The sequence below is a fragment of the Carex rostrata genome, chromosome 22 (assembly GCF_964058835.1).
Source record: "Carex rostrata chromosome 22, lpCarRost1.2, whole genome shotgun sequence".
Classification (NCBI taxonomy): domain Eukaryota; kingdom Viridiplantae; phylum Streptophyta; class Magnoliopsida; order Poales; family Cyperaceae; genus Carex; species Carex rostrata.
Window position 1 is genome coordinate 2,996,224 of NC_135939.1, and position 72,089 is coordinate 3,068,312.

Here is a 72,089-nt window from a genome sequence, read left to right on the forward strand (position 1 = left end):
TCTGCGTGGGGTCTGCCCGGCGGTGAGAGCTTGATTGTTGGCACACCCTCCAACTTTCATGTTGACCTTCGAGTAGGGTCTATGTCTTCTTCAAGGGGCAGCTGCTTGCCTAGACCGGTGCTAAGCCAGGAAGTGTTCGTCGCATCACGCATAATCAACTCATCAGCACCTTCGATGTGGAGGGCATTAGCTAACTTGGTGATGATCCCGCCAACAGTGATTAGGCCATTTGGGCGGTGCTCGGTGACGATTGTGTAGAGGTATTTGTAGAGATAGTAACCAAAGTGGGGCAGGAGGTGGGGTTCATTGGCGGATTTGCGCATCATGCAATATAAGAAAAATGTTTCAGGTTCTAAACTTTGTGGGAATAACCAATTTATGTACTCACTTGATATATATGTTTTGAAAATTGTCAAAAGGGAGAGATTGTTAGATTGTGCCAAAAACTACTTGTCTGTTTGACAAGATTTGCAAAACATATATTAATTGAATTTTACAGTTTTATTGTCTTCAAATATTGTGCAGGTTCATGACTATAGAGAATACTATACACACATCAAGGATAAATGAACGATTACTATACTTATCAAGGATGCAGTCATGAAGCACTAGGTATTGGGCAACAGAAGCATCATCTCAAGATTAGAATTAATAATCTGTAAAAATTTTAAAATAAGCTTAGACCTAAGTAAGGCCTACCGTTGCAACGGTTAATTAACCCGTTGTACCACAAATTAAATCAGGATAACGGTCCCTGTAACAGTATAAATCGGTTGGCACCCCCAAACTTCTAGTAGCCGACTTTTATGGTACCATTGTAATGGTCCATCTACCGTTAGGGTTAATGGCATCCAAACCCGCCGTAAGTTGGCCAACTATTATAACGGTTAAAACCAAATTACTTCATTCTGATCAGGTCGCTATAAATGGAAGCAAAATATGGGTTCGAATTATCATTCTAGCCACCATTAACTTCAAAACACAAATTTTCAGATCTAGAAAAATTCATTGTTGCTTGTGCACTCGAACTTTAATATTCATATTCAATCTCAAGCTTATTCAACTAATATGCAAACTCTTAGAGTGATCATGCGTGATCAACTTTCTCACTTATTCACTTGAGGCTTTGTTGCTCACCTTGTTATCTTTGAGCCTTTAGTGCTCGTGATCCATTCCGTGCTCGGACCGTGTAACTTTCCAGAAGAGACTAAGAGTTCACCGGTTTCACCTTGTACTCATTCTTTCTCATTGGATAAAGAAAGGCGTGTCATCTCGAAAATCGCGGGAGCCAGAGACGTATGCATTAGTGTCGAACTCCGTAAACAACTCTTGTGTTAAGTATCTCTAAACTCTACTCTTTCATTAAATATTAGTTTAGGACCAAGTTATTCAAGTTTTCGTCAAAAATAACTTCAAGACATATTAGTTAATTTAACTTAAATTAAAAAAATTAAGAAGACCCTATTCACCCCTCTAAGTGCCTTTGAGACCAACAATAGCGTTATAACTAAGCTATTGCGTAGCTATAGCTAGTTATTTAGAACGCTGCTAAAAATATGTTTTGATAGAAATTTGTAAATTACTTGAGAGCTTTCTACAAATGTCTTTTTAAAGCTTGGAAATAGATATCTATTTTATTTTTAAAGACATTTTAGACATTTCTAATTGAAAGTTTTTTACAATTTTTTTTATAAAAATTATCATCTACTTTTTTTATCAGACAGGTAAGTCTTTCATTTGTACAAAATTGCTATATATAATGAAAATGATTGAACGCGAAGAGTTCAAAATTGTTTCAACGACTTCCGTATATATTCATATTTAGAAACATTTAATCATTAATTAACCGAATGGTTCCTAAAACATCCAGAGCACCGCCCAATCTACAACGAAGCCTCGCTGTGCTCGATATTTGTTTATCTTTAGAACCCACTATAAAATCACTTCAGATTTTTTGGGAAATAAAACTTATCTAACCGAAAGCAAACAATAAAAATACTGAAATTAGATGTTTAATTCCACGTATACGTAGTTGACCAAATTACCAATATATATGTTTTCTCCAAAAATAGTAATTAATGGTTAAAAAATATGTAGAAACATCATCCAAGGCATTGCCATCAACTAGATATAATTTTGATTAGATCAGATCGATCGTGTGGTTTGAATAGCTTCGGACAAGATTCAGTCCGAAGACCTTTGGACAGGCTCCAGACCCTCTCGAATAATATTCACATGCATTATATAAGAAATTACATTTTTAGCTCTTTTTAGATTAAACCAAAAATAGCTTGCATTTCTATTATTAGGGGCTGTAATCACACTTTCGAGGCCCTAATTTAAGCAAAGGAGATCAAAATAATCAAATTGGAATAGCACAGCTTGCCGACCTTTAATGGGTAGTGAATCAATTGTACGAAAAAGCTCATCTTGCCGGTCTTAATGGGTAGGGGAAAGATTCAAATAAAGCGAATAGACAATTCTACAAGTCGACAAGTGACATTTTCAAAGAGAAGAAATGGGTTGCTCAAGAAAGCCAGGGAGCTTTCTATTTTATGTGATGCAGAGGTTGGCATCATCGTCTTCTCAAGTACAGGTCGCCTGTATGAATATTGCAATACCAGGTCAGTTTAAGATATACTTCATCGAAGCCGGTTAAGTTTTTTTTTATTTTATGTTTTTCTTCTCGTTTCTATTGAATTTGCATGAACATATATATTTTTACGCATTAAGATTTTAGTAATTATAGTTGAATTTGCAAGAGTATATTAATTATAGTTGAATTTTAAGGATATTTTATCTATGCATTTTATATAGGTAAAATCATTATTTTTTTGTTTCTTCTTGTTTATGTAAGATGAGGTACTATAGAATAATTATGTCATTTTCATCTCTAATCTCTCGAAAAGTATTAGTAAATTAGTCAAATTCATCTCTTGAAAAACAACCATAGCAAAATAGTACCGAAGCATCAATTTTGTTCTATAGATTAAACCTGATCAGTTTATAGATCCAGTTATATATCTTTGAATATTGTGTAGTTGAATAAAGATATATATATGCCTTATGATAGTTCTCAATGTGATATCTCTGTGTTTTTCTTTCCTTCATAATTATCTGACGAAGGTGATCAAATTTTCAGTATGAAAAGCGTAATTGACAGATACAAAAATACTGCTAAAGAAGAACCTCCAGGATCATTAGAAGTTAATAAGGTGCATTTTGGACTTATTAATCTTAAATAAAAAATATTCGAGTTTTAAGATGAGAAATATATATTAAGTTTTGCGATGAATCTACATTAGCAAGTGTAAACATGCTCCATCAAATATACACACTTAACAACCAAATTGGTCCAGCTGACAACTCATTTTCTTAATGCAAAATAATTAATTGCTTGCACTGCGGTTATGTCCAATAATTTTTTTTTAGCTAATTTTACTATCAGTTTTGTATCAGAAGTACTTTATATGTTACTTGCTGTTATGGCTGAGCCCAGCAAATTCCGATTGTTAAACATTTTTGTTCCAGCAAACAGGCCAATTCGAACAGAAACCTCCCTCCCAAGAATTGGAATTTTCGGATCAATATGAGGAGCACCAGCAGGTCAAATGCATCATCTTTTCTAGCATTTTTATATATATTTATTAGTAAACAGAAATATTAACACTGCAGAGTGCTTACAGTATTAGTGACCTTTATTAAATTTTTATCTGATCAAAACTGCTTAAGCTGTAACACAGTACAACAAAATGACCAGTTTGTTTTTAATTTTTAAAGCTTTGGAATTAACGCAAAGAGTAAAAGTTGTGGTAACTTTATGTGCCAAATTCCTCTGACAATTAATGCAAAGAGTAAGTTGTTTTCAAAGTTGTAGCACATTTTTTTGGGAAATAAATCTGCTGTGATTCTAAAAGAATGGCAGGACACTATATGAAATAAATCTGCTGTGATTTTATGAATGAATGGATTTAGAATAATAGGCTGCCAAACAAATGGGGAAAAAAAAAGAACATGTAAATAAATTCATGAGAAACAAACAAGCCCCTCCTAAAAGAATATAATTCTCTGTTTATATGGATTTCAGGATGGAACGGTTACAAATTCTGTGTCTACAGGAACCCAGGGTAAAGTCCCGGATCAAAACACAGACCGGACACCGGGGGACGCACTAAAGCCAGACACGGTACAACTTAGATTTAATTTACAGAAAACATACTGACAAACAGCACATGCTCATATGTTAGAAAGTAGTGGTTTGCTCTCAGGTAGGCAGGGTGGGCCGGCATATCCGGGCACGGGCACGGGTAGACGGGTATTTCGGGCCGGACATTCCGGGTTTTTTTTAAAAATTGTGTCCTGCCCGTCCTATATCCGTGTCCGTTGTACCCTTGAGGGGCAGGGCGGTCCGGTCCGGTTTTTTTTTTACAGTGTCATATAAATATTATTACATGTTTATAATTCAACTTTTAAAATCTGAATAGTTCAATATCAAATAGTATATATATATACATAAAATTATCAAGTCACATGCATCTTTATAATTTCTAAATAAATAAAATTTGTAACTTATATATAAAAATTATTCTTGCGAAAATTTGTATGTTTATTCGACTAAGTACAAATGTATTTATTTATTTCTTTACACGAGTCATTTTATTTTATTTTCAAATTCTCATTCTAATTATATAGTTTCATAATTTATTTATATCTCAAAATTTTTAGTTTACATTTTAAATTGATAATATATTTTCTAAACGTTCATTTTATTTTTAATAGGTTAAATCAATTACTAATTATTTTAAAACAATGTTGCTTAAATTTAATTAATATATGTATATATAATATATTTACATATAATTATATATAACTTAGGTTTTAGTACAATATATTCAGTGTTTTAAAATTTAATATACATATACATATACATATATTTAGTGTTTTAAAATATGGCCGCATGTGTTGTGTATATATGTATATATGTATAATATATGTATATATAATATAAGAGGAGGGATCAAGTTACAACACTTGAAAGTTACAACAAAGTTACAACATCATTTTTTTTCATTTTCAAAGTCCAAATCGTCGATCCAAACCGTTAGATATTCAATCTATATTAAAATGTGCTTGTAGACCAAATTTTACATTTTTTGAAATTTTTTTGCTATTTATTAAGATGGGTACAAAATTGATGTTTTTAATGGTGCAGAATTTTAATAAAAACAGCGATTTTGTACCCATCTTAATAAATAGCAAAAAAATTTCAAAAAATGTAAAATTTGGTCTGCAAGCACATTTTAATATAGATTGAATATCTAACGGTTTGGATCGACGATTTGGACTTTGAAAATGAAAAAAAATGATGTTGTAACTTTGTTGTAACTTTCAAGTGTTGTAACTTGATCCCTCCTCATAATATAATACATGTATGTATATATATGTATATACATATACATATAAGATGAATGCTAATGTTATATGTTTATAAGTGAAAAAAAATGTTATATGTTAATAAGTGAAATATGTTATGACATATAAATAATTCCATGATCAAATTTTATACAATTTAAGTATCCTTAGGTGACATAACAACAACCATCAATTTTATATCATTGAAAGATTCAAATCATTTTATAAACAGTAAAACACACTTCAAATTTATTATTTTTATAAACATGTTATAATATATATGCATCACATATATCATACCTATAATATTAATTTGTAATTTTGACCTTAATTATTAAATTTTATTATTTTGGACTTGCATCACATATATCACATATATCTATAATACATATACTGTAGCTGATGGGGGGATTTTTTTTTAATTTTGAATTTAAAAAAAAAAAGATACACGGGTATACGAGTACGGGCACGGGTACACAGGCACGGGTACACAGGTACACGAGCACGGGTATGGTCGGGTACAGGTATAATTCGGTCCGAGTATGGTCGGGTTTTTGCCCAAAAAATGGTGACTGACCCATTTTTTGTCCGTACCCATTTACCGGACCTATACCCGGGCTCGGGCACGGGCAGACCGGGAACGGACTGCCCTAGACGGGTTTAATCAATACACTATTAGAAAGCAAGAAACGGTGCCAGACACGGATCCGTATCCTCCCAGGTACCTGACTCAACACAATTGAAATGGACAGTCCAGATTTAATTTCAGCCAATGGGTGCTCGGGATGGCGTTAGGGGGAACTGGGGCAGTACTATTTGTGCTTTGAGATTGGTGCCATGTTAAAAATTTCAATTTCAGACCATTCGATTCAATTGTACTCAGTCAGGTAACCTGAGGGGATGTGAATTCGCCTGACACGGTACAATTTATATTTATTTATTCTTAAATTGAGAACAAGAATAAATAAATATAATGTTGTTGCACAAACCTGTTTAGTAATCATTTATTTATTCTTAAATTGAGAACAAGGTATTAAATAAAGAAACAACAAACTGTTAGGGATGGAATGAGCAGAAGGAACCGGCAAACTTAAGGCACGAAATGCACAACTTGCAAGAAACTAATCGGTATGATCTTCTACCTAGTAATTTGCTTTCTATTTTTTTTAAACCTTGGCAACAAATAGCAAGTATAATTTTCATTAGATAAAATAAAATTACTAGCAAGTATAATTGTTGGATTCTAAGTTGTTGTTTGCTTTGAGTTGACATATTATCTCTGTGTTAGATTGTTTATATATTTTAGATAAACTATTATTAGGTCATTTTAATTGTTTGTGTATAGATAAACACATATTAGTGTATGACAATACCTGAGAACTTGACTAGTTAAACGAGTTATAAACGAGTTGTGAGTCAACTCGAGTTGATAACAAGCTAAGTTTGAGTTGATAACAAGCTGAGTTCGAGTTGGCTCTATAGCTCATTATAACCATCTCAACTCGAGTTGAATCGCTCGTTTATTAAATGAGCTGAATTCGAGTTGGGGGTAACTCACTCAAACTCGGCTCATTTACAGCCCTAGTTTGGGTTCAGTTTGATCGGATCAAAAATTCGTAATTCGGATATAATTCAGAAATGATTCGGTACAATAAAGAAGAAAACAAAAAACCAAAAACCAAAAACCAAAAAAAAAAAAAAACGCTTAGGTCATGTTTGGTTGTGGACTAAAGTTAGTGAGGCCCAACTTGGTTATTCCAACTTAAGTCAATATAAATTATTCATGTTTGGTTGATATCTAACGTTATACATTGACTTAAATTATTCCATTGTTTGGTAAGAATTTGATGACTTAAGACATGATTTGATATTACAAATTATTTTGTCCTACAAAATTTGTAATAACAATAATAAAACTATTCTTCGTATTTTTTTTTTCTTTTCTGATTGAAAGAAATTGTACAAGAAAATGAGTTATGTATAAATGAATTCTATATCTTAGAGAAGCATATTGTATTTGATGAACTTATTTAATTAAAGTTATATGTGTACTAATTTATTTGTCAAAAATATGTTAGTTTGATGAACAAAAATTTTATTATTTTGTAGTACAATTTAAAAATTAGTTTATTTAATTATTTTGTTGATTTAAAAAATTATGTCATTTAAAAAAAATGTTGATTCTATAATTGATAAAGTTATAAGTTTCCTTATACGTAAATGAAAAAAAAATACTTATTTTATATTTCTTAAAAAGTGATTAAAAATAATGAAAAGTTAGGACTCATACTCAATTGAAATTAAACCATCTAGAGAGATGGTTTAGTTTAGGCCAATTTAGTCCAACTTAAAGATCGGCTTATTCCGTCTTAGTCCGACTCAATTAAACCACATTTGATAGAATAAGTGAAATCTAAAGCCCTTATTTCACTGTTTAGTCCACAACAAAATATGACCTTATGAATGTTTCATATATCTGATGCATTTGTCTACATTTGTTTGTTTATAAAGAAAAACTCTGTAGAGGCATCCACATGACTTTTTTTTTATTTTATTTGAAACCCGAGGAATCCGCATGACTCAAACAAAAAAAAAAAAACTTTCATCTGACACGGAGTGGTAAGGCTCCAGCTCACATGGGTAACTGAAAAAAGCAATTATTAGTAGCAATTTTTGTAACACTTGTTAAACCAAAAGGCAGTTTATCAAAAGAAAATAGTCTGAAAGTTTGAATAAAACGCGAGTGACGAATCATTCGAATAAAATGCGATTTATGCAGAAAATTCGTTAAATTTACAAATAATTCGCAAATAAATCGTTAAATACGAGAATTTCCATTGTATACGTTATTTAATTCATAGAGTGTCCGTTTCCGAATTATTCGCAAATAACTCGCGAATGTTGTTACTGTGTTGGTAGTAGTTACCAAACATATATTATAAATAAAAAGCCTGTTTACACCCATGCTTCTTATACTGACTACTTACTACTTGCTAACTTCTAACTTACAACTAACTAGAATTAACAAGAGCTTAACAAGAATAAATTAGCACAATAGAGATATAGTTCAATAATAGAAACTCAATCAAAATAAATTAGCTTAATTATCTTAGTTACTGTGCATACTTAAATTTTCAGTTATTTTCTTATTTTCTTTAATATGCTTTCTTTATTTCCTTTTCATTTGCTTTATGCTCAAATATTTTGAGCAGAGTTGTTTTTCTTATGTAGTTACATATCTTTTGTAACTTCAAAATGATTAATGAAACAAGAACTAGAGCTATTTTTTCTTTATCTAAAAAAACTTACTTCTAACTTACTACTAACTTACTTCTGACTTCTAATATCTTACTTCTAACACTAGTTATTCTATTTAAACAATGATTAAGATTCAATCCTCGATTGCACATGTGAATAAATTTACATCAAACAAAACATCAAATAACATCCACCCGATAAAGATATAATTAAATCCACTTGTACTGTACTTGCATCCTTGTACAATTCCGCCCCTGGAAGAGCCCCCAGCAGGGTCATAATTTCTCTTTCTTTCTCTCTCTCTTTGAAAATCTTGATAGTGGTTGTCAAATATAATTTTTTATTAAATAAAAATAAAATTGCATCCGTCATTTCACATGACAACACCATCATCCAAATAACATAACAAATCTAAAACACACATCAACAACTAAACAACACCGCTAACAACACGACATCTAACAAATTAACTTCAAGCGTCGTCAATCTCTTCTCTCACCTTCTTACTCTCCACTACACTAGCCGACCAACAACACAAAGATGGAAGCATCTACATTTTTTTTTTTGGGTGGTGGTGGTGGTGGTGGCAGCGAATGGGAGAGGCCGACAACAGCCGCAGCCTCCCCTAACCCTACCTAGGGTTAGAGTTATGATGAGGCTTTAAAGATAGAGAATGACAGGGTTAGGGTGACGACTTGGTTGGAGAAAGTGGAGGGAAATAGTCTTTTAGATCTAGGATTTAGTAGCGACCGGAGAAGATAGAGGGAAGAGACGGAGGGGCTACATCTCTTTTCCTTCGCTTTTCCTTTTGCACTTTTCACTAACGGAGCTATAAGACGAGGAACAGTCAAAGTCGAGATGTAGATGGAGATGGAGAGATAGTCGGAGCCGACGATTCTCTCTGAGGAGATGGAAAGCTGACTAGCACGGTGGACATGAGTCAGACTGGAGTGGGCTGGTTGGAGGAGAGAGAGTGGGGGTGTTTGATACTGATGGCAGCTAGGTTTAGAAATCGCCTGTCTCAAAAGACGCTCTCTCTCTCTCCCTCTATAATTTGCTTTCTAACAGTCTTACATTAAGCAATTCAAGCATAGTAATCAAAATATTGTGTAGGCAGTTAACTGGCGAGGACCTTGCCGGTATAGATGCCAAGGATTTACAGAACCTTGAAAACCAACTTGAGGCAAGCTTAAAAGTCATAAGAGTTAAAAAGGTACAGATTGTGTGAGTATAAACTCTGTTCATTGAATTATATAAATATATAGTTGTCACTGAAGAAAATGAAAACTATATAGACTTCCTTGTTACAGGACCAAGCATTTTCGGGTGAACTGCAACAGCTAAGGAAGAAGGTATATATCAGCTGTGCCATTATACATTTTAAATACAAGGATACAACAAATAAGGGATGCATAAAGTGCAAGTTCATATAATTATATCTGTGCAATTACTCACCAGCTACATTTTTAAATAATCAATTCATATAAGATATAGACAATATGTATTCCAAAAACATCTCAACCTAATAATTAACATGCAAGTTAAGTTACACATAAGAGAAAAGCTGACCAAACTAGATTTTCAACATATGTTATAGGGTACACAGATGCATCAAGAAAATATGGACCTCCACCAAAAGCTTGCAGCAATGCGTCAAGAAAACTACGAGCTATTTCAGAAGGTACCAAAAAAACAGATACACATACACCGCCACATGAATTTTTATATGTAGTACATATTCTTCTAATTAATATATGAAATTTGTAATGCAGGTATATCAGTTGCGCGATGCTGAAATGAGGGAAAGTGCTAAGCATTCTAATTCAACTACTCCTTACAGTTTTTCCATAATGGAAGAAGCAAGCGCTCCTAGTGAATTAGGTACCCATGATCCCATTGAATCAGCAATGAAGATGGACATATCGATGAGTTCCAGTTTAGGGTATGTTCTCAAGTTGAGAAAAGTTTTATATTGGTGCCTTAACAACTGGACTTGGTTGAATTGGGAAATCCTGTCAGTTAATAGTTAATTATATCATATTATGACATGATGCTGCCAAACAATGATGTGGAAGACCTGTTAGGTTATTTGGTACCACCTATCAGGGTTTCTTTTTTAAAATAAATGTTAGAAGCTAAGCCACCCAACTAATTAATATTCTTGTTATTACAACAAAGAATTTCTCCCATCCGGAGTTTAAACTCATAATCTCTCAAATAAGAGTCCATGTGTCTTTGCCACTCCACTTATCAGGGTTTAAACTGACATGTGATCACAATGGCATGGTATGACCACATGTCAAGGTGATAGATTTTACAAACATGTCACCAAACAAGTGCACCATAATGGTCAGCAAAGTGGATGCCATCATCTTCTGACATGTCAGGTTACACATGACAAGTGCCATGTCAGCACAATGAAGCGCTAGCTAACAGAACAGCTGAATTCGGCTAAGTACTAATTGAGAGTGCATGAATAATGCAGGTTAAACCTGAACTAGAGTATGTTGCAGTCCCTTTGATAGTAGATTGATCTCTCCTGAGGGATCCCACCCCTTCATCTCATTCCTTGTACATTTTTCACATGGATGGTGTTCAAGCAAAGCAGGATAGATTCATGATCTATATATCAAATTCCGGGATTGACTTCTTAGTTTAAGAGCACCTACTTATCTTTCCTCAACAAGTGCATCATTTTTGTTCTTCTGTCCCTTTTATTTGTTTATGTTTTTATCTATTTTCAAAAGAGGTGGAGGAACATATCATGCTGGAGGTCAAACATTGATTTGTTCCTTCCTTCTCTACAGGTACTGAAACATATATTAATTTTCTGCAATTTGTAATAATCGAAATACATATCCGAGAGGATGCACAAAATAAATAACAACAGTAGTGTTATTTATTAAGTTAATATAGCACTTGGTAGTTGGTAGCCTCTACCAAGCTTCTAAAAAAATAAAGAAACTTCAGAATTGCTTTATTCAGTCCTTACGAGAACATAAAGAATTGGAGCTTCCCATTCATATAGATTGCGGGTAAATAGTTTTTTTAATTGTTTAACGTATTAATCGTATAGAATGTACGTAATTGCCTACTACTTCAGAATGTATAGAATGAAAGCTAGGTACTACCAACGGAAGAAACTCAAGATCGAATGCCGAAAAGTCGGATCGAGCAACTCATCGCCTGAGGATATGGAACTCGATCTTGCAACACTCAATGAGAAATATCACAAATCGGAATAATCTCAACGAGAAATGAACAACAGAATGGAGAAATTAGAAGGTCAGATGGCTGGGAATACAAATCAAATAGCTGAAAACACATTACAAATTTACAACTGCGAGAAATTACGCCCATGCTGAATTAGAGCCTCAAGCCTCTAGTCCAATTAATAATTTTGGATCTAACAATATATATGAGAAATTGAATTGTTAGGTCTGGAGCAACTTGCTGTAGAGATATGAAATAAAAAGTTAAAAACTTCTAGTCTAAAGGGTTTTTTCTATGTTTAGTGCTTAAGTATAGACTTAATTCTTAGTCTAAGGTCTGAAAAGACTGAACTGACATCACTCGAATAATCTAACTCTAAATTCATATAAAGACTTTGATTGAAAAGACTGAACTAACAATACTCGAATAATCTAACTCTGCATATAAAGGCTCTGATTGGAATGATTCTACCTTTACAATGCAAGAAGGAGATCTCATTTTTATCAACTTGCTGATCGGAACGCAGAGAGAAATCAGAACAGAGACGATTTGACAGGATTTCAGACCGAAATTTTTATTGATGATAGTTAGAAAATTACAAAATTAAAAATGAGAAATTATTGGAGATAATTTTAAAAATAGGAAGTTATTCATTTGGTATGGCATCCAGCCGGGACGCCATATGACATGAAGTTAGGGGTAAAAATGGAGCGGATACGGAGCGGCCGAGCGGATAGTGGTAAATCATATACATATCTCTTTTTTCATTTTTCGGATACGGAATCAGACAGAAACGGATCCAGATTCGGATTAGATCGGATATTTATTAAATTAATATTAATATAAAAAATATTCAAATTTATAATATTTATCTAATTACAATGGTGAATAATATAAAATTTTCATAATATATATTAAAATATATGGTATATATCTATTATTCAAATATGAATAATTAAAACGTAAAACCATATCAGTATCCCTATCCACACGGATATTCAGATATCAGATATGCACATTTAAATTTTTTAATATGGATCGGATACGAATCGGTATTATCCATACTGTTCTTACCTCTACATGAAGTTCTATGTCCGACCCAAAAAAAAAAGGAAAAACAAGTTTATGTGGGACGCCATTTCAACTAACTGGAGCGACGTTAAAAAAAAAATTACATGGTTTGCCATTCTGATTGACAATATTGAGGAACATGCTAGCATGTTATGCATAGCATAGAGCTCCTCCGTGCAACGGCTCGGATTTTAAGTTTTTAAAATTCTAACGGTCGATCCAAACTGTTCATCTTGTTCTCCATATTAATATGAGTTTGGAGACCAAATTTTACAATTTTTGAAATTTTTTTACTATTTTTTTAGATTTATTGAAAATCGCTGTTTTTTTATGGTCCAGATTTGCTAAAAACATGTATTTTCAATAAATCTAAAGAAATAGTAAAAAAATTTCAAAAATTGTAAAATTTGGTCTCCAAACACATATAAAAAAGGAGAACAAGATGAATGGTTCGGATCGACCGTTAGAATTATTAAAACTCGAAATCCGAGCCGTTGCACGGAGGGCTCTATGCTATGCATAGCATGCTAGCATGTTCCTATATATATATATGTCGTGTTTCGGATGTGCCGTGCTGTGTTTCAGACGTGTGTCATATTTAGATATTTAGGTGTGTTCTAAATACGACACACGTCACACGTCATGTGTATCGTGTTTAAGTGTGTCGGAAACACATGTTGTACTCATATGTTAAAAATTTAAAATTGTTGTGCCGTGTTTCTACATATTCATTCGAATCACAACACACGTTATGCGTGTTATGATTCGAATCCGTCCCAGAAGGTGTGGGCGCCGGTTTCAGAAAACTGTGAGTCAAATCCGTGCCTGCTAATTTTTTTTTTTTCGGTTTTCAGGGGGGTCTTCTGCGTCCAGCGAACAGACCAGTCCCAAAATCCGGTCCCAAATGGGTCGTTTTGCTATAGTGTTTTTAGACATGTTTGGAGCATATGACGTGCCAACACGTTAATATTTTTAGACAGACTGTGTCACATTATATCATAATCACTTGTTCCAACATGTTATCGAGTCAATAATAATTACTTATGAATCACTTATCTTATGCCAAAAGACTAATCCAATTTAAATAGAAAATAAAGTTAAATTTTAATCAAAGTTTTCAAATTGTTCGAATATTTTGTAAACTGATTATGCATTATTGAAATTTTGATAAAAAAAATTGTGCTTCATTTCGATCAAGATCCAAAACAGTAGTTCAATATTGGGAATATGCATAGCATAGAGCCCCTCCGTGCAACGGCTCGGATTTCGAGTTTTAAAAATTCTAACGGTCAATCCAAACCGTTCATCTTGTTCTCCTTATTAATATGTGTTTGGAGACCAAATTTTACAATTTTTGAAATTTGTTTACTATTTCTTTAGATTTATTGAAAATCCCTGTTTTTAGCAAATCTGGACCATAAAAAAACAGCGATTTTCAATAAATCTAAAGAAATAGTAAAAAAATTCCAAAAATTGTAAAATTTGGTCTCCAAACACATATTAATATGGAGAACAAGATGAACGGTTCGAATCGACCGTTAGAATTATGAAAAGTATTTGGTCTCCAAACACACACATATATATATATATATATATATAGAGTTAGGCTGGGGTGCTATGGATAGCATAGTGGCCTCCCGTGCTACGGCTCAATATTCAACTTTTCAAAATCCAAACGGTCGATCCGAACCGTTCATCTTATTCTCCATATTAATACCTGCTTGGAGACCAAATTTTATAATTTTCTGAATTTTTTTACTATTTATTAAGCCACTTTGAAAATCGCTAATCCAACGGTTTTACTGTTTTGTGCAGCCACCGTTGGATCAACAATTTTGTAAAATACTTAATAAATAGTAAAAAAATTCAGCAAAATGTAAAATTTGGTCTCCAAGCAGATATTAATATGGAGAATAAGATGAACGGTTCGGATCGACCGTTTGGATTTTGAAAACTCGAATATTGAGCCGTAGCATAGAGGCCTCTATGCTATCCATAGCACCCCAGCCTAACTCTATATATATATATATATATATATATATATATATATATCTTTCTGTGTGTTTCGTTCAATACCAGACAACTGTAACTTTCAACGCAGCAAAGTATTTTCATTTCACAATCAATTATACGCTGTCACCAACTCTTTATTTATGGAATACAGCATCTCAATTAACTATGTTACCTTAGTATACATATGTCATAATATCGAATTTGGATATTATATCCAAATGTTCAATACCGTCAATTAGCCGATATTTTCTTTAATATCCAACATTAAATAAAAAATATCAAATATATTTGGTAAAACTGAATAATATTAAAAATGTCCGGACCGGCTACTTTTTGGCTAGTTGGAATAAAAATACCGGTTAGGTATTTTTTATGTTTAATATTCAACCATATATATTCTCATTTTATAAACCTTCAAATGAAACTAGTGTAGGTGGTTGGAGCTTTCATCTCACTAGAAGAGGTCCCTAATTCGAATTCGGACGTAAGCAATTTTTTTTTATTTTCAAATGAGGATTCCAATACAAATATCCAAAATTAATTATTGCTAGAAGCAGGACTCAAACACGCAGGATATATGGTTCTCAACTTTGTCAAATATCACTACGCTAGCTATCCTTTTGTGTTAGAATATATATCTATTGTTATAATATAAATGTTGGATTAAATAAATTAAAATAACAACACGATTAGTATAATTATTTTATAATTAGTTATTAATTAGTATATTTTTTTACAAATAGTTATTAATTAATTAATATAATTAGTTATTAATTAGTATAATTTGTACCAAAACTAGTATAATTACTCAATTATTTAGTATAATTAGTTAAAAAAATATACTAAAAAAAGTTGTTATTTTAGTTTATCTAAAAAATTAGTATACTAATCCAACACTTGTATTATAGTTTATCATGTTGTTATTTTAGTTTATCTAAATAAATAGTATATTTAGTTATAAATTAGTATACTAATCCAACACTTGTATTATAGTTTATCATGTTGTTATTTTAGTTTATCTAATCCAACATTTGTATTATAGCATCAGATATATATTATAACACAAAAGCATAGTTAGTGTAGTGGTAGTTGACAAAGATGAGAATCATATATCCAAGTCCCATTTCTAGCAATAACTAATTTTGGACATTTGTATTAGAGTTCTCATTTGAAAATAAAAAATTGCTTACATCAGGAACGAGGGACCTCCTCCAGTGAGGCAAAAGCTCCAACCACCTACACCATAAAAAAATTACTTGTTTCATTTGAAGGTTTATAAAATAAGAATATATGGTTCAATATTTTTTTTTTTTAAACCTGACTGGCCAAAAAATGTCCAGTCCGTATTTTTATTCCAACCGGCCAAAAAATGGTGGTAATTAGAATTATAAATTAAAGCATCATAAATTACAAGTCAGAGTATTGAAAAATATAAGTCAAGGCATTTTTATTTATCGAGTACCCAATTAGTTAATGAATTTAAATTCAATTAGCTATTTAAACCCGATTCGATTTTTTTTTTTATCCTCTGACGAAAATCTTGAATCCACCCTTGAAAGTCACTAGTCTGTGTGGAGCTCTAATTAGTAGGGGTGGCAAAAAAGCTCGTAGCTCGTGGCTCGATCGTGATTCGCATTTGACTCGCTTACTAACAGCTCGCTTATTACTGGACCGAGCTGTTAATGAGCCAGCTCGCCACTAGCTCGGTCCAGAATTAGCGAGTTCAAGCTTGTCCTAGTTTGCTCGTGAGCTAGCTCGACTATATAACAATTTGTGAATTTGTATCAATTTGTATGCATTTAATACTGTCTAACTCGGTCCAGCTCAGTTCAGCTGATCCAAAAAGTTTGTAGAATCCATTTTCTTCTTAAAACAAGATTTAGCCAGACCCAGCAAGCCAGCTCGGGCTGACTTGTCACGATTTCAAGCTCAAGGGCTAGCTCGGATGCCCTAGATCCAGCTCGCTCGACTATAGCTCGATCCAGAATTAACAAACTGAGCTAAGACTTAGCTCGGACCAAGCCAGCTCATTGACACCTCTACTAATAAGTGATGTTATTGAAATGAATTGAACTCTATCTTATCGAAATTCAAATTCAAATCATCTCTTTTCAATTATATCTTATTGAAATGAATTACTCTCGTTCTACTTCCTTTTCGATCAGAGCCTAAATCATTAGGTGCAACATCTAATCCCACAATTTTCTAAATTTCCATCGAGCGCTTGGTGCATTTCGTTCTGGATATTATTCAGCAGGATTAAGATGGAATTATTCGCTCCATTTCTGATAAGTGATGTTATTGAAATGAATTGGACTTTATCTTATCAAAATTCAATTTCAAATCATCTCTTTTCAATTCTATCTTATCAAAATGAATTGAACTCTTGTTCTACTTCCATTTAAGCCTGAATCATTATCTGCAACATCTAATCCCACAATTTTCTAAATTTCCATCGAGAGCTTGGTGCATTTCGTTCTGGATATTATTCAGCAGGATTAAGATGGATATTATTCGCTCCATTTCATTCCGGATAGAACTGAATATCTGATCCATTTACAAAATATTGAACTTATCTGTTTCCGAATTTGAATCTATTCATTATATTAAAAAAATATTCAAATTCAATTCTGCAAAATTATACGCCAGCTGCGAATTCAGAGCGGATTCGGATAGATTTTACCCGCTACTTTTACACCCGTACTGCATTGATTATCTGAGTTCATGAAAGTATGAAACAAACTTTATTTCTCAAAATGGTTGGTTTTCGCCGCCGCGCTCAGTGATTTGATCAATTTAAACAATTGGATTGGTTGTTTCGGATTCTAGTTTTGTATTAATGATGCCTAAATCTGGTCCTTGCATGTTGTATCACTACAAATATTGGAACATGAAAGCACTTCTCGTTGCAAAAGTAGATATTAATTATTCAGTATAACTTACAGGGTTCTTGCAAGATATGCAGTTGCTCCCTCCATCTTGCTGCCACCAAATGCGAAACCTAAGTAAAAGTAATACAAATTTAGGAACCAATAACTGAATTTTTTTAGTACAGACCCAATTCTGATAGAAAGTACTGTCTGATATCTGCTAATAGCATTTGACTTATAGGGGAAATTACTAAAAGCATCTTTAACTAACAAATATTCCCACATTTTTTATGTTACAAAATGCGGTTTTAAATATGATGCAGTTGGTCATACACGGTGGTGTATTTGGATGTTGGCTCTGAAAAATATTTCAGAACTTACAAACTACATAGAATTCTAATAAGAGAATGTACAAAATACTAGAGTATCTTAGAAGAAAAAGGTGAAAAAAGGAATCAAGGGAAAAAGCAATTGAAGGAAAAGGTGAAATCTGGTGTGAACTTAAAAACTGACCGCTCAAGTATGCAATTGCAAAGATCAGAATTTAAAAACTGACTGTTCAAGTAAGCAAGTGTAAAAAAATACAAACCAACTTAAGAGAGTTAGAATGATCAGTTAAGCAAACATACAACAAGAATGCGACACTTTTCGCGAGGATAAAAAATTGACTTTTTGCGACGGAGTACCGTTATTGTTCAGTTTTTTCTTTTCACGACGATACTTTTCACAAGAGAGTACCGTTATAAATGCGTTTTTTCCCTTGCGAAAAGTGTCCACTTTGTTGTTGACTGGATTGAAAAACTTTGGAGTGGCTACCTAAGAAGTAAAGTGCAATGACGCTAGCTAGCTTGAGAAAAGAATCAATAAAAAGAAATTACACGCAAGTTGCACTCTATAATTCCAACTTGAGTAGAGTGTTGAGAATATAGAAGATTTTTACAAAAATAGCTATTAGAACTATATTAGAAAGATTAATAATATGGCCTCTTTAATTAGCCGATAGTCATTCTATAATTAACCTAAATTTGTATATTTTTAATTTAGTCAAAAAATAACGGTAAAAAGGAATAGTTAGGGGCAGAATTAGAAAATTTGAAACCAACATAAGAGAGAGTTAGAATGACCAGTCAAGCAGATATAGTTTATTGAAAAACTTCGGAAATGACCACCTAAGCAGTAAAGTGCAAAGGCAATAGCTAGCTTGAGAAAAGAGTCAACAAAAAGAAATTACACGCAAGTTGTATTCTATGATTCCAACTTAAGGAGAGTGTTAAGAATATAGAAGATTTTTACAAAAATAAATGACATGAAAGTTGTTAGAGTGTTGTGTTGAGAATATAGAAGATTTTTTCTAAAATAGTTGTTAGAACTATATTAAAAAAATTAATCATATGGCTTCTTTAATTAGCCGATAGTCATTTTATAATTAACCTAAATTCGTATATTTATAATTTAGTTGAAAAATAACGGTAACAAGGAGTAGTAAGGGGCGGAATTAGAAAATTTGAAACCAATTTAAGAGAGTTAGAATGACCAGTTAAGCAGACTTACTGGATTGAAAAACTTCGAAAATCGTCACCTAAGCAGTAAAGTGCAAAGACAATAGCTAGCTTGAGAAAATAATCAACAAAAATAAATTATACGCAAGTTGTACTCTATGATTCCGACTTGAGGAGAGTGTTGAGAATATAGAGATTTTTATAAAATCAAAAAAATTAAATGACATGCAAGTTGTACGTACTCGACAAGTCCAACTTGAGAGTGTTGCGTTGAGAATATAGAAGATTTTTTAAAATAGTTGTTATAACTATATTACCTCAGATGATTTAACAATTATGATTATTGAATATCTTATAAAAAGAATAGGCGATATGACTCTGCTATTTCATTTTATGATATGATGAATTCTTGAATACAAGCAAGTCGGCAACAAAGAATTAAATTGTAAATCATATGTACGAGTACTATTCACATAGCATTTTGACAAAAATAATTGTGAAATGATTTAATCAGAACAAATAAAATATTCAATAATCACGAAAAAAAGAGAAACAAATTAACCAAACTTAATGACCAACTCGTAATGAAAAAGTAAGGTTTAATAACCTCCAATTATTTATAATTTGACAAGTAGAGAAATTGGAGCGAGGAATTTTCAACGTTTCTGATAAGAACAAATCAAATTTAAGAATCTTTAAAAAAAATATTGAACAAAACCCTCTTGGATTCTCAGTTCCTAACAACGCCGTCTTAATTTGCACAAAGATAAGATACCACAAAGTAATGATAAAAGATACAAACAAACAAAATTTCCAAAGTATGGCGTTATAAGAAAAAAAAAATTGTCTGGTAAAAAAGAGAAGAAACCAAAATCAATAATACATCTTTTTTATTACTATAAAATTTTAGCTTAAATGGGTTGTTTTTGTTACATTAATTAATTCATATGAATCTTGATTGTCGTCGATTCCTTTTTCCTCTCTCTTACGTCAAACAAAAAGACATCGAAGGTTAATATCATGAATCCTAATTAAACCCTAAGTTATCTGGGACACTTTCAAATAATGATTCCGGAAAAAAAAAAGAGCAACAGCCTAATTCAGAGGACTCACGATTTTCGTATCGAATCAGATTTAAATAATTTATTGAATTTAAATTCATTAACCAATTAGATACTCGATAAAAAAAATAATATTTTGACTTATATTTTATAATACCCTGACTTATAATTTTTGATTCTATAACTTATAATTAATATTACCAATCATAATTCAAGAAATTTATTTTAATTTTAATATTAAATTTAACTCGAATTACAAATCAAACATTCAGAGAGGAGCAAAAGAAATTTCAGAAAATGACAAAGTCAATCAGTATTAATAGATCACTACTAAAATTCGAAATTCATGAGAAACAACTGCCCCCTGTGCTACAATAGATCCGTCCCTAATCAATATTACATGAAACAAACTTCCAATAAATTTGCTAAGACTCTTGTAACAGTTTAATGAAATCAAATGGAAGCTATACTTCTATTTTTCCTCAAAAAAAAAAAAAAATTTCTGAGAGAAATAGAAGGAAAACAAAAGGTTGCACAAACCAAAAAAGATGAGAAAAATACTTAGGAAATCGTACCTTTTCTTTAGCATTCAAGAATTGTGTCGCCTTCTTAATTGATAAGTTCTTGAAACTCAACAATATTGCTCTCTAGGTGCGATTGTACTCTTCAGCAAAATTCAAGTTCAGCGTTTTCCTCTTAGCTATGACGCGATTCTCCTCTGACTGTCTTTTTTACTTAATCGCTACTCGAGGCATGATTTGATATAAAAAGAGGGGCCTCCAAGAATAGTGGATCGAAGTCACGGGGAAGACTGGTTTTTTCTTTCTTCTCATGCTGAATCATTCTTTGATCTGGAATAAGGGGTAGGCATGGGAGTAGACAAAAAGAAAAAAATCATTGGACTATAAAAAAGTTATAATTCAGAAATAAACACTTGTTTATTTATGGATCTCTTTAGATTTGGAATTTTTTTCATAAACCATAATTAATAAATCGACAATTATGAAACCAATATGATTATTTTTTTTTTAAAATCATAAGGACCGTATGGTCCCTACGGTCTCCAAAATTGCATTTATCCAGACCGTAGGGACCATACAGTCTTACCATTTTTAATTTTTTTATGAAATAGAATTTTTTTATTTTTTTTATTTTTTGTATTAAAATATCAGAAATATTGAATATATTTCTTTGAAAATAGATGAAATATAATATAATTTGATTTATTAGAAAGACTGCAACAAATAACTCGGATCAATATTTTTCGAGTCGGATTTTTCGCATCTGTAAGAAAAAATAATATATATTTCTTTATGTGTTATTGGAAAAAAAAATGCTTAGATTCTGAGTTATTGATTCCGGTTCAAAAGTCACTTCTAGGTAATTCAGAAAATATTGTGATCCTTCTAGGACATTTAATTTATAAAAAGTTATATCTATTTTGAGAATTCTTTTTGAATAACAATCATTAAATAACTTAAAGTTTTTGTTTTTTTTCAAAAATAGATACAACTTTTTATAAATTAAATGTCCTAGAAAGATCACAATATTTTCTGAATTATCTAGAAGTGACTTTTGAACCGGGATCAATAACTCAGAATCTAAGCATTTTTTTTTCCAATAACACATAAAGAAATATATTAATTTTTCTTATAGCCGCAAAAAATCCGACCTGAAAAATATTGATCCGGGTTATTTGTTGCAGTCTTTCTAATAAATCAAATTATATTATATTTCATCTGTTTTCAAAGAAATATATTCAATATTTCTAATATTTTAATACAAAAAATAAAAAAATAAAAAAAATTATGTTTTATAAAAATAAAAATAAAAATAGTAAGACCGTATGGTCCCTACAATCTGGAGAAATGCAATTTTGGAGACCGTAGGGACCATACGGTCCTTATGGTTTTTCTAAAAAAAAAAATCATATTAGTTTCCTAATTTTCGATTTATTAATTATGATTTATGAAAAAAATTCTTAGATTTGTCCCTGAGAAGAAAAGATGAGAGAGAGAAAGAAAAGGGATAACACTACTGTGTTACTTAAGATAACAACAGATTTTCTTTCATTTTTTTTTTCAATTAAAAGGGAAAGAGAAAGAGAGAACAATCAGAAGTACTTTTTGAAAATAGCCAAGTTCAAAGCAGGGTTAGATACATGGAATCATCCTGCATTGGGAAATGATATACGTTAGGATCTAGAAAGGGTAAACTAAAATATCCAAAATAGAAGTTCAGAGAAAGTAAAACATATTATCCAAAATAAACTATTTGTTTTAAAAAAAGGTTATTTATAGCTAATAATTCGTGCTCATCAAAATATAAAAAAGTATCATGTTTAAAAGTATTTAAAATTTGTTGTTTTATACTTGTATCCATTACTATAGGTTATTTTAAAAAGGCAGAAAAGACTTACAGAAATTGCTTTATTTTTTTGAACAAGTCAAATCATATGAAATTTTATTATTTTTTATATTAAAATGCAAATAATTAAACAACAAATAGGCATGAAATACTAATTGAGATTTAATATAGTATACAAAATCATACGGCTAGATCAGCAACCCAATCCATTATATATATTTTTATCTACACTATGCTTATCTTTCTAAAAATTCAACGACTTCAAGTAAATTTGATATATTGGTACTTATTTTGATAAATATAAAACACTTAAAAAAATAATTAATTAAAGTAAATATACGTTTAGAGAGGGTTCACATGCATTTATTTTATGTTCCCCCATTGTGATGTTATTTTTAGAACAAGAATAACTTATAATTTAAATTTAAAATGTAAAAATAAAACCGTTAGATATGATCTATATCATTTTTCTATACGCGCGTAAAAATATTATAATGTTTTTATTTTGTTTTGATCAATATCAAGAACATTCAAAATTACATTGATATGGATAAATTATGGATAAAAATTTATCATTTTTCAATGATGGAATTATATGAATCAATAACTTGGAAAACTACATCCAGAATATATCCATTGTATTTTTAACAAACTCTTGATATTAATCAAAACAAAATCAAAATGTTATGATATTTTACATATACATAGAGAAAATGACATAAATCATATCTAACGGTTATATTTAAAATTTCAGATTTAAATTTTAAATTATTGTAGTTTTATAAATAAATAAATAAATAAAAGCATGATAACGATACCAAAAATAGAGATATTTGAAACTTTATTTTTATTTTTTACGAGCTATTATGGCGTTATGATCGGTACACAATGAAAATATACAAAAGATATCATGGCAACAAGTACTGCCTTGACAATTAATTAACGCATGCGACTGCCTGACTTGCTAAAATAGTAAAATTATAATCACTTAAAAATGGGTCCAACTGGTACACTTGATAAATAATTTGAAGTTAGCTTCTCAACTTTAGAAAAATTAAGTCACGATTATCAATATTTAAAAAAAAAATCATAAAAAAATGGTGTTATTGGTACTTTTTTATTAGGTACTTTACTTGAAATTGGGTTCGAACAATTTAGTTTCTATTGTCTTTCCTTCGGTCCAAAAATTTAGTTGATATGTTGATTAAGATCTTTAGTTTACTCGATATTTACAGATGAGTATGGCTACGGTGCTACTGCTCAATATTTGAGTTTTCAAAATCTCAACGGTCGATCCAAATCGTTTATCTTGTTCTCCATATTAATATGTGTTTGGAGACCAAATTTTACATTTCTTAGAAATTTTTTACTATTTTTTAGATAGGTGGAAATCAAATATTAAATCAAGTGATTTTCTACTATTTTTTTTTACTATTTTTTAAATCAAGTAATTTTCTGCCTATCTAAAAAAATAGTAAAATTTTTTTCAGAAAATGTAAAATTTGGTCTCCAAACACATATTAATATGGAGAACAAGATGAACAGTTCGGATCGACCGTTAGGATTTTGAAAACTCAAATGTTGAGCCATAGCACCGTAGCTCTCTATGCAACTCATAGCACCGTAGCCTTACTCTTTATAGATTGGATTGGCTTTTAACTTTTTATCAGATTATTATTTTTGTATTAGCTTGACCTTGATTCTTTTTGTCGAATTATAATCACAAGATAATACATGTTTAAAGAAACACTAAATCAAATACTGAATCTCCTATTAAATAAATTATTTTTTGGTCAAATATAAATTGAAGGTAGCATTATATATATATATATATAGAGAGAGAGAGACCAGCACCCGTATTAATTATTATATGTGACTTATGAGTTGGAATTAACTCATGACTTAAACACATTCAAACTGGTGATTTGTTCGATCCAAATCAGCAACTCCATTATATATGTTTTTTATCAATTATGTTTTTATTTTTACACTATAATAACTTAAAAGTTGAAATTTAGATGTCAAAATAAAAATAGATGCGTTCTATATCATTTTTCTCTGTAAACACATAAAAAAATCAACATATCAATTTTGCTTTAATTAGTATCAAGAGCTTATAAAATTACCGATGAAATGAATTCTGGACATTGATCTTTCAACTTCTTATTCATATAAAATCAAAATCGAATAATAATAATTTTTACGTACATATAGAAATTATAATATAGATCACATCTAAAAAAATTATATTTGACATATAAATTTTAATTTTTTATTAGAAAATTAAAAATAAAGACATGATGAAAACACAAAAATGAAAATATTTAAATATTCTTCAATTATATATTTATTTATATATATATATATATATATATATAAAGAGAGAGAGAAATCATAAAATTTATATAAAACATAACATTAGAATTATATAAAAATAACTCTTACCATCAAATTTCATTTTTATTCAAATCATAAAAAGTTATATAATGCCTAACATTAGAATTATCTAAAAATATCTGTTATAACATATAATTTAAATTTTATGAGTTATTATAGCGTTATGACATCGGTACATAATGAAAATATACAAAACATATCAGGGCAACAAGTGCGTCCACAATTAACGCATGCGACTGCCTGACTTTCTAAAATTCTATTACCGAATTTTTTATTAATATCCAAATTTTATATTAAATTTTAAAAAATATCCGAATCGGTTGGTGTTCTCGAAATCTACCCATTCCGGAAAAAAATTTTCCGGAATTAAACTCTATTTCCGGAAAAAAAATTTCCGGAAACTTGGTTCTAACTCCGGAAAAAAAATTTCCGGATTTAGGATTTTTTTTTTTTTTTTAAAACAGAAATTTTTATTTTTTTATTTTTTTTGTATTAAAATATTAGAAATATTGAATATATTTCTTTGAAAATAGATAGAATACAATATAATTTGATTTATTAGAAAGACTGCAACAAATAACCCGGATCAATATTTTTCAGATCGGATTTTTCGCGGCTGTAAGAAAAATTAATATATTTTTTTATGTGTTATTGGAGAAAAATAAAAATAATTAGATTCTGAGTTATTGATCCCGGTTCAAAAGTCACTTCTAGGTAATTCAGAAAATATTGTGATCCTTCTAGTACATTTAATTTATAAAAAGTTGTATCTATTTTTGAAAAAAATCAAAAACTTTAATTTATTTAATTATTGTTTTTCAAAAAGAATTATCAAAACAGATACAACTTTTTATAAATTAAATGTACTAGAAAGGTCACAATATTTTCTGGATTACCTAGAAGTGACTTTTGAACCGGGATCAATAACTCAGAATCTAATTATTTTTATTTTTTTCCAATAACACATAAAGAAATATATTAATTTTTCTTACAGCCGCGAAAAATCCGATCTGAAAAATATTGATCCGGGTTATTTGTTGCAGTCTTTCTAATAAATCAAATTATATTGTATTCTATTTATTTTCAAAGAAAAATATTCAATATTTCTAATATTTTAATACAAAAAAAAATAAATAAAAAATTTCTGTTTTAAAAAAAAAAAATCCAAACTCCGGAAAAAAATTTTCCGGATTCAAAAAAAAAAAAAAGAATCCTAAATCCGGAAAAAAAATTTCCGGAGTTAGAACCAAGTTTCCGGAAAATTTTTTTCCGGAAATAGACTCTATTTCCGGAAAAAAAATTTCCGGAATGGGTAGATTTCGAAAAAACCAACCGATTCGGATATTTTTTTAAATTTAATATAAAATTTGGATATTAATAAAAAATTTCGGATTCTATTATATCCAATGTCAAAGCGGCAATGTGCAGAATATATATTTTGGTTCACTTAAAAATGGGTCCTTTTTTGTGATAAAATGAGGAATAATTGAAGAGTAATTGAAGATTAAATTTATTTATTAATTAATTTTTTTAATAATTAATATCTAATGGATAATATAAATTAAATTCTGAATAAATGACAAAACAAAACAAAAACACTTTATTAGTTCAATTAAGAAAAAAATGAGTATTTTTCTTTTAGACGGGTGTAAATGAATGCTCCAACAGCTGTATAAAGTTTCATTGTATGATATGTGTGAGATAAAAAAAAATACAAACTTTTTCACATCATCGAGATGTGCTTTCTGGTTATAATGCATCTATATCTATTTTTTGTAAGTCATATATCTTATTTCTAAAACAATTGTAGGTTGTGCATGTATTTATCCAAAACATCTCTTGTAATCAGGTGAGGTTAGGGCAAGATTATGGCAAGGGAGATACTATTTTCACCAAGAATACGAAATTAAAATGACGAAAAAACTTCAAACAGGCGTATCTGATTTCAAACTTCAAACAGACGTATTTGATTTCAAACAGGCGTATCTGATTTCAGATTTGCAAAAAAACTTCAAACAGACATATCTGATTTAAAACGGGCAAGAGAGACGATATCTTCACTCGAGTGTATGATTTCAGCATATGATGGCATTTCAGAAAGCTTACGAGAGGAAGATATCAATTTTGACTCCATTGAGTTCATCAGAATTTCAGATTTGCAAAAAAAAAAAAAAGAAGAAGGTAAGAACCTCAAAACTTTGAGTCGAAATTTCAGATTAAGTTGTTTACCATATACTCTTTCCTATACATTATTCATGAAAACGTATGAAGTCTATCTACAGCTCTTATTTGTTATATTTTTATTTTTTAGTTAAAACGTTTTAATTTTGAAATTTAGTTTAACATTTTTATATTCAGATTTAGAGTAAGTTATAAAAAAAATATCATTTTGAAAATTAGTTTAGTGTTTTTATTTTTAAAAATTTTCAAAAAAAAAATTGGACCGCCAGAATGAAAGGAATAGGACCAGCAGAATTTCTGGCACTCTGGACATATTTATTAATAAAAAATGGCAACTTTGTATTTTCCTTTTTTTTAGTTAAAAAAAATTGGGTTATACACGTAAGCGCGTCGGTCGGATCCGTTGCAAATAGACAGTCGTTGACCACACATTTTTGATATAAAAAATGGAGATGGTCCTCGAGCATTAATGCATTAACTAGATCAGAATTTGTTGTAGAGACATATAGCTGCTTGTTTTACAAGGCATATTAGAATTTCTTCCATAAAAAATATAGAGATTAATATAGTTGTTACGAAGTTCAAACATTCGAAATCCGCATCATAATTTTTCTTTTTAAACTCTAAAATTCCGTTTGTTTAGTCAAATAGGAATAAGTTTATATTTTTTTTTCGTTCTTAATCAATTAGTGTTAGGCAGGAAAATACACCAGAACTAAACTTTAAACCCTAAATTATAAACATGATTGTTTGGACATTGGACTCTCCTTTCGTTTTCAAGTAAATATATGTACAAAATTTGTTCGAGGTAATTAATTATCTCTAGGAATTCAATAAAGCTGAGTCCCGGTGCTAGTAATTCTCAAAATTCAAAACTATAATTAAGATATGATATTTTTTTTTAAGAGTGAGTCTATGGTACTATGCATATCACGGGTTGTTACCGTGCTACGGTTCTATATTCGAATTTTCAAATCCTAACGGTCGATCCGAACCGTTCATCTTGTTCTCCATATTAATATGTGTTTGGAGACCAAATTTTACATTTTTTGAAAAAATTTTACTATTTTTTTAGATATTTAGAAAATCACTTGATCTGAAAATTCTGAACCATCCAAAAACAGTGATTTTCAATAAATCTAAAAAAATAGTAAAAAATTTCAAAAAATGTAAAATTTGGCCTCCAAACACATATTAATATAGAGAACAAGATGAACGGTTCGGATCGACCGTTAGGATTTGAAAACTCGAATATAGAGCCGTAGCACGGTAACAAATCGTAATATGCATAGTACCATAGACTCACTCTTTTTTTAATACAAAATGTCTCAAAAAGCATGTGAAGCATGAGCCAACATGATACTTTGATGATATGATGAGTAGTAAATTTCCAGTTGGATATAAAGAGTTCAATTTATATTTGTGAGCGAATTAAATAATTCATTTCTCATTAATAAATAAGATTGATATGAAATGCTTTTACACGCTTATATACATGTACAGAATCCAAGAAATTTACTTCGTGTATTAAATTAGTTGATTTAAGCACTTAAATACTAGAGTCATTGGAGTGAACTAAAAATTAAAAAAATCATTATGTAACTCTGCTATTTCATTTTATTAATTCTTGAATAAAAGATTACGAATGAACATATATTTTTTCTTCTCACGTGCTTTCAACCAAAAAAAAATTGTTCTATAGATTAAACCTGATCGGTTTATAAATCCAGTTATGTATCTTTGCATACGACATATATTGTGTAGTTGAACAAAAATATGTCTTATGATAGTTCTCAATGTTCATGTAAGATTAGGTATTATAGAATAATTATGTTATTTTTTCATCTCCAATCCCTCAAAAAGTATTAGTAAATGAGTCAAATCTATCTCTTGAGAAATATCAATTCTTTTATTTAACCTTTCCGTTTAGTGGATATAGTCACCGCACTCGGTGCTTCTAACTAGGAGATCTAGTCACCGTTCTTTGCTTTGAGAATGTATAAATTTAATGTAATTTAATTTTATTAGATGGATGATTAAAAAAGTTTATCATTTTTTTTTCAATTGATTGATGAATATTTAATTGATTTTCAAATTATGTCAAATTTGATATGAAGTCCATATAAACAACAAAGAATATACGTATTTACATATAGTTTTATTTTTTTAATTAATGAGTTATATGTCGTCGAATCCGTAGTTTTAACTTTACTTTACAAAATAAATTAAATTTCTCTTTTCTTATATTATGTTTATATTATGTCATTTTTTTTTTTAAACTCTTTACTTGTAATTTACCTGACAATATTGGTGTTCTTTTAATGGAATCTGGAAGCGTGACTTGCACATTTCTTCTTCAAAAATTAATGTATAGTGTCAAATTAGAATAGAACTAGGATGGTCTTAAGCTCACCAAATTCTCTAATGAGTATAATATTCGGATGGGTCTTCAAACAATAAATCCAAAATATTAAAATTAATCTATTTATGAGTGATATGTTTAAATGCAAGATTTATTCATTTTCAAATTAATTTAGTATAAAATTAAGTGGTCAAAAAAGAAGATTCACAAGTTAATTTGCATGCATTATTTATTATTATTTTTTACCGTTTTACTTTGTACTAAATTAATTTATAAATCACGCATGTAAATACATCACTTTATGAAATAAATCAGTTTCAACGGTTTAGATTTGTCGTTTGAAATCCATACAACAAATTTTAAAATTAAACTCATTAAGAATGAGTCTAAAAATATCCTAATTCTACTAGTCAAATTAATATATTGTCAGTATAACTTATTTCTTTTCCTTAAATTAACAAGTCCCAATTTGGGTACAAAATTAAATACCTTGGATGCTCGTAATTGTCATTCCATTACCTTCTTATGACTTTCTTAAAGGAGATATGTAATTTTTGAAAGTCTAGTAACTCGTGAGGAATGATACTAACATACACAAATCAAAACTGATATTTAACTTTCTTAAAGGAGATAGCATTCCTGATTATTTGATTATTTGATTTTTAACTTCAATTATTTTATTTTCAGTTCATTCAATAATTTAATGTCATTGCAAGTTATACTTTCAAAAACCAAAAATTAAACAAAATTGGACTGAAACATAACTTATTTCAGTTCATATTAGAGGATTGTTGAAATTGTTTGCTAAGGCGAATTTTTTTTGTAATTTCCAGTTACGCTACTGTGCCATTGCTCGGCAGTAATTTTTGTCCCTGGATGCCATCACAAGCGCTTCCAGTCAGGAAACAGTGGCTTAATAGTCCAGAAAATCCCAATTGGTAATTAGCAAATTGAACAAAACAAAGCGTTGATTATCATAGTGGGCTATTGCTATTGATGACCTAAAATTCTAAAATGAGCCTCGAGGTGTCCATTCAATCCACACACAAAAAGAAAAGAAAAATGTTACACAAGCAATCAACAATTTCAGCTAGGGGAACTCATGGAAGGTATTATTTGTCTACAAAATTGTCCCCAAACTTGGTTGGCGAACAAGTCACTTTGCAAAACCCTCTCGCTCCCCTCGTAAAAAATAAGACATTACACAATTCTTTCATGGGACTATATTTACAAATTACAAGAGCTCTGAGAAAAAAAAATAACAAAACTACTCTAAACTATTTTACAATTAATAAAAAAATGAACTCACTAACACAAAAAAAAAAAAAAAAAAAATGTGATCGTGCTATTTCTCAGTATAAACATCTTCTTGACGAGATCCTGACCCTTTGCCTCGTCTAGTCGCGTGACTACTTGATGCAGTAGCTGTATTATTTGCCAAAGAAGTAGAACCAGAAGCAGAACAAGTAGGTGTAGAGGTCGAGGTTTCACTCAGATTGGTATTTGTAGATGATTCACCCCCTGAACCATAGGCTCTACGCCGGTACCTTGAACCAGCTACACCAGGTCGACTGGGCTCTTCCAAATGACTCGGTTTTTTTGATAGAATAACCACCACCCGCTTCATGTCGGGTCGTACTTTGGGGTCAGCCTGTGTGCAGAGTAAACCTATTTGCACACACACAGCAACTTGGTTTGGTACTGCGCCGTCTTTTAGTGCAGGGTCCAGCATTTGATCACTCTGCCCTTTCTTGTACAGCCTCCAAGCCTGTCACATGCATAGGTAATGAGTTAAAAATAAGAAGATGCCAATTCATGATTATAAAATAAACAAATTGTACAAGTGAGATATTCATTTTTGTTTGATATTTTTCTGAAGATTGAAAATTAACATGAATAGGTGTCCTACGAAATAAAATGCCTAAAGTTGAGTTGCATTTCTCAAGGGGTGAATAAAGAAACATGTAGGTACCTTCCTGAGGAGGTTACTCTATTACAGTTGAATATTCAATAAAACCTCTTATCGGGTCAGATATGATTGATTATATGCACACAGAAAGGGAAGTGCAAATTACCTTTCAAACATCCCCCTAATTCTGTCACATCATATTCAATTTCTTATGTATGGAACCTAAATTCTTTTAAATTCAACTTGACTTCCATTTTCTCATGGAGTAGATAAAGAAACGTGTAGCGTGTAGGTACCTTCCAGAGAAGGTTAGTTTATGAAAGTTGAAGATTCAACAATAACTCTATAGAAGGGGGCACAGTATAACCTAGTACAATATCATGTGCTGACTGTTTCAAATGGACCCCTGGTCCTGTCAATTACTATTTCTTTACGCGTAGAATCTGAAGGGGTAAAGAATTTATGATGAACAGGTACATTTGTACGGAATAAATCTGCTACGATTCCAACAAGAATTGTAGGACCTCCTTTTCAAATCTGACCATTAATATTTTAAAACGCACGAATTCCAAAAACAGTTGATTTTCTTGCACGAATCTCTAAATAAATGAGTGTTTGGATTTCGAAAAGCAGGTTCCTCCTTAGAATCGTAGCAGATTTATTTCCCATTTGTACCGATAAATTTAAATTGAACCAACAAAAATATACAACCAACTTATTTAATATTATGTGCTGACTGTTTTTTTTTTTTTTTTTTGCAGGTTAAGCCAGCAGGCATTAATGCATCCAGCTATATGCGATGATTAACAACATCCATTTTAAATTACTCACCCATTCAAGCAGATTCTGTGCATCAAATCCAATTGGAGGAGCAAAACTCGAATTTTTCTGGCCAGAAACCAACTCAAGAACAAGCACACCAAAGCTGAACACATCAGCCTTTGTAGAGAGGGACCCATGCATCAGGTACTCCGGTGCCATGTATCCATTGGTACCTGCCACACGTGTGTTCACATGCGTCTGCCCCTCGGGATACAATCTTGCCATGCCAAAATCAGCTATTTTGGGACACCACCTATCATCTAGTAGGATGTTGCTTGCCTTGATATCTCGGTGGATTATGGGGGTGTGAGCATCTTCGTGCAGGTACAGTAGGCCTCGTGCTATGCCCATGATCACATCATAACGCCTTTGCCAGTTCAGCTCGGCTCGTTTTGCTGCCAGTTGCCTTGACTCATCGCCACTTCCCCTCACTGTGGATTAAAATCCATGTGTTAATTATAATGCTTATTGTTAATAATGCAATCGTATGATTGACTGATTAATTGAAAAAAATGTCACGATGTTCTGTTTATTAATCAATAATACTGAACTTGTGTTGTCAAATTATTATGTCAGTATTGATGCATCCAAACTATGAAAAATTACCAGGAATATTGTGTAAGCACAGAAATTCGTACTAGTATAACAGAAGCTAGGTGCAATTACATGTTTTTTGTAGCAAAGATTTGGTAATAATAATAAAAAAGGCAAAACAAATTAGTGGGGTAGGTGATAGATATGAGAAACAAGGGTTTGTCAGTTAGGAACCACCAATTATTCAAAGAAAAAAAGGTTAGCCGGTAGCCACTACCAATTATTATTAAAAGCAAAAGCCTAGAGCGAGCCAACTCAGTCAATACTCAGGTCAATGGAGTCAATAATTGTAGGAAGCAACGTGTCTAAGGCAGAATACAACAATAATTTTATTAAAAGGGACCTTCTCGAAGGTTAACTACACAGAATAACTGACATTGGTGTAAGGTTAACATTTATTACTACACTTTACACAACGCAAAGAGAAACAACATGAAGTTGTTTTACAGAGAGACTCAGGAGATCTAGCTGCTATCTATTGCATATGATATGGATATGGAGTGCGTATCCTCTGAGATATCTCAACTTTTGCGTGACCGACGTGTCCGGTGCCTATTCGGGGGTGATGTAGGGGTTAGTATTATGTGTGCTTTGAGATTCGTGCAGAACGTATTTAAACGGTTAGGATTTTCCATAAAGTCACGCAAAGTTTGAGATATCTCAGAGGATACGAATTCATGGATATGAGGATGGTGGTTGTATCCAAAGTACGTGTAATAAAGGCAAGGAACAGTACTACACTGAAAGATAAATTATTTTCAACCACTAGCTCAGCATCCGAGGTGAAGTGTTTGCGATTGCAACTTGCAAGCCTGGTGACACTGTGACAGCTGTGCACATTTAAAATTTGATAGGACTTTTCGTTTTTCAGTTGAATAGATCCGACAATACACAGAGTATTTTCCACGGATTGTACCGTTCTTGGGTGGGTGAAGTGGATCCTCACAAAAAAGAGATGGAACCCACATAACTTTGACAAAGATAAAACAAACAAACAAAAAAACGGTCAAAAGACTGGAAAATATTATAATTTGGGTGGCTTTGCATGCAAGCACAAGGTTAACACTTGAAAAGTGAAAATTACATCTAAAGGTATATATATTGTTTTAAAAATAAGATAAACGTACCAAGACCAGCATTCAAATAACTAAAAACGTGCCTAACAACTTCCCATTGAAAAAAGAAAAAGAAAGAGTGAGAAGCAACCTGATGAACTCATTAGGTCAAGCCCCATTTAGTACGGTAATAGGACCAGGTCAATGTTTACTGTTTAGTGTATAACTTTCAATTTGAAAGGAGTCATTGATAATTCTCAACATAATGTTGTTCCATTACCTGTCCAATTAAATCACCAAGTGCCAGATCAAAATTTAGTTACATACATGTATGTTGAATTAAAAGCAAATTGAGACTTTTCATACAATGAAGAGTTTTGTTTACTTTCAGTTACTTGAATAATAAGTTAACTATTAAGTCATTTAAATCATCTGCCTAGTATAGGAAGTAATGTAAAAGTAACATCACGTTGCCATAACAATTTTTGGGAAAAAAAAAACTTAGTCTCAAAGTATTTTTTCTTTGTATTTTTTGAAAAATTGTGAATGAAATTCATCTTATTTAATTGTATTTTTGCAAAACCGAGCAGATTAAGCCAAACTTCGAGTGGTAACCTTGATACCAACTCAATCAATATAGAAAGCTTTGAATTAGCGATTACAAAAATGAAACAAGTCTCTTCACGCTAATAAACATTTATGTCTTTGTCAAACTATTTGCCGCCTATTCATATTTGACTCAGTACCACCCAAATAAAAAATCACATTTAACTCTTTATAAATAAAAAAATAACGTCTACATGAAGGGAAATTGTAATTCGCAAGTCTATTGTACAGGTGTATGCATAGGAGTTGACTCAAAATTTCGTGGAGTCAAAAAAATATCAAATCAAGTTTAAATAACTTATCGGATTTAAACCAATTAACTAATTGGGTACTCGATAAAAAATAATATTTTGACTTATATTTTTCAATATTCTAACTTATAATTTATGATCCTATAACTTATAATTAATATTACTAATTATAATTCAAAAAAATTATTTTGATTTTAATACTAAATTTAACTTAAATTATAAATCAAACATTCAGAAGGGGACAAAAAAAATTTCAGAAAGAGACAAAATCGATCGGTACCAATAAATCACCACTAAAATTCAAAATTCAGAGGCCGGCTACCCCTGTGCTAGAGTAAATCCGCCCGCCCCTGTATACACACAAAGAGCCACAATAAATTATTGTTCACTTCCTTACGAGACGCGAAGGCAAATATTAAATTGTTTTGGACTGGGAACAAATGTCTAGTTTTAGTCAAAATTGGATGCTATCCATCCAAATGGCCAAGATAGCGAACATCACGGCTCAGATTCGGGAGACCGGGAAGGAAAAAAACATAGCTGAGAAAGGAAAGGAAAAGGATGAGAGCGCACGAATTGAGAAAAATTGACGAAAAAAGAAGGGAGAATTGACGAAAAATTGAGAAATGGTTGGTATAACAGCACGAGACTACGGGCGAAGCACGAAACCTCAATACCGGTTTAGAAAGGTTAGCCACCGGTCAGCCCTAGTTAATTAATTAGTTGGAAAGTACTCTCCAGTTAGTGAAAAAAAAGGAAGCCTCCGTTTTCTAAAAGGGAGGATATTGTTGACAAGAAAGTAAATCCATGCGAACGTAATTATTTGGGGCAGATATGGAATGAACTCAGAGAGATGCCTGGGCTGAGGGAAACAGTGAAAAGGAGAACTTTCTTCCGATTGACTGGTTTCTGTTGGATAAGTTGAAATGGAGACTAATAATATCCCAATTTGCGCTTACCTCATGCTGACTGCTTACCTGACGTACGTAGCAAAAGAGTCAAACAAGAAAAATAGAAACGAAAACATGAAAACAAGAGAAAAACATAAAGAAAGTGGAAGATTGATCTGAGAGAAGGAACAAAGGCCAAACTTTACAGGAATTTGTTTCATACCTTACTATAGAAAGAAGGTAAATTTTTTCAATGTGCAAAAATCCAGAAATTGAGTAATTGCAAAATAAAATTCTAAGTCTGCTCAATGCGATTTAATGCTTAATTACAATCTAAAATACTCATTTGAAGAAAATTAAAATAGCAACAATGGCGAGTCAAATTTTGCAAAAACAGTAATAAAAAGGGGAAAAAAATACCTGAGGTGAAGAGCAATTTATCCAGGCTCTCATTTGTCACGTACTCATACACCAGTAGCTTATCATCGCCATGTGTACAATACCCGTACAAATTCACAACATTTCTATGTTGTACTCTTGAAAGAAGCATCGCCTCATTTTGAAACTCCTTCGCACCTTGCCTTGATGCGGCCCCAAGCTTCTTCACCGCCACCTCCCTTCCATCCAGCAATTGCCCCTAAATTCAATCGAAATTTCAATTTCAAACAGTCTCAAATTGTTTTCATGCGAACTATTTATAGAAGAATTAATTAAGTTACCTTGAATACTGGACCGAATCCACCTTCGCCGAGCTTATTCTTCAGGCTGAAATTTCGAGTGGCGGCCACTAAAGTCTCGTATCTAAAAACCTTCTGCTCCTTCGCTGCTATTGCTTCAAGATCTTCTTCGTCCCCCTTTCTAGCTGTTATTCCCAGATTCAACTTGATTAGAGCAAAAATTCGAACGAAATATTTGATTGGAGAAATGGGACTTGAACTCTCACCGCGATTTGATCTCCTGAACGGGTTCATCAATTTTTTGAGAAATTCTGTAGATTTTGTCATCAGTTAGCAAACTCTTGTGACGACCTCAAGCCCTCAATACTATAATATAAAAATCTGGTAAAGGATTCAAGAGAGAGAGAGAGAGAGAGAGAGAGAAATGGATAGAGAGAGAGAGCCTTACTGTAGGCCATTAGCAGTGTGGAGCGGTTCTCTCCTGCTTTTGTTAAACTAAACTTTGTTCGGTTCAAAGAAGGCCTTCTTCATTTCGAATTCGTATCCTCTGCAGTAACTCAAAAGGGAATCGTTTGAGTTAATGAATCTTAACCATTCGATCTGTTTTAAAATTCGTGCACACTAGATTTGCACTAAAATTAAAAGACCCCAAATGTTATAAGCAAGTTGCAGATTGGCTCCATTTAAAATTATACGGTTTAGATTCATTAACTCAAAAGATTCCCTTTTGAGTTAACGCAGAGGATACGCATTCCTTCATTTCCGCGTTGTTGCTGATTTGAGTAATTTGGAAACGTCTCAAGTGGGACCCAGAAAAAAGAGAGGTGTTGTTGACAATTGAATTTGACTTCAATGTCTGTGTACACACTGAGGTCCTATTCCGCAGGGCTATTGGGAATAGAAATGACATTAGAAATCAAAAATTTTGAAATAAAAATTAATGTTTGCATTGAAAAAAAAAATTATTTTTCTACATGAATAGTAACTCGCATTTTACTGCCGAACAGGACCTGACACTAGAGACTTGAAAGAACTACCCGACAACTACATGAATTTAAATCCTCCCCGGTACCATAAGAAGGAATTATTTGACACTTACCATTACCATAATAACGGTCCAGATTACTTCTCAGCCGGTGTTTATATCTTCATTTTTAAAATGTTTAATAACTCAAAATCTAAAACTTAAGATTTACTTATATATGATCTACATCATTTTATCTATGCACGTGTAAAAAATTATCATTTCAATTTTATTTTAGTTGTCATCAAGAGCTTTTAAAAAATGTACTAGTGTGAATAATTTAGAGACGTTGATTTTTCAACTTATTGATTCACATAAAAATAAAACTGAAATGTGATAATTTTTTATGAGCACATAGAAAAAAATAAAATAGATCATATCTCTCGGTTTTATTTTGACTTTTAAGTTTTAGATTTTAAACTATTAAAATTTTTAAAAATGCAGGTATGATGAAGGAACAAAAAAATGGAGACATTTGTACCCTCCTCATTTATTATTACATCGAATTTCTAAAATACAAAATACACACATAACACGAGTAAATCAAATTATTTTATATTATAAATGAGTCTAACTAGTATGGTATCGGTGTCATACGACACCAACTCCCAAATTTATTAGATAGACTTGAAATGACTAATCCACATCATTTAAATTGATTTATTTTTATGAGTGGTGTGTTTACATCTATGCTACCCTGATACTTCTGGAGTTCTGGATAGTGATCATACCCATGTCTGACACGTATTCGACGTCGGCACTCCTCTGACACGGCCACAATACGTACAGGCGTGTCCCTACCCTATTGATACAGTCTCCGATATCGAGTTGAAACGTGCTGACACAGCTCGAAAAGGACGATACAGTTGGGACACGGCCGGATACGTGCATGTGGACCGGAGCAATTTTTTTTCTACTGGAAGCGTAATTCGAACTTGGGACCTCCTATTTGAGAGTCAAAATCATTAACCACTGCACTAGAGCATCATATATGACAAGTTCCAGTAAATATAGTATTTAACTTAGATGAAGTCTTTATTTTTCATACAAATTTTGATTTAATTTATAATTATCTAAATACAATATATAAATTAATAAAAAATAATATATGTAATAGAAGTATCGTATCCTAAATTTTTTAAAATTGTTGTATTGTCGTATACGTATCGTATCCAATATGATACCCGTACCCGTATCCATACAACATAGGTTTACATGCATAAATTTTATTTTTTTTTAGTTATTTTAGTATCAGATCAAGCGGTCAAGAATGTCAAAAAATAAATTCATTAAAATTAACTTAAAAGCACTCACATTTGACAGCTTGACTTGATATTAAACAAATTTGAAAAATTATAAATTTTGCATGTAAACTCACAACTAATGAAATAGATAAGCTTGAACAATTTAGATTCACTATTTGAAGTAGATTCATATTTTGAAATTGATATTATATAGAATTGAATGACACTGATGTTATACCTATAATCTTTATGAATATATACATTTATAATGAGTATTGCTAGTATGACATACTTATTTATTTAGAATATATGATTTCTAATCTGATGTGGTTTAATAGAAATTTTAAAATTAATTTTACAAATGTAAAAATTTAGAAATTTTAAAAGCTTTCATTTATAAAAAAAATAATTAACAGTTATTTAAAAATGTATTTCAATCGTTGAAATGAAAATGCTCCAATCTTTGAAAAAAAAACACTATAATTGTTTGGTATTCCTTTGACATGCTGTCATCCCCGATTCATATTGCATAGCTACTCAGGTAAATGTTATTTATTTAGGAAGAAACAAATTTGGGTGGCGGACTGGATGGTTCATATCATTTTCTATTAACATGCAGAGGCGGCACAAAAGGTGGCAAATTCATCTTCTTCTTCGCTTTCCCGTTGGAATAATTGAGAAGATTGTAATCGTGTTAAATAAATAAATAATTTCTTCCGTTCTTTCAGGCTTTCAGCTCACAGAAAGCATGTTAACTATATTGCAACTGAAGCACGTGTGTTTTTATTCACAATTTCCATTTTCTCGTCTTCTCTTGACCGGTCTCTGATGTTCTTACTTTTTATATATTTTTTAATTTTGGATAAATATGTTTTTAGCTTACTGGTCAAAGTAGAATTCTGTAGGAGAAATGCTTTACTGGTCAGAAAAGAACATCAAAAATTGAAGGAACAAGCTTGCGCAAGTGTGGGCCCTATTTTATATTTATCTTTAGCTCAAAATAAGGCTTTTGTTCCTTCATTTCAATTTGCATTAAATTTTCTGGCCCAAAAAGGCTATGATCCATCTAAGTCTAAACAACACATTGAATTATTGGACCAAAGAATCCGCCATTGTACCAGAATGTCAAGATCATGATAAGATAAAAGTTGTAAATTCTCTATAGAAACCTTTTCTCTCTGTTTTTATTTTTATTTTTATTTTTTCTTCCCTCAAATTCCAGAGGTGTAGGTTACTATCTACAATAAGTTACATAAAACTTAACAAGGTTGCAAAACAATCCTGAAAAAGGGGAAAAAAAAATTAATGGCTTCATATATATATCAAAGATTTAAATAGTGTTATCGCAGCACTATGTCCATATTGCGCCGCCATAACGCACTATAGCACATAACGCTATAATTTTTATGGTAAGTTTATAGATCATGATTATTTTTTAAATTGAATAAACTTCATGTTTTTTTAAAGTGATTAAAATAGATTTAAGTTTATATCATGCTTTTTTAAATGACCAAATATTATAAAATGTCATATTATATTATTAGATTGACTTCACGGAGAAGACACTTAATACATTAGGGATTGTTAGACAGTCCTCTAATGAGTGGGAATTAAAATTTAATCTTTGTTAAGGAAGATATGATCGATGAGATGGTAGGATTAAGAATGAAAACTTAATATGAATGAAGTATATGTTTGTTATGTAAAAAATGCAATTATGAAAGCTAAATAACGTTACAACTTGGTTTATATATATGATTATGTTAATTTTGATTAAGTTAATAAAACCAACATTTACTGCATTAAATAAATTTTATTAAAAATGTAGCAACAAAAATTTAAGAGTGAGAAGCAATTTATAAACTGAATAAGCAAGACACAAAATAGATTAAGTGTATGCTGTAAGTTTGCGATTCAAATTTGAACCGTAAAATAATTGGAATCACACAGTTACCAGAAATCAAAACAACCACATCTCAACCAACAGTGGTACTTGTTGACTTGCTCTATGTGCATATTATTTGAGTTTGTTCAGTAACATGACCAAGACAAAACATGTCTGTATCCAATTCAAGAACGAATCTCATACTTCAGCAATTTTCACAATTAACTGAGAAATCTGGACCAAAAAGAAATCGGATTTATTTGTTGTGGATTTTAAAAAGAAACATTGACAAATCAATCTCTGGCCACAAATAGTTCAAAAAGAAACTAACATAATAAAAAAAATTATGAAAGCAATTCACAGATTGTCAAAAAGAAAAAAGAAAATCACCAGTATCAAGTAATTCGAAGCAGGAATTAGAATAACTATGAAAGCAATATGAAAGAAATTAGAATAACTATTAAAGGCCCTCATTAATTTCCAGAAATTCAGAAGTTTAACTATTTCTACAAAATCAAACTATAATTCTGATTGAGTTAAACACTGGATAGTATCAGAATTAGAATAGTTCACACAATAATAAATTAGAATGGTTCATAGACTGCTACTGTACAAGTTGGCTGGTCCTCAACCAACAAGAGTTCTTCTTGAGGTCCTCTACCAGAAGCCAAAGGATGCTATAAGGAGCTCACCTTTACGAGGGTATAATTGTCCAAAGGAGGCCTAAAAAAGCATCACCAAACAGGTACTTAGTGCTTTAAATCAGTGGTTACCAAGCAAGCGAAGAAATAACTAAGGTGGATGTTATTATTATATTTTTTTTAAATTCAAGCTTAATTACTTTTTTTTGCATTTATTATTGCCTATAAAAGTAATTGCCTAGGCTTGCAGGGAAGAGATCACTTTATCCTAGAAAAAAATGAATTTTACAAAATTATAAACAGTAAAATAAAAAAGTTGAAAAACAGGCATTCAGAAAAATTAATATCCAGCCTTTCGGTTGCTCAAGCTAATGTAATCTTAAATTGAGATTAGAAGAAAATGCTACCTTGAGTGGAACATGCATCAAACTGTTTTAAATACACAATGAATAGGCTCATAAAAAAATATATAAAAGAAGCCAGAGAAAGCGAAACAGAAAAAGAGAGTTTATTTCACGTTCGAATCAACATGACAATAATACCATTGAAATTACAATAACAGTTGAGAGAACTAAAATATCATTACCTGAACACCCCACACCGCCCCCAAACTAATAATCTAATATGATCTACCATGGATTTGGTGTGACCCAAACTGATGGCATGAGATTGGACGGATCGTTCGGATGATAATTTTTTAAGCTTTTATCTTCAAAGTTGAACACCCCAGAATCATGACATGCTTGACCTTGAGAATTAGTGAAAAAAAAGTTTGAAACATGATCATCGTGATGGTCATCAGTAAAATAGATACGATTGCCTATGCGACTAGGGCACAAAGATGCCGGTACCGACAGTGAGGTGCTATACCCTAAAAAGAGCGATTGATCATGTAAGCTCTCTAATTCAGACCAGTGATAGTTGATTTCTGAGGTCCCTTCACAATTAGTAACAGCAACAGTAACAGTAACAGATGATGAATTGCTCTCAACAAACTCCATGACCTCAAATCTGAAAGTTTGATTAATTTTGGTCTTTGTCGAGTCAATACGGGGTTAATTATCATATGATTGGTGGGCCCCCCAGCGGTTTTTGTTCTTTTATCGTCGTATATAAACCCTCAACACTTGCAAAAGGCCTCCAGCAGAAGCAACCAAATACCTTCTAGAATACGGGCAGTGTTGCACTTGGGAAATCAGAATTTTGGTCTCAGCATTTGGATCTTTCCCGCAATAAGAAACCAATGATCCGTCCTTGGTAACCGCATAGAATTTCTCCTGATAAAGCACAACATCTTGGATTTCTCTGATACAACCCTTAGTTTTTGTCCATTTGTCACCTCCGATTTTGCAAAACCACAAACAATTCATAATAATTGCCATTACTATGCACTCGTTTCGGTGGGATGTGGGATCCAATGAAATAATTGCTTTCGTGATAGAACAGAATGAGCCTTCCAAGGAAGGAAGTTGAATCTGACATCTAGTTAATGGATTTAAAAGAGAAACCTCTTTGCCCCGAAAGCCAGACATCACTAACCAGCCCCAATTGGACCCACAGATCCATTTATTCACGGCTTCCGGGAGATATATCCTTCGATCCACCAATTCATCCCTCGAGCAAGCATACCTGCGCGAATCTGAATCTGGTTTGCATGACAGGAGAAGTATAGGAACCCCAATAGGTCAAGGATAGCAAAGAGATAATGGGATACCTTTGGGAAGCCGAGATAGGTTATCGAAATAAAGCGAGCGCCAAAATTTACAAACAGCCCCGAAATGTGCAAGATCCCGGTGGCTTAATCTCTCTGCTATTTCTTCCAAAACACCACTAGGAAGCTTGCTCCAGTAACCCATGAACAACGGCCGGATCGAGAAGTTGCGTCTCGGTGAGTTCGACTCGCGTCGAGGAAAGGTGTGGGCGTGTGGCCAGTAGTAGGGGTGATTAATGAGCGAGCATGAGCGAGTTAGGGTATGCTCATGCTCGCTCATTAAGTAAATGAGCGAGTTGTTAATGAGCGAGTTTAAATGAGCGGATAAATGAGCGAGTTGTAAATGAGCGAGTTTTTAATGAGCGAGTTATGAGCGGCTCACGAGTTATGACTTATGACTCATAACATAATTATATAATGTGCTCACGCATAACAAAATTTGTTAAAAGTCATCATAACAAAATCCAACAAATTGTCATAATTCATTTAAATGAGCGAGTTGTTATGACTATTACTTGTTTTGGACTTTAGGCGGAGGTTTTGATTCTGTCGATTTACAAAAAAAAATGAATATGAAACTATGAATATTAGTATATTACACATAATTAAATGTTACATTATGCTCACTATATTACACAAGATTAAATATGAAACTATGCTCACTATCTATCAATCTTAATGAGGCAAGCTTGATGTTACACATAATTACATAGGATTAAATGTGGCAGGGATTAGATGTGGCAAATTCTTAATGAGCGAGTTATGAGCGAGTTGGGACATGCTCATGTTCGCTCATTAAGTAAATGAGCGAGTTGTTAATGAGCGAGTTTAAATGAGCGGATAAATGAGCGAGTTTAAATGAGCGGATAAATGAGCGAGTTTAAATGAGCGGATAAATGAGCGAGTTTAGGCGAGCTTTTAATGAGCGAGTTATGAGCGGCTCACGAGTTATGAGCGATTTACTCACCCCTAGCCAGTAGGAGAGGAGAAGAAGAGATGAGCCGGATGCGAAGACGACGACGAGACCGTCAGTCCGTGAGGGTTGGGTATGAAGATTTATTTTGGGCCGACCAATTTTGGGCTGATTTGGGTGATGTAGGCCTCGTAGGATTTCTTCGTCTTATGTATGCACCAACCAATTAGCATTTAGCAAAAATGTTTTTTTTTTTTTTTAAATAGTAGGTGTAATTAAGTTTGCCTGAGGACTTTTCTTCAAATATAAAAAAGGGTGTATAGGTATAAAGAAAGAGTTCTGACTTCTGAAAGAAAAAAAATCATTTCCCGCCGAATAGTAACTCTTCAGTGGCAAACCCGCAAATAACCATAAACCCGTGACCCCCTCCCTCTATTGACTGTTGTTTCTGTTATAAAACCCTCTCTTCTCTTACCCCCACCACATTCCAAGAAAATAGGACTAGAGAGAGAACAATCGGCCATGGCAAAGGAGAAACAGAGCCTTCTTTTCCTTCTCCCATTCCTCCTCCTCCTTACTCTCCCCTCCCCTTCCCTCTCCATTTTAGAAACCTCTCTCAATGCCGCTATCACATCCCTTCGATCCAATGGCTACACACTCTTTGGCAACGCTATCCTCACCTCAGATCTCTACACCGACCTTCTTTCAAACGACTCTGCTTCCTTCACCCTCTTCGCACCGACTGATCCATCCCTCTTCACACTTGATATATCAACCCGTGCTGATTTGTATGTCAGCTCGCTACGCCACCACGTGGCAATTGGTCGGCTGCAGTCACTGACCCCTCCATTTCCCGATGCATTGCCTTCTCTGCTACCTGATCACCCCGTTTCCTTATCTATGATCAATGGATCTGGCATTGTCACAGCGAATGGGGTTGTGATTATAGCGCCTCGTATATTTGATGGCCCGGATTTGACAGTGCACGGTTTAGCTGGGATGCTTCCCTTCAGCTTTGCATATCCACCTTCGATTGCTCCAACCGTGAGCTCTGCACCTTCCATTTCTCGTAAACCCAGCTCTCTGCCATCAGATCGAGTGGTTGAGGCACCAATGGCACAGATGGATCAGATATCGCTACCTCCTGAGATGGCAAGATTGTCTCTTGATGAAATTTCACCTAGTCCGATGGTGCTGAGAAATGGAGAGGAGTGGTGGTGCTTGACTGGAGAGGTTGAAGAAGCAGGTTGTTTTAAAGTCAGCTCTGATCTAGGCCTTGCCAATGCTAGCCCTCCTGCTATGACGGGGATTGAGGGAGGAATTTGAATTCTTGTGTTTTATGAGGGTACAAATGTAAAAATGCCTTTCAAGCCTTGTGGCTTTCTTTTTTCTTTCGAATTTGATATTTCTTTTATTGTTTTTAGTGTTGTAAATGAACACAGATTTTGGAGGGACCAAATTGCTAAAGTGAAAGGTTTGAATTGATTCGCCATAAAATTTGTCTTCTAATGTGAAAGGTTATAACTTCTTACGCAATTAAGACATTTAATCCCATAGTCAGAATAAGGACTTGATTTATCAGAAGTCCTAAAATTTTAAATTTGATACAATGAAAAACTTAACAATATAACACTTTAATTTTTATTCAAATTATTTAGGTTAGATGGATCTAACATTTTCTTACATCAATCCACTGTTTGTGCATAACACAATTTGAAATGGATAAAGTACTATAGTTTAGGAAACGAATTAGCAGATAATAATAATAATAATAGAGAAGGGTTCAAATGCCTCCATGTTTTTGTGCCTCCATCATGCTTCCATCTCTCTCCATCATTTTCAAAGTTCAAACAGTCGATCCGAACCGCTCAACCTAACCTCCATACTAAAATATGTTTGGAGACCAAATTTTATATTTTTAGGAATTTTTTTTACTATTTTTTTAGATAGGTACAAAAATACTGTTTTTAGATGGTTCGGATTTACTGATTTTGTACCTATCTAAAAAAATAGTAAATTTTTTTTTAAAAATATAAAATTTGATCTCCAAACATATTTTAGTATGGAGGTTAGGTTGAGCGGTTCGAATCGACTGTTTGAACTTTAAAAATGATAGAGAGAGATGAAGGCATGATGGAGGCACAAAAACATGGAGGCATTTGAATCCTCCTCATAATAATAATACTACTTTTAGGCTCTCTTCGGTGATATGAGATGAAAGGGAATGAGAATAAGATTTGAAAATTGTTGAACTAATTTTTGTTAGAAATATATTTTGAAAACACAAAATTTATTTAAATAAATACTTATTTTTAATATTAACGATTTTACATTTTATGAATTATGGAGCTATTTTCTTTGATTCATTGATGCACAATTAAATTAAATGACATTCATTCTATTAATTGTCACTAATAGAAATGGTAAAACATTCTTTTCTCTGTTTGCCATGAATAGCTATTTATTCCGTTGATTAGTTGTCTTTGACCTATATGTGTTGAGGTATAATAAATAGCTATTTGAACGTTATTTTCTTTAATATATAGAAACAGTAATAGAGAATGAATGGGTATTTTCATAAATTCACAGATTTAATTGTGTATATGTTATTTGTCTATAAATGACACACAATATTTGAAGAGCAAGTTATCCAATAATTCATCAAATAATTCACATTCTTTGGCTCTTCTCTTAGCTCTATAATTCATAAAACTCAATTTTTGTTCTCCCACAAACAAATATTTTCTTTATAGAAAACATATTATTCTGCTATCATTGTTGAAAGAAGCTACATCAACCTCTACCACGATTGTGCCCACAGATAGAGGAATACCGGCGTAACTTGGGGCAAGCTTAACCGATTATTCCTGCGCTTAGGACGAGAAGCTGCCTTAGGTTCGCATTTTGTAGCTCTGGGTAATAAAGTTTTAATTATATTCTTGATTATATTTTTAATATAATTGTTATTTATTTCATTGATCAAAATTCAAATTTAAAATTAGTTGGTTAGTTCATATTTTTCTAACAATTTTTACTGTTCACGTGAGAGAAAAAAAATTCAATCCGAATGAATTTTTTTTCCCACATGAACAGTAATTTTGTTACAGCAGCCAAACAGGCCCTTAATTTCACATATTAGGTACATTACACTCAACATTCAATAAGATCTTTAATAGTCATGAGCATTAGTGTACATGTATCAGCTCCAATCAATCAAAATTCTCATTCACAATAAATGTATTTTTCTATAATCACGAGAGTATCTGTATCGTTTAGGTTCTTGATTCATGGTTACAACATTTTTAATCTGTAATTATTAAACTGCAAAATATATATCGAATTCAATTTTTTTAGTTTTGTATGTAAACGCATCACTTATAAAGTACATCGGTTTGAACAATTTGAATTCGTCATTTGAAGTCTATTCAATAAATTTTGAAAGAGAAAATTTCTAGAGTGCCGAACTTTTAAAATAACCAATTTCTCCATTAAAATAACATAATATCCAATATACCCATAAAAACTAGTAGTGTGTTATACCCATAAAATGACAATTTCAGGGTTTTTTTTCAAGGGTGGGCTCATGGAACAAGTCATTTTATTGTCCTTGCAAAAAAAAAAAAAATCTAGTAGTGTGTTATACCTAGCATTAGGTAGTTCTTCCTAATGGATCTTTAACAAATTGACTTGTCCCGGTTATAATTTGAAATCTCTCTGTGTCCAGACTGTCCGGCTCATATATTTAAATTGAATTTCTTTTGAACTTAAATAAAAAAAAAAAAAGTTGAGTGTTCATGTCTGATCTTATAAAAACCTTACATCAACAAATCATGTTTTATTTTTTAGGTTGATTAGCCTAATCATATGAAGATTCTAATTTTTTTTTTTATATGTTGATATTTTTTGCAGTTGTTCAATTTGAAGCTCGCTGATATAAATCCTTTATGTGGTTGAACATGAGTTAATTTTTTTTGTGACTGGGTCCTAGTATTTACTGTCAGAATTCCTTTGGATATTAAAACATATTGTGTATGTACTTGATAAAATGGTACATCATGATTTAGTGATATACTGCTAAGTCTTTTTGCTTTTGCTATTTGAGAATGGATCGATGGTTTTATAAAGCTGTAAATTATGATAGTTCGTTTTTTTTTTTCCAAAAAAAGGTTCTGAAATACCATCATGAAATAGGTTACAATAAAATTAGCAAAATCACATGGTAAACAAACACATGGTTTTCCTTGTGGTTTTGGAGAATTTTATCGTGGGAGATCAGAGTGTTGAATGGAGAGAAAGATGCCATGCACATTTTCAAATGAATGGATAAAAATTTATCACCTTAAAATGGATAAGAATTTGAAAATCTATTTTGTTAAAAAGTATTACAGTTTAATGAACGAGTTAACAGATAATAATAGTATTAATACTTTTAGTTTCACATATTAGGTACATTACACTCAACACTCAACATTCAACATTCAACAAGCTCTTTTTCGGCTATCGGGTTGAGTATTAATGTACATGCCTCAGCCCCTATCAATTAAAATTCTCGTACACAGTAAATGTATTTTTCCAGAATCAAGAGAAGTATATTATGTATCGTTTAGGTTCTCGATTCATCATGGTTACAACATTTTAAATCTGTAATTATTTAACTACAAAATAAATATTATCGAATTCAATTTTTTTAGCAGTCAGTTTTTCATTATTATTTTAAAAAAAATATATGACATATTGTAACTATTAATAATATATAGATATTAAGTTATAGAAAAAAAATTAAACTAATAAGATACTACATGATTTTACGACGAAATATTATTGAAGTTGTATATAAACAAAATTTTGAAGAAGAATAATACAATGGTTGGTTCAAATTTAATTATAATTTATTATCAAATTTCATATCTAAAACATATTTGTTGAGATAGTCAATATTCAATCTAATTAATTAAATTTTAAATATGAGTAGTTTTTTCAAACAAAAACAGTTGGATTTGTCAGATTAAATTACGCACTAGGAATATCAAATTTTACTCATTTCACTTTTTGCAACAAATGATGAAATATCACATTCTTTTAGTGTTGTGGCCGTCAGTTAGGCATGATAAAACAACATTATCAATGAATTAAGTATTAGCATTTTAGTAAATAATGATTAAAAAAACACTCATATTTGGTTTCAAAAAAAAAAAAAACACTCATATTTGGTCTACAATTCATGTGATGTTTGAGGAAATTGAGATTTTTAGAACATGTGGTCTTTCAATTTGTCATAGTATTTATCAGTGTTTTCTCCATATACATATCTCAAACAAAAATCCTCTGTAAAGGAAATTGAGCTTCTTTGTTTTTGCATATTTTTCTTCATGATTTTCCTAATGCCTTGTATTATGTAAATTTTTTTTTCCTAACGTCTCTTTGGGAAATTGAATTGACCTATTCTAATCGTCCTCTAAAGGAAACCGATGCACTCGCGCAATTTATAATTTGAAATCTCTCTTATATAGATATTTAAATTGAATTTCTTCTGAGCTAAAAATATGAAAAGTTGGTGTTCATATATGAGCATATAAACCTGACATATACAAATCTTGCGGATGTCAAGAAATGCAAGTAGGATAATATCACCACTGATGGCCCACCTGTCATACCAGTACTGGACCTTACTCCCTAGTCATGAACAGACATTATGGAGAGTGGCAATTTTTAAAGAATTGAAATGCAGAAGTGTAATAAATCTGATATTGGGTGTTTTTGTACTACGGACATTGAACTTGGTTCTTGCGAAGAGGGTTTTCGTATACAAGTATTGGACTCTGCTATATGTCTGATATCTCTTGATATCGTGCAATTGTTTTTTTCCATGAATGCCTGCGGTTGGATTTTCATCTGTGACATACAAATTCGTGCACTACAACCAAATTAATTTTTAAGATAAAGATATGAAGCAAGGCTCACACATTTAAATATTTATAAAGGACTTCATATCAGATTTTCAAATCTATAATCTCGCATAGAGATAAAATATTGCTTTTAGCTAAAGCAGGAAAGCCAGACATTCAAACTATGGATATCAAATATGAATGGAGGATCAATCATATAAAAAAAATGTATGTTGTGAATGATGATTATTGTTACAATACTCATTATATTTTACTTCAAATTATATAGAAAATAAGACACAAGTACAAAAAATAAAAATAAAAATTGATTCTCAAGTAAAGGTGCATATAGGGGTATTCATCGGTTCGGTTCAGGTGAAGCTTAAACAAAATTAGCAAATCAAAGTTTTGTTCAGTTTTCAAAAATAAAAATGAACCGAACTAATTAAATTGATCAACCAATTAAGAACCGAATCTAACAAACTGAAGTATTAATTTCCAACAAAAAGACTCATTTTTTGTTCACAAATCTGTACTAAAGTAAAAGAAAAGAAAAGAAATCAACTCTTGAAGAATCACATCTATTATGATGTGAAAAAAGAGGAAAAAGACTAGAATAAAATTTTGATCTTGAATAGGGCACAAAAAACAGATCAATGGAGATTTACCAAAGAGATTTAAAATTCAGTCGGCGTGAGAAGTCAAGAAACACACTCGTAGAAGTAAGATTCTCTATTAATCCTTCTATTTTCTTTTTGCATATTTTATTGCTTTTGTTTATTATTTCTTTCTTTATTTGAAATCGGGTCTCCAGACAGCTTATATAGATATTCAAATTGAATTCCTTCCAAGCTTAAAAAAAAAAGAGTTGATTAGACTTAACAGGAACAAATTATGTTTTATTTTAAGTTGATTAGCCTCTATTCTTGTGTCATCCAAACATAGCCCAAAAGAATGCCTATTACAAAAACGAGAATAGTTAAAATGCCTTCACTTTTTACACCTCTACCCTGTTTTAAGTCTGGCTCCACTTAAAAGATTCAATAGTACGGCATACAATTCAAATTAAAAAATCAAATCAAATCGTTAGATGTGATTGATATCATCTTCTTATTTAATCCAACCTGTGGCATTTTTTTAGGTAGACATCAAGAGACTTGTAGAAATCTACATGCAATGATTTATGTAAATTTTTTGTTTTTTTTTTTCATTTTTTTAGTGCCCACCAAACAAGTATAAATAGTGATGTTGATTACAACCCACGATTTCATTTTGCCATTTAAGTTTTAGATGTTACTATAATTAAACTTGTAAAATATATAGGAATGACAAAGACGTGAACTCTTAAAAAAATACATCAACTTAATTTTCATGGCAGGCAACCTCAGTCATCACCATAGCCATCGGCAGCATCAACATCCATGTCATCATCACCAAAAGGCACTTCCTCCTCCGCATTGTTGTCCCCATTTTCAACATTCATTGGCTGAACCTTCTCCATTGGATCATTCCCTCCCTCCATTGCTTGAGCCTTTATTTGCTCCATCTCATGCAACTTCTTTACTCTCATTTCATCCAATTTATCATCGCCAAAGAATGCAGCATATGGTTTTGACACCTGAACAATTCTTATCCCATTACACAGCATGCAAAGAATTCAAATGCATACATTATGGGAGGATGCACACTTATTATAAGGAAAGGTGTAGAAAATTGAAATCAGATTTTGGATGCTCATGTGAAAAAAAAAAATGGTCTTCACACCAGAAAAGCAAAGGCACAGATTGAATGAAGTAAAATATGAATTATGTATAAGCAGAAACAGATAAGAAAAAAGAAAACCGGACCTCAAAAAGATTGTTACGCTCTTCTGCACTCTTTACAAGGTTGCTCCAGTGCTTGTCTTGCTTCAATGTTTTTGCTGACCCCACCACCTGTAATAAACTCAAATCATTCAAAATTAGTGTTCAATATAAGACTGAAAAAATCTTGACTTAGCAAGTCAGGTTTAGATCATAATTACTTGCCCCACTAAAAAACTTCCGTTCTGGCGTTTTGCTAAAATAGAAGTTAGAATGAATCAGAAGAGCATATTTGACAGTCAATTGCTGACAGGTTGGAATGAATCTGACAACCTTTAGAACTATGTACAAAGGTTAACAGTTAAGGTGAGGTCCAGGTCAGCATTGCTTAACCTGCTGCAGGTTGGGTTGAACCTAACCTTCATTTTCTTTAATAAGGAAATGAAACCAACCCAAAATGAACGTAAACCATTGCCGCTCTTAGTGGAATCCCACAAACACACAAAATGCACAGTGAGAGGGAGGGAGGGAGTATTTACAAGAACAGAGGATCGAGCTCTGGTGATGCCGACATTCATACGCCTGAAATCAGAAACAAAACCAATTCCTTTCCCTTCATTAGCTCTGACACACGAAAATAACACCACATCTTTTTCTCTTCCCTATATAAAGAGAAAGAAATAGAATAAATCATCTCCCGTCATTCTTTTTTTATACGCCTAGCACATTCTTGCCATAAGTCATAACTAAATTGCTTCTACATACCTGGAATCCATCAACAGTGTTGATATCTACCACTTGATCAACATGCTCTCCAAATGTTGCTCTGAACTGGTCACGCAAAATATTGACCTGGTCATGGTATGGTGCAATCACAGCAACATGAGGACCAGACTTGAGTTCAGGATAACGAGTTGCCAGTTGGTGATACAATGTGGTGATGAATTCAGCCTCCTGTTCATTAATCCAGGACCCACTCCCTGACAGTTGCAACTCCTCACCTTCTACTAAGTCAAAAAAACAAAATGGCCCAAAGCATTGGTAAGTGTGCCAGGGGCGTTTACGGTTTACTGATTCACCATCTTGTAAGAATCCGCCATAGAATTCCTTGGATGGGAATAGACTTATCTGTTTAGAAACAATCAAAGCACTTTGTTATGTCGTATCAACATGGATATACAATTGGTCTATAAACAAGATTGTTTAAAAACAAGACAGCATAGACCAGGCCTGCAACAATTGTCCGACAAGTTTAAAAACTTATCTGCAACTGACCCCCTCAGAATCAGGCCAACCATACATGGATTGGATATATTGGGTTCATAACACGCCCCCTAATTTCACAAGTAATTTTAAAACTTAAATCTCACCTCAGGGTGCATGCGGTACTGAATGTTAAGCATCTGCACCGGAAAGCCAGCCTCTTGAAATCTTTTAAATAAACTCCTTCCATACCTAAAGCAAACAATATTCCATCTGATAAGTAAATGATATTAATACAAATACAACCCACTGATGTATGATGAGAATTATGTGAATTAAACTAACCCGAGTTTCTCAGCAATTGGGGAAATGACAGTCGCTGGTAACTGGACAGGATCACCAACCTATCAAAGGGAACAAATTATTCAAAAGATGTTAGATCAAGCATTGTAAAAGTAATTAATAAGTACTAAATGATCCTTCTTTCCTAGGATGGTCTATCTTTATTTAAGATCACTTAACCAATATTTTTCTAAGACGTACTAGAAAAACTTGTCGGCAGCCATGGGCCAACGGAACTAAAATCGCAGGCTCAACCTGTTTTATAAAAACGTATGCACAAATGTTAGTTTAATAAAATTATGTTAGTTTCGCTATTGAATAAATACAAAAGCTACACTTACAGCTTGTGCGGCTTCATCAATGATAACAACATCAAAAGGACGGGTCATCTTGCTAAAAGCTGATGAACCACTGAAACTCAGAGTTGAAAATACCTGTGCATTTTTTTTGAACTTTAAGACTAGATTCTCAATATTTGCATTTAAAACTCTTGAAATTATTAGAATTCTTGAAAATGATGAACATACAATGGCAGCCTCGTCCAGAATTGAGGCACGGATTCTATCACGGTCAGAACCAGCTCTATTAGCACCAGACGTAGCAAGTTTCCTTTGTACCTGGAGGGTGTATAATTTTTAATTGAATTTTAAAAGTGATCATAAAAACAAGGCAAACGCTGGAAAATTTATTGATTAATACCAAGGATGAACATTTGTTGGTATATACTATATACCAATTGTCAGTAACCCTATTTTTGTCAGGACGGGTAAGGGGCTTACAAGGTAATCCATCGACACAGCTTGGACAGAGTGATGGGCCTTCAGACCAATACGCACAATTTTAGGATTGTAAACATTATCATTTTCATCATGGATTCCTGAAAACATTTTTGCAATATTATGTTAATAAATCAAGCAATCACCATAAAGAATAATTGCTATAAAGATACACATAACAACACCTGATTGAAGAACACGCAGAACTATCTCATCAAGGGCAGAATTGGAAGGTGCACAAACTAATACATGCGCTCGGTACTTCCTATTTGAGTTGACAACCTCTGGTTTCTAATCAGGAAAGGAACAATGAGAGAGAGAGGTGTTAGAGTGCTGGGTAAATTCATGTGCACCGTAGGAAATGTCATATAACAAATAAACCTGTAAAATAAGAACGATAATGCCCCTAGGAGATGCAAACAATATTCCATATCTGCTTCTTCCCTATTTACTAGTCAAGCTGCCCCAAATTAATCCCTTGAACAGCATCAATCTTTAAGTAAATTATATATAACAGAAAAAGAGGGACAACTTGGGTATATTTATCAAATTAGGAAAGGAAGTCTGTGTGACATTTTTTGTATAACATCAACTGTGTTTTAGAGAGCATTTCAGATATTGCTTGTTTTGCAAGGGTATGCTGATATTCACTTTTGATGCTATGATGGGGGGCATGAAAGAAACATCTAAAAATTAAAATCATATAATGTGCAGTTAAAGTAATGGAGAAATCGAGTACCAGTTCATTTCCAGTCGGATAGAAACCATCATCACCATCAATTGGTAAGATCATATCTCTTGGATTAGTTCCAAGTAACCAAGGGGATGCCTTTAGCCAATTAGTAAGCCTAAATTTTTTAAACATTAGCTAACATGGAGGGTAAATGCTTTTTAAAACCAACAATTATGCCAACATCTAGAAACAATCCATAAAACGTGTAGAACAGAAGTGGAAGAACAGTTCACAACTTACTTGTCCTCAAATTCCAGCCCAGTCACTTGTGTCCGAGCAGAATAACCTCCTCTGCACGAGAAAGGACAAAAAATTGAAAATGTCGACTTTGACTAGTTTCTTTAAAAAACACAAGCACAAATGTTGATCAAAGAAAAATATGTTACTTTGTTTGCAATCTAGAAGGTACTGAATGAAGAACGGCACTAAGAAGTCCAAGGATTGTCTGTGTTTTTCCTGTTCCTGGTGGACCCTACACCAGACCAGGTTAGATGCTAAACCAGTCAAAATCAAGAGGGTAAAAATGTGTGCTCTTTTTCCATGGAATTAAAAAAAATACTAACCATCGGTGTGACCTATTGCAAATGACATTACTAAGTAGAATACAAGTATTGTAGATTGACTTGGCATCTTTTAATAAAGGATTATAACTAGTTCTCCTAGACTGAGTTCCTCCCCTGACTTTTTTGTTTTCGAGAAAAATATCAAATGGTACATTAGGAGTAGAAAACATAAGAAGTTACAATTAAACAAACCTGAATCAGAACAAATGACCTTCGGGAAAGACCAGCCTGCTTGAAGAAATTTTAACTGTTAGCTACTGTAGGAAAAACAAAAGAGCAAGTTACACAGATGGTGTCAGAGGGATGATATATTTCCATTTAATAACCAAAGCTTAAAAAAGTTTCCCTTTGTGTTCCAAAACATTTCAGTATATACCAGTTTGGTCCGACTGTTATCTTTCAAAAAAAAAAAAAGAAAAGAAAGGCTAGTCCTGTATAACTTGATTTTACAATAAACAAATATCGACAAAGTGACTTGTTCTATATAAGCCTAATGAGAATCTCCATCATTTTATGAATTGAATTATTGAACAGAAAAATGTCTGTAATTAGAATGTTGAGGACTCAGACCACAACTTATAACTTCAGGGTCTATAATGTAAAATAAGTGATACTCTCCAATAACACCCTTAATAAAATACATAAAAAATAATAAGAAAGAAAGGTCACATGAATGGCATCTAACTGGGATTCATTGAGATTTGTTTGGAGGTAATCCATGAGTGGAGCTGGTACATTCCATTCACGACCTTCAATTTTATTTCTTTCAGTCGCTGAGAGAATTAAATTTTTGAAGGGAAGCTGCGGCAGTGAGTACATTGCCACATATTCACGCATAATGGTCGATAGGCTACAGATCTGTTAAAATGGATGTGTTAAAAGGCCACGTTAAACATGAAGTATTACCTCTTTATTAACCAACTTCTGCTTGGTTATGTTTTTTAACTTTCATCAATTATGTCTGCCCTTAAAACTAAACAAAAGCACTAAATAGTAACAAAAAAATTGAAAGTGAAAAAATATTCATAGTCATTTATAATTTCAGAGAATGGAAACTATGCATACTTTGAGAATCCAGAGGAATCCTGCCGTCGTACTCGTGGCTGGTTGAAAAATATAAGAAATCTGAAGCAACCGGTGACTGTGCTCGGGCACAGCTGTTTCAAGGTTTTTTACCTCACCTGCTAGAAATGTACGAATTGCTACTGTGCCTTGGCCGCCACGGTTCTCCACCAATGCAAATGCATAAGCATTCGGTTTTACCCCCTCATCAAACTGCAAAATTTTGACAAACAAAATTCCCCTTGCTGTTACACAACTTGATGATGTCTCGATATAATAGATGTTAAACAGTCTTTATATTAAGGTTGCAACATGTCATATTTGGTTAAGTTAGCAAACCATTCCTTTATTTCAAAGTAAATCAGAACCTGGAATGGCTTAAAATCAGATAAGGTACCTCTCCCTGGTGCTAGCAAGATGGATATAAAGATACCTAGACGAGGATGAAAGAGAGTTTAATGATGCCTTGATAGAAGCCCCCCACTACACCAAAGTCGTGTCAAACATAAACCAATATCTCCCTCGTTCCAAAATTTCCAAAACGTCCCTCCCAATTTTAATCGAGCAAATATCATATTCAGTTAATGGAATTTGTTGGGTCAACAGATGGGTCTGCATTGTCGATTTTGGTTGGTTTTGGATAGCGTGATGTTTTTTTTGTTTTCTTTTGCATTCCCATGTGATTTTTAGATAAAAATTTGGGTCCAATAGGGAGATTCACTTTTGTTTTAGCAATAACATTGTTCAAGTTCAACCCAAACATGGCCCATTGATCGAAGGATCCAGCTATTAGCAGGTTGGCTCAACCTATCAGGTGCACTCAGAAATTGCCAGCACTACTCTACTGAGATCAAATTATTGTGTGAATTCATTTAAATTTCGTAGATTGTGTCATGATTCTAGGTACTAAACTAAACCATTGAATAAATCTATGAAAAACGCCAAGGATAAAACTATCATTGTCGACATACAGCCTAGAAAAGTAAATATGCATGAATGAAAAATCACTGTGCACATACCTTTTGAGAGGAGAGAAGTAAGAGATCATTTTCTGACACCTTATCGCGAAAGTTATCGTGCACGGCCATAGATACCTTGTGAAATCCTTCTGATTCAACACATGATATGATACCACCGTTATGCCAACCCGTCTCATCTATTAGAAACAAGGGGAAAAAAAATTGCATCACTACATGGCAGATTTCTCGAATCAGATAAATAACTGATCGAGTACATACCTTCTTTGTCTCTGCCTTGTACAATCTGAGCCTTGATTTCCTCAAAAAGGAGGGGCTCAAAGACCTTGATGTACTCATTGAAATTCGCATATGTGTTCTTCACAGCCTTCAAACCCTCCGGCTGTTTCCTGTTCTGCTCTTGCAATGCACAAATCAGACAAAAATTAAAACAATTAAGAAAAAAGGAAGAAGAAAAAGAGAAGTTTTGAGAAAAAAGAACCTTGGAATCGGAGAGAAGACGGAGGTAGTCCCAGCCGAGAACGACCTTGTGGAAACGAGCGAGCGATGAACTGGTCCCGATCTCTGCGCCGCCGGAGGAGGTTCCCGCCTTCTCTATTGCCATTATTTTCACCACCGCTCTCTCTTTATTCAGCGCAAGGCGGGGTTTTGGGTTTATTGCTTCGGCGATTCGACCAAGACAAATTGTGATGAGTGCGTATCCTCTGAGATATCTCAACTTTTGCGTGACCGACGTGTCCGGTGCCTATTTGGGGGTGAATTATGTGTGCTTTGAGATTCTTGCAGAACGTATTTAAACGGTTAGGATTTTCCATAAAGTCACGCAAAGTTTGAGATATCTCGGAGGATACGAATTCAATTGTGATGCCGCCTCTCCTTTACAACTGCGTATCCTCTGCATTAACTCAAAAGGGAATTAACCGTTTGATTTTCAACAGAGCCAATTCGCCACCTGCCTATACTATTAGGGGTCTTTCAATATTAGTACAGATCTGGTCTACACGAATTTTTAAACAGATTGAACGGTTGAGATTGATTAACTCACATTTTGAGTTAATGCAGAGGATACGGATTCGTTTATGGGTTTGGATGAAATATTTGAATGAGATATATATATTAAAGAGAGGGTTTATATATCGGGTAAGACTGAGGTGCTATGCGTTATACAGAGACCTACGGTACTATAATTCAATATTTGAGTTTTTAAAATTCAAATAGTCGATCCAAACTGTTCATCTTGTTCTCCATATTAATATGTGTTTGGAGATTAAATTTTATATTTTTTGAAAAAAAATTTACTATATTTTATATAGGTAGAAAATCAAATATCTGAATGGTGCGGAATTTTTTAAATCAACTGATTTTCTACTTATCTAAAAAATTAGTAAAAAATTTTCAAAAAAATATAAAATTTGATCTCCAAACACATATTAATATGGAGAACAAGATGAACAGTTCGGATCGATCGTTTGAATTTTGAAAACTCAAAAATTAAGCTATAGTATTGTAGGTCTCTATGCAACCCATAGCATCTTAGCCTTACCCTTATAGTAAGGAATCTTTTGAATATTTTTTTGAGTTATTTGGTGAATGTCATGCAACTCCAATGAGTCCGAAAGACAAAGCACACAGTTGTAACCCGCTATGTCACACGTCAAATCAAACTAAGTAACTACCTTACCCTCAGATCAGAAAGGTGAAAAGAGCGTCAAACGCGAAATTGAATCAGAATTTCATGTCGCACGGTTGATCGGAAGTGAAGGAGACGCGAGAGAAGAGTTCAATCCATGCGACTTTTGGACTCCCAAATCGCGTCAGGAAATCCCACCCAAAACGAAGGTATTTGACAAGAATTTATTGTTCGCTAGTGAGAAGACACATCTACCCTCTTTGTTTCTTTCTTCCTTCGTCAGTTGTACAGAGGTGAAATTGATCTCTTTTCTTTATACCAAGAGCTCCGATGAGGTATTGTTGCTTTCTCGGAACTTCTATTGTTCTTTAGTATATTTTTTTTTCTTCAATTTAACATTCATTTTTTCTTCTTCTATGCAACCCTAACAATGATAATTTCTGTAAATTCAATGAATATGATGGGTGGTTATTCTTCTAACTTGTAAATGACTCCCGATTAGAAAATTTCAAATCAAAATCATCTCTATTCATCTCTTTTCTAATGAAATGAACTCATTTGAGTGCTGCATTGTTTCCGATCATAGTGTTATTTTGACGGCGTTTCGAGGTATACATTATAGATTATACAATAGTCGCGTGATAAGATCAGTCAGCGTTCAAGATGTAATTAGCTTACTCAAAAAAAAAGAAAAAAGAAAGATGTAATTACTATATAGTGGATGGTTATTAAATTATTACCAGTGTTTTAAAAATAGTAGGAGGTTTTGCTAAAAAAAGAAGAGAAAATTGTAATGCTGAGGTAAGTCCTTTTATAGAAATAAATTGATTTTTTTAACCCAAAATATTTCTGTCTTGCATTATTTTTACAATTGATTATTTTTACAAGTATCTATTCTCTCATATTAAGATTGTAGATGTACTGATTCGTCAATAACTGTGATTAAAAAATAAAATTTCAAATTAAATATCATCAATCTAGTCAAATAATATGTTTTTTTTTACTCTATGTATCTTTTTGATGTTTTCTTACTCTATGTATCTTTTTGATGTTTTTTTACGTGTAGAACTCTAAATTTATCTAGATACATACTCGCCACATGCAAAATTGAATATCTTTGTGATTAATCTTTATTTTCATTCAATATTTAAATATCATTTAAGGAGTTGTTGGATTGATTGATAATTGATTGTTCATGTCTTCATTTGTTTTATTTTTTTATATCGTTTAAGGAATGTTATTTGCCATTTTATATGATACTAATATCATATCCGTGCATTGCAATGGAGACATATTATAAGAAACAAATATATCAATAAAAAATAATAATTACTAAAAATCAAGATACATGTTAATAAAAAATTTATATGATTTTGTATTTTTAATTAACTTTAATCGTGATATCTGATAACAATTTGATGATGTGATGATTCTTTATTTTTAAGTATCAATGATATCAAATAATAGCTCGATTCAAATCTAATATCAAATATCATACAAACAATTCAATATCGACATATAATATGATATCAAAAAACATAAATAAAAAGTGTTATCGTGTGTATGTATATGATATATATATATACACACACATATTATAAGAGAAATATATATTCACACACACGTTCCAATTTATATTCTTCTTTGTTTCCAATTTATATTATTCTTCTTTTTTGTTTCCAATTTAGAATATACACACACACACATTGATATATTATATATTGAAAATATATTCTAAATTTTTCACACCAATATGTATAGAAACAAAGAAAGAGAAATACGTAAATAAAAAAAAATTGATTTTCATTGTGATCCATATAGAAACGAATAAGTAAGAAAACAAAGAAATAAGAAAATAGAAGGTGAAGTCTTCTCAATTGAAGAAGAGATATATGAAAACAAAGAAATAAGGAAACGGATAAATATATCGCTAAATTTCATAATTTGTTCAATTTTAATTGTAACGTATCGTGTGACAGCACATGTAGTGAGTGTGTTTTTAACTAAATTTAGATTTCTACACATAAAACAGATGCATTTAATAAAAAGAAGACAAATTATGTAATTGGAGGGCTGATATCAAATCCGAAGTTTCATCTTTCAATTGTAGCCATTGGCGGATCATACACCCAACGTGCTTAATAATAGAATGGAGATATATTTATAAAAAAAATATGTCAAAAATATCAAAAGAACATATATGTCATTTAAGGAATGTTATTTACATATCATTTGATATGTCATTTAAAGAATGCTATTTGTTATTTAGTCTAAATTATTTTATAAAAATATGTCATTTTGTATGAGAATTTATTATTCTTTTATAATATATTCACGTTGAAATGCACGAACATGATACTAATAAAGTATAAATCATGTAAAAAAAACTAGCAGCAGTCAGGATAAGAAAAATAATTCAGAAAGGTGAATATTATATCAAATTTTTACATCAGTATAGTAATTGCATTAAAAGTACGAAATTAATATATAAAAATAAACCCAGTTGCATAAATTAATAAATAAAATAAATCAAGTTGAAAGTATAATATTCGAATTATGTACGAAACACTATTCTTAAGGTTATTCCGTCTCATCGTGCAAAATAGAACTACAATCAAGATAATATGGAGTTAATGGTTTTTAGACACGCTATAGAAGTAATCGATGATAACTTCATAGTATTCAACAATTGATATGATTATTAGAAAATGAAAGAGATATGAAATGGAATAAGGAAATGATTTCTTATTTGTTCCTTTCTTTGATCGCATCAAACAGAGAAAGAAATTTTTTTTCTAAAGGACAGAGTATTTTATTTTATGTTCTATTATTTTATATTTTTATTTAATGACAACTTTTTTCCGAATATTTTGAAAGTTACTTGCCGATGAGCAATAGTTTTACAATAATTACAAAGTATTTACTTTTTACTAAAACTGAAGATCAATTTTAAACTGATTAAACTTAAAGAATCATAAAAATTCTGGATTAAAAATATAATAATTATTGGAATCCAATGTCACTGGAGTCATGAGAATAATAATTGAGACTGAACTAGAATAATATGATACCAAAATGAAGGGAAGAACTGTTTAAGAGTTCTGATGGTATATGCACGTGTAAAAAATTACGATATTTTAATTTTATTTTAATTAGTATCAAGAGTTTGCAACAATATACTATGCTGAGCTGCGACTAGGGTCGGCTTTCTGCTCAGTAGCTATCTTTGGTTTAACAGCCGTCAGCATTTTTGTGGGCGCATCTAGACTCCATCCATGCTCTACAGCATCTGCACTAACAAAATCACAAATCAATGTCATAATAAATAAATGAATGATTTAGTTGATTACCAACTGAAAAAAATAAAAATAAAGTATGTAAATACAGAAATGGAGCAACAATAAAAATAAAAGAATCGTTCGTTTCTTGGTGATAGCAGAAATCAACGGGCACTAGTGCAAATGTGAAATTTATTAGTTAATTCCCTTGGCACTTGATAAGAATTCACCAAAAAGCAAGTATTCTTAATCAACCTACATGCTGGTCCAAGCTCCTTAGAATCAAATTGACTATAATTAATCCCACTATATGACTTTGGAGATAATTTCCCAACAAAGGAAAAGATAATCATTCATAGTTCACTCAATATTCGAAGTACAAAAGAGGAGAAGAAGCATACACTTAGTAGCATCCTCTTCACTCATTCCCATGAAATGTGCCGCATCAGAGACGGACGGTAATAAAATCTTCTCATATTAATTTTTGTGAGTCACATAAATCTTGTTTAAGAAGATTACTTGAATTTTTTTTTCTGAAATCTTCTTCTTTGGAACTTTCTTTAGAAAAATTTCTTAAAATCTTCTTGAACAAATTATCTTTCTTGAAATCTTCTTTAGAAAGATTAAAATTATTGATAAATAATATCAATATGAACATCATATAAATTTTGCGCAACATATAAAATTTCTCGAAATCTTCTTCAAGAAGAACTTCTTAATGTCTTTTGAAATCATTTTCATAAAGATTAAATTATTGAAAGTAAAATATTGCAAAAAAAATCAGATCTAAATTTCACATATAAAATTTATGATCAATGGATGACTTCAGGCCATTTGATAAATTAAGACCTTATGATTAATAGATAGCTTCGGACGATTTAATAAAGTCCAGAATTCGTGATTAACAAATGACTTTCGGTCATTTGATAAAATTGAAAATTTATGATTAATAGATGGCTTCGGGCCATTTTATAAAGTTGAGAATTTTTTTCTCAAATTGATAATCAATCAATTCATATTTAATTTATCTCAAATTTAACAAATTGCTCTCCTTGCCATTCAGATTTATATTTAGCACAATGCACAAGAGAGTCATAACATAATATAAAATAATAGATTGGTCTTCGAGCCATTTCATAAAGACTTGTAGCATGTCATAAAGTCAAAATAAAATAAAATTCGATTTCTCAAGTACATATGAATAAATCATCTTATTGCATTTACCAATTACTAATTGAAAATATCATTTAAATAAAAAAAAATCAAAGTTACCTCGAATCTTCAGCTAGTAGGGCTCTCGTGCTGATAACGTGTTATAAAATAAATATAAATTATCATAAGAAGAATAAACAAAATAGAGAGGAAAAAGATGGCAATCTCTTTATTCATACATTTCTCATATATGTACAATACAAGATTACAAAACCTCTATTTATAGGCTACAAATTGTAAATGAAAAACCATCTAAATAAATGGAGAAATAAATTTCAATAGTAGTGGCCATCAATTCCAATTGTAGTGCATGGAGTAGTGGGGAATAAATTGATGATTTTGGAAATTACAACATGAATGACATCCACACATTTAGTGAAAAAAACAAAAAATGAAACTTGTACTGGACGATTTTTTTTCTTTTTGAACAAGCAAAATTATTACTCTTTTTTTAGATATATATGTTTTATCTATACCAACCATATATAATAGCTTGTGATACATTTTTCTCATAAAAATAGAAGAGAAATGGAAATGTCTCATACAATAAATATGATCCTCAAGGAAATTAAAAAAATGATTTTCAAATATAGTATGTGAACGGAATGTTGGTCAGGTCAACCGATCATACATACAAAACGGGTGAAATCATGTATCAAAATGGCATCATGACCAACATTAATTTAATCATTGCAAGTCATATATTTTATCGATCCATATTCAAAACAGATCACAGATTATAATTAACATTACTGCATCTTCTCTGTTTATCTTTCAATGCAAGATACAGTTACGTTACAATTAATTCATGTCACATTAAATGCATCAGCTAGCATTGGCAGGAAGCTTCCTGCCAATTAGAAAGAAATTATACCAACAAGATGCTAACTTATTAGAAAATGAAAAGGAAAACAAAGAACAAAACTAATTCAGATCCATTACCTTTAATTATAGTTCATATATTGACATAAATCAATCTAGGGTTTGTAATTATTTACATGATATTCTGTTCCAATTGCATTTGCATTTGCATTGCCTGACACGTTCTTAGCCCGGTCGAAACAATACTGGTACTTTTTCGGGGAAGTTTAGCTTTGCTTTGCTCCCCCTAAAGTTGAGAGCCGCGGCATCATAAGCTTGTGCGGCAGCCTCTGCAGTCTCAAATGTACCGAGCCATATGCGTGCTGCCTTATGTGGGTCCCGTATTTCAGCTGCCCATTTACCCCACGGCCGTCGCCTCACTCCTCTGTATTTTCTTGGCACTGATTGTTTGACTGTGCTGATTGTTAAAGGTTGGGGATCTGCTAAAGATGGAGTGGGGTTTTGTGCACATATAGTACTCAGTAAATTTGCACCTGCTTGTTGTACAATAAATACATGTAGGGGCATATATAAATTTAATTATACATGTAATGTAAGAAATTGATCCAATTAAGAGGGACAAAAAAGAAGGTTTCAACACAGTGCTGATGTGCCATGCCCACAAAATTTTCAGGCGAAGGAGCTACGTACAATTGCATGGCAGAGTAGATTAAAAAAAAAGGGGCTAAAATGATTTTGCATTCATAATAGACAACATGAAATTTGATTTAGAAGTATAAAGCGCCAACCAAAGGCCTAAGTAATGTGCAAATTGTATCTTTTAATGTATTATATATAGTTTTTCATATGAATTAATATCTCAGACATCAGACTTCCAATTTACTGATATCATTCTCTAATTGGATTATTTCTTTAGGTAATCATACGTTACAACCTTGTTAGCCTTATATTCTTACACACACAAACACACACACACATATATTTGTATTTATATTTACTATAACAAGAAAACTCACCAAAAAGGCTCTCTCTTGGTACATATACATTGGCGGTGGTCGACGGCTGATTGGAGCTCGAACTCGAAGCAAAGCTATCGTCTCCTGAGATGACACGTGTCAGAGCAGATACCATGACTGACATCTCTGTTGCATGGCCGTGCTCCGTTAACATCAGAGGAGGATACATGTAGCCAGCTTCTGTTGGAATATTATTCATGTGTCCCTTTTGGAGAATATGTGAAAGCGCTACCTCTTTAACAGAAATCAGATGAATACATGCAATAATAGAAATGCTCAGATGATGATGAGATCGAACTTGGAAATTTATACGTAAGAGAGGTTCTAGAAAGGTTGAATAGTAAGTAACCTTTTTTGCGAGCAATTGAAAATAATGTCTGCGCATGCACGAGAGTTCAGAAGAGAACAAACACGGACGGTCAAAGTCAAATCAAACCGCTAAATAAATTATAATATCAAAATATAATATTGGAATCGTTTCGCCACCTAGTCAACGAGTTATAATATCTAATGATTACAGATAATCCCTCTTTCTGTTGCCAAAAAGAAATTAATTTTTATTACAAATTAATTAACAACATTAATAAGTAAATTTTTACAACTTGCTTGAATGTTGTGAGACCATAGATTAAGTGGGATTTTGGTCCTTAGAAAAAAACTATTATAAATGGGTTTATATTTTTTCTGCAACGAAAACATGCACAAATTAATAATAAAAAAAGATGTGTTTTAATTGCGTGGAGGTTGTTGTGCCCTTTCTGTTAGGCAAAACAAATTAAAGGATAATCTTCTTTAGGAGAAAGCGTCAGAAAAACAGTGCCTGACTAGGCTAACCACCACATCCTCAGAGGATTCAAATGCATGAAAAATAACCGGTTGAAAATTCAAATTTAATTCAAGATTCTTTTTAACTGTCCCACGGCATCTCATTTAATTTTTTGTGGGCTAAAAGATGTTGAAAATGAAGAAAGAGATGAATTCATATCGACTAGGGTAACAAAATTTTTGTTTTTAGATGTGGATCGTCCGATTAGAATCCGCATGAATATTAAGAGAACTCATTCAGGAATGGAGAAGATCAAAATTTTGATTTTCAATTTGAATTTTAAACTTTGATGCAAGTAAAATAATTTGATAAAAAAAAAAAAAAAAAAAAGAGACAAATGACTTGTAGAAAACTAGAAATATATACATCCCATAGGCAAAAGTCAGAAGGACAAAAAATATTTAGTGAAAGTAAATTCGTATTAATAAATTATTTGCTCCATTTTGTAACACTAACTATAGTTAATGTTACTAAAATCTCTCAGTACATTTCTTCATATAATTAACAAATGAAACTAAGAACAAACCTGAATATACTAATAAAAAAGAATATTTTATCTTATCAAAATTGAAGAAGTAAAATTGTAAAAAGATTCACTGTAGCTTAAATTGAGTAATATATTAAATTTGAAAATATCAAATAATTTGATAAGATATCAAATGATGATAAAATATTTTTGAAAGATGTCAGCATTTTATATTCTTAAAAATAAATTGATCATCCATAATAATTCTTAAATAAGGAAAGAAGGAATGAGAGATAGCTGGAGAGGAGAAATGAGGAAATAAATAAATTGATTTTGTCTCCAATTTTGTTATCTATTCAATTTTAATTGTAACATATCATGTGTTAGTATGTGTGGCGAGTATGTTGCTAACTAAATTAAGACTTCTACACATTAAAAATATGCATTTAATAAAAAAAAGACAGATTATTTGATTAGAGGGTAGATATTAAATCCGAAATTTTATTTTTCAATCATAGCTGTTGACGGATCAGGACACCTACGTGCATAATATACAGGAATGGATATATGAGGAGGGATCAAGTTACAACAATTTTTGAGTTACAACAAGTTACAACAACCATTTTCTACATTTTCAAAGTCCAAATCGTCGATCCAACCCGTTAGATGTGATCTCTACAATAAAATGTGCTTCGAGACCAAATTTTACATTTTTTAGAATTTTTTTACTATTTATTAAGATGGGTACAAAAACTAGTCAAATTCAAACCATTGAATTTTGTACCCATCTTAATAAATAGTAAAAAAAATTCAAAAAATGTAAAATTTGGTATAGAAGCACATTTTATTGTGGAGATCACATCTAACGGCTTGGATCGACGATTTGAACTTTGAAAATGTAGAAAATGATTGTTGTATCTTGTTGTAACTCAAAAATTATTGTAATTTGATCCCTCCTCTCTCTATATATATATGAGGAGGGATCAAGTTACAACAATTTTTGAGTTACAACAAGTTACAACAATCATTTTCTACATTTTCAAAGTCCAAATCGTCGATCCAAGCCGTTAGATGTGATCTCCACAATAAAATGTGCTTCCATACCAAATTTTACAATTTTTGGAATTGTTTTACTATTTATTAAGATGGGTACAAAAACTAGTCAAATTCAGACGATTGAATTTTGTACCCATCTTAATAAATAGTAAAAAAATTCCAAAAAATGAAAAATTTGGTATGGAAGCACATTTTATTGTGGAGATCACATCTAACGGTTTGGATCGACGATTTGGACTTTGAAAATGTAGAAAATGGTTGTTGTAACTTGTTGTAACTCAAAAATTGTTGTAACTATATATATGTATGGGGGGTCAATGGAGACCCATTTTGTTAACTTCTTTTTATGTTTATACATGATTTTCTATATAATTTAAATAGGAGCCTGATAATTGTACCCCAAACAAAATCCCCGAGCGTGTTCCCCAAGTAGTTCAACAGAAAAAAAAAACTTTCAAAGTTATCTAACTTCCATTTTCAGCGCTAATATCCAAACATTTAAAGCTCTGTTTATAACATTTTATAATGCTACTCGCAAGCATTTAAACCTCTGTCTGCAAGCATTAAAATTCTAAATCTGTATAGTTTTAACTTCTAACTACTTTTATTTTCAAGCCAAAAATGGAAGGATTCCTTTCACCCACTTTTTTTAATTTTTTATCTGATTATTCTCATCAATTTTCTCGACGATCCGTGATGAATTTTGCGAATATAAAAATATGAACGTTTTTTATCCAATTTTCTCTTTCAAATGAGATCCATGAAGAATAACTTTCGAGTCATATTTGTGTCGTAATTTTTTTTATTACTTTAAATCTTTGTGACTTTCAGTTTTTTTTTTAAAAAAAATTTGCTTCAAAATAATTTAAACCTCTGTTTACAAGCATATAAACCTCATGTACAAGCACATAAACCTCATTAATAACAGTTTAAATATATAGAATAAAACATATAAACCTCATGTACAAAGAATTAAAACCTCAACAATAACATTTCAAAACATATAAACCTCAACAATAACACTACATTTACAAAGCATATAAACCTCATGTAGAAAGAATTAAAACCTTAACAATAACGTTTCAAAGCATATAAACCTCAACAATAACACTGCATTTACAAAGCATATAAACCTCATGTACAAAGAATTAAAACCTCAACAATAACATTTCAAAGCACATAAACCTCAACAATAACACTGCATTTACAAAGCTCATTTACAAAGCATATAAACCTCATGTACAAAGAATTAAAACCTCAACAATAGCATTTCAAAGCATATAAATCTCAACAATAACACTTCATTTACAAAGCATATAAACCTCATCTATAAAGCCTTGAAAATTTTAATGTTGCAGACTGAGATTTCAAAACTTGAAAATTTTAAGTGCTCATGAGTTTTACTTTAAAAAAACAAATGACTTTAAAATTACTCAAAAGTATTTCTTCCTGGATCTTATTTGAAAGATAAAATCGAATAGAAAACGTTCGTATTTTTAGATTCGTAAAATTCATTACGGATCATCGGGAAAATAAATTATAATGATTAGAAAAAAAAAAAAGAGTGAGTGAAAGAAATCTTTCCGTTTTTGGCTTGAAGACAAAAGTAGTTAGGAGTTTAAATTATGCAGATTTAGAATTTTAATGCTTTCAGACAGAGGTTTACATGCTTGTGAGTAGTATTATAAAATGTTATAAACATAGCTTTAAATGTTTTGATATTAGCGCTGAAAATGGAAGTTAGACAACATTGGAAGTTTTTTCTGTTAAACTACTTGGGGGACGCGCTCGGGTATGATGGCTCGGGGTACCAGAACATTTCTCTTTAAAATAAATGCTATGAGTATTATAAAATTGATTTCTATTCATATCATGAAAATTTTATATAATTGATTTTCATTGACCTCCAAACTTGAAAGCTTGACTCCACTCCTGAACTCATTGCATTTTATTTCGAACTGGATTGATCCGAATTCTAATCAAATGGTCCAGATCTAAAAAAAAATATTTTGTTACCTTAAAGGATATGGACTCGAAGGAAATTGGGTCCATTTGATATCGTAGTTATTATCACATCAATATAAGCAATTAAAATGAAAAACAAAAAACTCATAAACAATAATTAGTGATTACTAACTATTGATTAAATAGCTCTATTCAAAATTTAAATTTATTCCCCCCACAACCAATTACAAATATACGTAGATTTAACTTTTACTCAAATATATATCAATCATAAACTAATTTTGATGTGATTATTATAATTGATTTTGCAGAAAGTAGAACAATTGCTAATCTAATATGCTTGTATTTTTTTACCAATTTGGATGAAATTTTTACGTCAGTATCTACAATTATCAACTTATGTAAGGATGTCAAAGTAAAAAAAATATCAAAACAATGAAAGTATCTTATAAATTAAAACTACGATGAATTGCCGAATGAATATGCCTATGGTCACTTGCTAAAGTTGTTGATATATAAAAACCAACTTTTGCAATGTGCAATTATAACAAATCATAAATCTATTTCAATTTTAAGAAAAGAACAAGTTAAAGGTGGGTGCCAATTTCTTTTATTTCATTCTTTACTTATCAAAGGTGCTCAGTTTTTATTTATTCTGGTAAAATTACAAGCATGTGCGTCACGTTGCCCAATTGGTATCTTTTTCTTTCCTCTTCATAAATAGAATAATTAATATGCGGATGTCAGGATGTGTAATACCTGATGACGTGGCTCCGAGAGATCAAGATCAGCATAAAAAAAAAAAAAAAAAGAAGTACTTGGAAATGAAGCACAAAGACTTCATGAATGGCGTGCTATTTTGTATTGTACAATATTATAATTTTTATCTGGTTCCTGTACTCTCCAGTTCCCATTGATTAGGAGCATTATTAGTTACTAGTATCGTGCCCGTGCGTTGCAACGGGACGAATTATAATATTTAACATAGAGATAATAAATAATAATAAAAGAAACAACAACAAATGATTGTTTTAATACGACAATATTATTTGCATGTCAGTGCAGACATATTTTTTTACAACACAAATGAAAATATATACTTAATTTGAAATTTTAGATTGAATATCAATCCTCCAATCAAACTGTCTTCCTTCTTATTATTCAATGTATCGTTTTTATATTTTTTTATATGTAGAAATCTAAATTTACTTAGACATGTACTGTCTATATGATATAGTTAGAATAAAAATTAAATAGCCTTAAATTTGCAGTGCTGCAATAAGAAAGCTATTGATGCTTTACCTTTTTTGTTTTCCTTCAATTTTTTTTTTTTATCCTTACATCAATATATATAATATAACAAATAAAAATGATATAAATTAGATTGCTACATTTGACATTGTGAGATGCAGTATTTCCTAAATTACCTTACAAATTTATTCACAGTGAAAAAAAAAGAGAACAATGATACTGAAAAAAAGAGAGAATAAAAACAAATTTGCAATAGTTTAATTAAGATATTTTCAATATTTTCCGATTACAATATTTTCTGATTACAATATTTTCCGATCTTCGTTTCTTTCTTTTTTCAAATCTTCTTTCCTTTCTTATACTAATCAAATTATTGATCTCCTTTGAGAAACTGTGCGCCACAAGAAAAAAATAATAAAAATCTGACAATATTAGCAACTATTTTTCAAGATAACAAATGGACACTTCTATATTTGTCCGTCATCAAAATATAATTAATTGTTCATGTCATTAAGCACATGAATTATATGCCAATTAAAGCTGGAGATATATGGTAAAAAAAATTTAATGCTAATTTCATTTGTTCAATTCTTGATATTACTTGTGGCAATACGTGTGGCGAGTGCATCTCTAACTAAATTTAGACTTCTACACATAAAAAAGATGCATTTAATTAAAATAAGACATATAATTTAATTGAAGGGCTGATATTTAATCAAAAAATTAATCTTTTAATCATAACCGTTGGCGGATCAGGATATCTACGTGCATAATATAAGAATGGAGATTTAATACTCGCATGTTTCAAGTGCTAATATTTTTCATTTTGTTGAATACGGAGAAGCATCGAAGAAGGCGAAAAGGAGAAAAGGCCACAATATGGACCTTTAAAGAGAGGCCCAAAATAAAATTTATAAAGAAAATTGGGCCTTCGTTTTTTTAGCTCATAATTATCAAGTACGATTCAGATTTTAGAGATATCTGACCTAAGTGTTTTGCCTCCTCTTTCAATTCCTCTTTTCTAAAACCCTTTCTTTCTTTTTTTCGTCCTGCGCGAAAATCCCCGCTCTTTCGTTGTCTCAGAGACTCAGACACAATACGAGGTATGATTGCTATTTTGTTTTTATCGCACAAAAGTTTCGGAGTGAGTCTATGGTACTATGCATATCACGCATATCATTGTTACCGGGCTACGGCTCTGTATTCGAGTTTTCAAATCTAATGGTCGATTCGAACCGTTTATCTTGTTCTCCATATTAATATGTGTTTGGAGACCAAATTTTACATTTTTTGAAAAT

The 72,089-nt window shown here is 31.7% G+C and overlaps 5 protein-coding genes and 1 pseudogene across 10 annotated transcripts in view; 3 read left to right on the top strand and 3 right to left on the bottom strand.

Annotated features, from left to right (window-relative positions):
* Positions 1 to 2,306: 2,306 nt before the first annotated feature.
* LOC144573735 (MADS-box transcription factor 27-like) lies at positions 2,307 to 9,898 on the top strand. The gene is made up of 4 exons (XM_078323485.1): positions 2,307 to 2,624; positions 3,143 to 3,206; positions 6,473 to 6,540; positions 9,784 to 9,898. Exons 1-4 carry the CDS (start codon positions 2,443 to 2,445, stop codon positions 9,896 to 9,898), a joined length of 429 nt encoding a protein of 142 aa, XP_078179611.1. The 5' UTR covers positions 2,307 to 2,442.
* A 20,892-nt stretch (positions 9,899 to 30,790) lies between these two features.
* Positions 30,791 to 36,935, bottom strand: LOC144573894 (Protein kinase superfamily protein). 2 transcript variants are annotated; one of them, XM_078323673.1, is made up of 5 exons: positions 36,775 to 36,935; positions 36,551 to 36,693; positions 36,252 to 36,468; positions 32,445 to 32,866; positions 30,791 to 31,472 (listed from the first exon to the last, which is right to left on the bottom strand). In XM_078323673.1, exons 1-5 carry the CDS (start codon positions 36,833 to 36,835, stop codon positions 31,050 to 31,052), a joined length of 1,266 nt encoding a protein of 421 aa, XP_078179799.1. In that variant the 5' UTR covers positions 36,836 to 36,935; the 3' UTR covers positions 30,791 to 31,049. The 2 variants fall into 2 exon arrangements, with proteins under 2 accessions (XP_078179799.1, XP_078179798.1); XM_078323672.1 differs by having other exon boundaries at positions 36,769 to 36,935.
* Positions 36,936 to 44,448: 7,513 nt separating this feature from the next.
* Positions 44,449 to 45,273, top strand: LOC144573739 (fasciclin-like arabinogalactan protein 19). The gene has a single exon (XM_078323489.1). The coding sequence runs from the start codon at positions 44,449 to 44,451 to the stop codon at positions 45,250 to 45,252; it is 804 nt and encodes a 267-aa protein (XP_078179615.1). The 3' UTR covers positions 45,253 to 45,273.
* Positions 45,274 to 50,965: 5,692 nt separating this feature from the next.
* LOC144574336 (putative helicase MAGATAMA 3) lies at positions 50,966 to 57,955 on the bottom strand. Its single transcript, XM_078324280.1, has 20 exons — positions 57,751 to 57,955; positions 57,531 to 57,663; positions 57,312 to 57,448; positions 56,296 to 56,505; positions 55,900 to 56,088; positions 55,423 to 55,458; positions 55,054 to 55,139; positions 54,908 to 54,958; positions 54,674 to 54,782; positions 54,120 to 54,225; positions 53,938 to 54,035; positions 53,686 to 53,775; positions 53,500 to 53,592; positions 53,360 to 53,413; positions 53,162 to 53,220; positions 52,984 to 53,068; positions 52,379 to 52,741; positions 52,153 to 52,275; positions 51,659 to 51,745; positions 50,966 to 51,429 (listed from the first exon to the last, which is right to left on the bottom strand). The coding sequence occupies exons 1-20, from the start codon at positions 57,871 to 57,873 to the stop codon at positions 51,196 to 51,198; spliced, it is 2,466 nt and encodes an 821-aa protein (XP_078180406.1). The 5' UTR covers positions 57,874 to 57,955; the 3' UTR covers positions 50,966 to 51,195.
* Positions 57,956 to 64,436: 6,481 nt separating this feature from the next.
* Positions 64,437 to 65,426, bottom strand: LOC144573740 (ethylene-responsive transcription factor ERF110 pseudogene; annotated as a pseudogene).
* Positions 65,427 to 71,743: 6,317 nt separating this feature from the next.
* The window catches only part of LOC144574092 (histone-lysine N-methyltransferase ASHH1-like), a 5,049-nt gene continuing 4,703 nt past the window's right edge, over positions 71,744 to 72,089 (top strand). For 2 of the 5 annotated variants that reach the window (XM_078323951.1, XM_078323953.1), the window contains exon 1: positions 71,789 to 71,894. The gene's annotated coding sequence lies outside the window, so the exon portion shown is untranslated. Of the gene's footprint in view, positions 71,895 to 72,089 lie in introns of all 5 variants that reach the window. The other 3 variants (XM_078323952.1, XM_078323950.1, XM_078323949.1) reach the window with 3 other exon arrangements.

What these genes read in the sequence shown, in the direction of transcription:
- LOC144573735 (XM_078323485.1), top strand. Translation starts at nt 2,443, where the DNA reads ATGGGTAGGGGAAAGATTCAAATAAAGCGAATAGACAATTCTACAAGT. An exon ending in TATGAATATTGCAATACCAG is followed by an intron (nt 2,625 to 3,142) that starts GTCAGTTTAAGA and finishes TCAAATTTTCAG; the next exon opens with TATGAAAAGCGTAATTGACA. An exon ending in AACTTGCAAGAAACTAATCG is followed by an intron (nt 6,541 to 9,783) that starts GTATGATCTTCT and finishes AATATTGTGTAG; the next exon opens with GCAGTTAACTGGCGAGGACC.
- LOC144573894 (XM_078323672.1), bottom strand. Translation starts at nt 36,835, where the DNA reads ATGACAAAATCTACAGAATTTCTCAAAAAATTGATGAACCCGTTCAGG. An exon ending in GATTCGGTCCAGTATTCAAG is followed by an intron (nt 36,469 to 36,550) that starts GTAACTTAATTA and finishes GATTGAATTTAG; the next exon opens with GGGCAATTGCTGGATGGAAG. An exon ending in TAAATTGCTCTTCACCTCAG is followed by an intron (nt 32,867 to 36,251) that starts GTATTTTTTTCC and finishes TTTAATCCACAG; the next exon opens with TGAGGGGAAGTGGCGATGAG.
- LOC144573739 (XM_078323489.1), top strand. Translation starts at nt 44,449, where the DNA reads ATGGCAAAGGAGAAACAGAGCCTTCTTTTCCTTCTCCCATTCCTCCTC.
- LOC144574336 (XM_078324280.1), bottom strand. Translation starts at nt 57,873, where the DNA reads ATGGCAATAGAGAAGGCGGGAACCTCCTCCGGCGGCGCAGAGATCGGG. An exon ending in GATTCCTCTGGATTCTCAAA is followed by an intron (nt 56,089 to 56,295) that starts GTATGCATAGTT and finishes CCATTTTAACAG; the next exon opens with ATCTGTAGCCTATCGACCAT. An exon ending in CCTTCTAGATTGCAAACAAA is followed by an intron (nt 54,959 to 55,053) that starts GTAACATATTTT and finishes TTTCTCGTGCAG; the next exon opens with AGGAGGTTATTCTGCTCGGA.